The sequence below is a fragment of the Acartia tonsa genome, chromosome 3 (genome assembly GCF_053477335.1).
Source record: "Acartia tonsa isolate MP-2025a chromosome 3, ASM5347733v1, whole genome shotgun sequence".
NCBI classification, from domain to species: Eukaryota; Metazoa; Arthropoda; class Copepoda; order Calanoida; family Acartiidae; genus Acartia; species Acartia tonsa.
The window spans coordinates 21,317,168-21,377,760 of record NC_137262.1 but is presented as its reverse complement, the minus strand read 5'-3'; the positions used below and the strand labels follow the sequence as shown (position 1 = coordinate 21,377,760).

The 60,593-nt window shown below is 31.3% G+C and overlaps 1 protein-coding gene across 1 annotated transcript; it reads left to right on the top strand.

Moving 5' to 3' along the window:
• Nucleotides 1-39,652: 39,652 nt before the first annotated feature.
• LOC145313625 (uncharacterized) lies at nucleotides 39,653-44,130 on the top strand. Its single transcript, XM_080153112.1, has 6 exons — nucleotides 39,653-39,717; nucleotides 41,819-41,970; nucleotides 42,101-42,142; nucleotides 42,494-42,601; nucleotides 42,663-42,747; nucleotides 43,422-44,130. The coding sequence occupies exons 4-6, from the start codon at nucleotides 42,510-42,512 to the stop codon at nucleotides 43,761-43,763; spliced, it is 519 nt and encodes a 172-aa protein (XP_080009238.1). The 5' UTR covers nucleotides 39,653-39,717; nucleotides 41,819-41,970; nucleotides 42,101-42,142; nucleotides 42,494-42,509; the 3' UTR covers nucleotides 43,764-44,130.
• Nucleotides 44,131-60,593: the final 16,463 nt, after the last annotated feature.

Sequence of the window (60,593 nt, the reverse complement as noted above, 5' to 3'; positions counted from 1 at the left end):
TTTCCTGTTTTTTCCTTTTTCCCTCCCAAATACCATAAAATCAAGGCATTATTCCTGCATATTTTTGTTAATAGGACGTTTTTGGTTGATCAGTGTAGTGAAATGTGCTTAGAAAATGTTAAGATTTGATAATCAGATGAGAAATTATTACACACTCCCTTTAAGGTATAGAATTCTTTACTTATTAAGAATAGAAAAAATTTAGAGACACCATTTCTAAATAAGTCAATAGAAAAACTGCGGAAGAACAATCTGGCTAAGTTATTGGTAGGAATGTATACAAATTTGGCTAAAAAGAGTTAAATTTTGCATTTCTTACAACAAAGTTAGCTTTCTAGAAATCAAATGGTTGAAAAATTCCTTTGCTGTATTTCTGGAATGAATCATACATAACAAAAAATCAACAAAGGTGTTTATCTGCCAGAATTGCTTTTAAGTTGATGGATTATAGGACTAGTTTGACCAAACAGATATCTTTTTTCAATTGTGCTAATATATGACTCTACAGGTAATCTGATTACTTGACTGTATGATAAATATTTCTAAAATAATCAAAATGTTTCTTATAAACTGCAAAGTAACAATTTGTAATCAATCTGTATCTATTAATGTTTCTGAATTAAATTCCTTTATAAATGGGAAACCAACTTTTAAAGGTATTAATTTGCCTTTGCTACAAGTAAATTTTTCTTCTTTAAAAATCTCTTCTATATCAAACTGCTGTAAAGCGTTCCACTTAATAACAAAAACTGTGTAAAAATTTGAATCCCAATAAATTGAGGTATAGATTCTTCTAAGTGTGTTCTACTATACTTTCACAAGACTTTAACAGAGATAATGATCCTGAAGCTGGTATATTTGATGGCAATAAGCGCCAATCTATAGCATCTATATCTTCTTGTTCAAAATATGGTTTAATCAAACACTAACTTTTGATTTATAGTTGATCTAAGTAAGATATTTTTTTGAATATTGTCTAAATACAAAGCAATTTGATTGTTTTAGTTCTTCAGACATCCAGAAGTTCATTTCCCTGTCCTCAATGTTAGGTACCACAAATTCACTGAAGATCTCAATCATGTAAATAGTGCCACAGCACAGCAAAAGCAAGTCTTGTAGTTATAGAACCCTTTTTTTTCAAAAGTTTTTCATGGTACAACTTTCATTAATAAACATAAAATTCTAGGAAATACAGAAATTCTTTAGGTAATAAAGCTAACTATACATTGATTGTGAACAAAGCTTTAAAAAATTAATTAGTACTAGTTTATCTTAAGACCAGTTGACATCTGATGAGAGCCTGGTTGAATATTTAAAACATGCATTTGGGCTAACTGGATTTCCAGTCAATTCTAGATTTGTGTTAAACTCTTGGCTTCCCTGTATTATACAACTAGAGTTGGCTTGATATAATTATCTCCCTATTGGCTAGTTTTCTATATGCATATCTATTTCTCAATAAATCTATTTTCCTCACCCGGCATTACTATCTAAAAGAAAGTAAATATTTAATAATTTAATAATTTAAATGATTTTTAAAAGATTTTTTAAAATTATATTTTTTTCTTTACATTACCATCACCAAAGGGTTAATAATGATGATTACAATTTTAGTTTAATATTTGAACACACAAAATGTCGCCACAATCGAATTCTTTTAAAACATAGTTTTCTTAAATTTATCATATTATAAATTTAAATTTTCTTTTTTATGATTAGAAATTAAATACATCAATATAAGGTAAATAGCAACATGAAATGAAAAAAATGAATTTATTTTTAATAAAGTAAAATAATGGGTCTTATCGTTCTGGGCAATGAGAGTTTATTATGGATTATTGGAGCACTATGAGTTTTAATCATATATTCCTTGGAAAACTTGAGCTCGTTTATAGACATTTATTTCCTATATAGATCTGACATGGATCTTGAAGCAATTAAGCAGGCCGTTTTGTACATGTTAAAAATTGGAAGATTTCATTAAATAAAAGTAATCGCAAATATACTTAGTAAATAACTAGGACCAGAGGTATGTTCAAAAAAGGAAGGTTTCCATTTTCATTTTAAAGAGTACTTTTTGAAGTAATAGAAAATTAGCTCCATGGATTATCATACAGTATTCAAATAACCTGTAATATATATCTTAGCCAAATAGATAAAGTATATCTAGTTTGTCAAATAGGTCCTATAATCTGTCGAAATTTTATAAGACAAACACTTGTAGATTTTTGTTTTGTACAATTACATTTAAGTAATACAGCAAAGAAATTTAAACAATTTGATTTAGAGATGGCTTACTTTATCATATGATATGCAACTATTCATAGTTGACTTATTATATATGTTTTGTCTATTGTCTATTATGCAACTATTTTTATCTGACACATTTTGCACACAAAATTAAAAATCTATCTCTTCCATGCAAAAAATCTGTACACATATCAATTAATAAAATAGCCAGATTCTTTTCCACAGTTATCCTTTTGGATGATTTAGAATTATCAAAACACATCTTATATTTCTTTATTCAAAGTAGAATTGCCTTGTTTTTTACCTTTAATCTTAAAAATGAAATATTTGCCAAGAAGGAGCAGCTAGGATTTCGTTCTCAATGGATTTTACTTGTCTCTTGATCCTATTTTAACGCTGCATTGTTTGTTTTAATGGAAATTTTTTTATCCTTTAAATGGTTAAGGCAGGGTGTGATGATTTAATCTGGTTATCGAATGAAGTAAGAGGCCAAAATGTGAAGGATAAAACTTAAAGCTCTATTTAAACATTCACAAAAGACAGCATAAACAGAGTAAAAGTATAGGTTAAAATTTGTGCCCTATAGTCCCTATAGTCATTAATGGGTTAATAAAATTGTATAAACTTTAAAAAAAATTCAAAAAAGATATATTTGCATGTAGAATGTTTTTAAAAATCTAAAAATTAAAGATAACTTAAAGCCAACATTAAAATTTAAATATTTAACTCTAATGTAAAATTTATAGGATAAGATCTTAAATCTGAAGTTTTTAAAAAAAAAATACACAACAAATAGTTAACAAAGGTTTTTTCTGCTTCAATTACACTTTAAAGTTAAATTAGATATAAATTTGTTACTTTTTTATATGTTTAATTATTGAATAGGCCACAATTTTATCAAAAATGCTTACAAAGCAAACTTTTTTTGACCTAAGTTACTCAAAATAGATTAAGATAAAATTAGATAAAAAAACTTTATGTATTGAAAAAATTTATTGTCTTACTTTTATTTTATTAGTGCTGACCTTAAAGATGCTTTTACTGTAATGGTGACTTAGATGGTACATGCTATAAAGACAACTCATAAAATAAACTCTGTTTAAAATTATATATTTGTAGCAGATTATATTATTATTATATTATTATACAATCTCGTGAGAGGTTCTCACGAGATTGTTTAGTCCTTTGACACTGTACATAATTATTATTTGATCTGTCCTTAATATTTTATTCATATTCAATTTTTTTGTTTGTATATGAATATTTAATACCTGTATTATAATACTGTTATTATTTTTACTTGTTATGTGTGTCATAAAATAAATAAATATCTATAATCAAGAAAAATTTCTAAATATATACCATAATTTTAAAAATTATACTGTTGTTTTAAAATTAGTTTCTTTTTTGTATAAATTTTTTTGCTAAAAGCTGCTTTAAAAAATTTGACTACAATAAAAAATTGTAAAAAAAAATAATAAACATTTTCAAGAATAGCATTTTTTATTCCAAGTTTCAAAAAATTTATTTTTCTAAATTAAAAGACCTTTTGTTATTCGGAAATATTTTATGTTTAACTGTTTTTTGACTATTCTAATAAATTGTTTTTTAGATCAATTTAGTTTAATTTTCATTAAAAAAAAAATTTTTAAATCAATAGATTTTACTCAATATAATGTTTCAGTTTCAAAAAACCCTTTTTTTTTAAAAAAAAAAGTAATTTACTAAAATCAAAATTTAAAATAAGTAATTTTATTTTTTTTTTAAAGAATTAAAACTTTTTAAAAATAACTGTTTAATTGACTTTTTTTCTGGTGCAAAAATGTGCAAGCAATATTAGCAATAATTTGTTTAAAACATTTATTTTTTATTTTTTAGAAAGCACAACACACTCAAAACGACAATAAAAGAGAAAAAAATTTCTAAACATAAAACTAATTTTTTCTGAAATGTCTAAATAAACATATAAAAATTTAGTATTAACAAACAAAAATTTTAAAATAAAACCTTTTCAAAAAGTTTAAATTTAAAAATTTAAATTTTTTAGGAGTTATTGCAAAAAGCAAGAGGTACTTCTTGAAATACGGGGGGGTATTATCGTCCCTCTTTTTAACTGTCACCCTTCCTTCCAGAAATATGGAAAGGACTAACTAACTAAAAAAAAACTTGTTTAAGAAAACAGCTACAGAACCTCAAACACTTAAACTGTTTTTAACCTATTTTTGAATGGGGGGTTAAAAATATACTAGGACACCCATAGAATCAGACTGCAGAGCTCAAATTTGAATTAAGTCCCCAATAAACTTTTTTTGGGGGATTTAAAAATTAATTTTTAGTGTTGCTGTAATAATTTTGACTGAAGCAAAAGCTCTTTTTTTACTTCGGGTAATATTGTGGCTTACAGAACATTTTTATATAATTCACTTTATATTGATACAATAAAAAAACATTACTCTGTTCATTGGAAATAATTTTTTTTTCCAAAACAATTAATTTCATTGAAAAATCTAAAATTTACAATAAAACAAATAATTCTGAAATCTAACCAATAAGAAGTCTTGTTTTATATAATTCTTTACAATTCAAAAAAAGAGTGTTTTCACAAAGTGACGTATTTCCAATGTAATTAAATATTTTTTATTTAATTAAAACGAAAAGAATGAAAACCATACACATAAAAGATAAGTTTAAATAATCTTATTTTATAACACATTTGTATATGTGACAAAAATAAATTTGTTGTATTGCATAAACATTTGTTGTCATTTAAACCTTTACAGCCATTTTTTATGTTTTTAAAATAAGTGAGAGAACACAAACATGTTAATGTTAATTCGTTGATATATTATAAAGAATTAACTTTTTAGTGAATTTTTATAGTAAAATCATAAGGCCTAATTTTACTCTATACCAGAATACAATATTTATGAAGCAAAACAATCTAAAAGCTACGAATTTTACCCAAATAAAAAAAAGACCTTTTGCTTCGGTCAAAATGATCACAGCAACACTAAAAATTAATATTTAGATCCCCCCCAAAAAATTTATTGGGGACTTAATTCAAATTTAGGCTCTGCAGTCTCATTCTACTGGTGTCATAGTATATTTTTAATATACGTTTTGAAAATAGGTTAAAAACAGTTTAAGGCTCCTACACAGCTAGAGGTGTACATAAAACAAGAACTGCTGGAACTAATGACAGGACCAATAAATTCTAAGGAAAGCTGAAAGAAAGGAACCTGGAATGTTAAAACAATGTATATGTCAACTAAAACAGCTCAAGTAGTTAAAGAAATGACAAGTTACAATATTGGAATACTTGGAATTGCAGAATGTAGATGGACAGAAAAAAGACAAATACAACCAAAGGTGTACATAAAACAAGAACTGTTGGAACTGATGACAGGACCTATAAGTTCTAAGGAAAGCTGTAAGATAGGAACCTGAAATTTTAGAACAATGTATATGTCAACTAAAACAGCTCAAATAGTTTAAGAAATGACAAGTTACAATATTAAAATACCTAAAATTGCAGAATGTAGATAGACAGGAAAAAGAAAATCTACAACCAAAGATGGCAACCTAATTTTTGATCATTAAAGCCAACATATGTATGGTGTTGCTATAATTATTCAAAAACGACATGTCATATCATGTCTAAAAGACTGAAAACCTATATCAGACAGAATAATTAAGGCTAGATTCCACTCTAGGCACTACAAGTTGACCATTATCCAATGCTATACCCCAACAAATGACAAAGATGAAGAAGTAAAACAAGAGTTTTATGATCAACTGCAATCAATCAGAAACTCAGAATTCAAACATGACATGTGCCTAGTTCTGAGATATGAATGCTAAAGTAGGAACTGACAGGACTGGAGTGGAGAATGCAATGGGACACTTTGGCATAGGTACAAAAAAGGAAAATGGAGAACTTTTACTTAAATTCTGTTTAAATAATGATATAGTTGTTAGCGGTACATTATTTCAACACAAAAACATCCACAAATATACCTGAACCTTGCTCAGCTTTGACCTTGGATAATAGAATGTAAAGGGAAGGGGTGGAAGTTTTATAAATTATATCTTCACTTCCTTGTTAGGACTTCATTTTTTTAGGATTGCATAACTCGAAACTGCCTATATGTTATTTTTTTTTAATATTTTAAGGGTTTCACCTCTAAACACTTAAGGTTTTAAGAGGATATGTAAACCTTGTCCCATTTAAAAAGTTAGTTTTTTTATGGAGGGAGAGTATAGATAACCTCTCCAATAAATATTAAAAAATCTTACCATTACATACAAGTAGTTTCACTGTAAAGGAGAACCAATTCGGTTCAGTGGTTAACAAAATCTTTGATGATCATTCCTTCATTGATGATTATTCCTTCACATTGCTTTATGAAGGAATATTTATGTTTCCCTTGCTGAAGGATTTAAACACACTGTCCTTTTTCAGACTACCGTGATAATCAGGCTGGCTCCGCAGGATCATTTGACCGCAAGAAACGGCACCACATCCAGCCCTGGAAAGAGGATGCTCCACCTGCATTGAGTTCTTACACCCTCAACGCCAACTACCACACACAAAAATCTGCTTACTTTAGTGTTGTAATGATAGGAAATACTGAAGCCATTACTAGAAAAGGTTTCATTTGTGACAAAGCATCCAATTTTTGGGCTTATATGCGGTCAAAATCAGTCTGGCACACACCTCGCCTGTCAGTAGTTATTGGTGATCTACCATCCTCGACTGAAGTAACTTCTTCCTTCCATGGAGGATCCTGCCATATTTGCTTCTATGACAAACAATGTCACAGTATCAACAACAACAAGCAAATCTTTATCTTGGGGGACGAGTTTCTACCTCCCAAGATTGGCTCCCGCAGACGCTGTTGCCCTGTGATGCGTGTTCACCAGGGTACCTTTGATCAACTAAAACAAGTTCTACTATTTCACCTGCGTAACAAGCTGAGAATCAAAGAAGGCAGCATTCTAGTTATGATTCTGACGTCTCACTTGATGAAAGTTGGCTTTCACAAATACATCAGTAAGTTTAAGAGCTTTGCTTCATGGGCAAGATGTTTGATGCCCACTATTATTGTCATGCCTTCCATTGCTCCCTTCAACACCGGTCATGATCTGGCACACCTCATTTCTGTCAGCCATCTCTACCACTGCCTTTAAGGGGAATTTCTTGGAAGGGATTAGTTGATAATGACCTGTCATTCGTCCTCTGGCGACCCTTTTACCAAACAGGACTGGAGTTATCTATCACTAAAATACCTATTCCTGCCCCACCGATTTTCATTGAGTCAGCCAATCACATGCTAAAATGCGATTCTATGTTTTATGGGGGATTTGAAGAGAATTGGACAGGTGGTATGCCTCGAACTTACGAGTTATTTTTTTCTGCAACCTCAAAGAAACGCTTGTCGACCTGGGTCTATATCGACGAACATTCCACACCTTCTAGAGATGATATCTAGAGATGGACAGCCCCCACCACGGGAAGAAAATCTTCCTAGCTGGATCGTTCATCCTCAGAGATGTTGCTCCGTCGCTAATCAAAGGTGACAAAGGTGTGGAAGTGTTTACTGCATTTGAGAGCAATGACTTCCTTAATTTTCTAAGGAGATGTGATAAGTCAGTATTTAAGACGGCTGACAAGAATGATATTTGCATTCTTAGCTTCCTAAGCAACCTGATGTTATACAAAGCTAGTCACAAAACTGCAGGCGGTGTTGTCCATCTTGACAGTCCTGCTCTACCAACAGATGAGGATATGGGCCTACTCATCTATGACCTAGGACGAATCCTCAGATCACTTCTGGACTGCATACCCGGCCGAATCTTTCTGCTAGGGCCTACCCCTAGAAATGTTAATCTTTGCTGCAGTGACTCTGAACATTCAATCAACAGTCTTGAGGGTTCTCCTTTGGACATGGTTGCCTACACTAAGACTTTTTCAAACCACATACAGGCAAGTCCTGGCGTTGTCCAAAATCGTGTTTTCCTGGTGCACTTCCAGGAAATGTTCAAAGGCAACTTTCCTGCCAGCTACCTAACTGATGGAGTCCACTTAAACAGCGTTGCCAACACAATTTTGGCAGAATTTTTATTGTCGCTTCTTGACTCCAGGAGGAAACTCTACTCCTCCGAAGCTGACCAACATGCTGTTCAGCGAATATCTAGTCGAGCAGGACATTACCAAAACTGCATCCACAGCTATGAAAAAGGAAGACATTGAAGTCTCAAGATCCTACCTTCTAAAACATGAATTTTCAACGTTATCTTAGTCATTATTTTTAACAAATATTTTAATAAACCAAATTTTATATACCTTTAATAATTTATATATTTATGTACATCTTATTTCTATAGTATAAACCTGTGATTTTTTTCTTTTCGCTTTTTATTACATTTTATAATAAAGTTTTAATAATACCTGAACAACACCTGATGGACAAACAATAAACATAATTGACCACATTATGATCAATAGAAAATATGTCAAGTCAATGCAAGACTGTAGGAGCTACAGAGGAGCCGACATATTTAGTGACCAGGAACTAGTTGTCAGTAAGATTAAATTAAAGCTGAAGCGTACTTGCCATGATAAAAAGAGTAAGATTGGTAGACAAAATGACTAAAAAAGATTAAAGGACCCTGTGTCAAAGAATGAATTTGTCTAAAAACTCAGAAATAAATTTCAAGTCTTAAAGGACCTAAATGACGAGACTGAGATCACATGGACTTCAACTAAAGAAAACTTTCAGAAAACTGCTAAGATTTTACTGTATAATTTCCTAAAATCTGCTAGTTGCGTTGCTCCTGACCTCTAGGGCGGGTAAGGGATGTCAGAAAAATAGCATAAAACCATCCTAAGCTTCCCTGATAAGTTAAATCAATTTAGACCCGCAATTTCTGTATTCTTTGGCTTGAGACAAAAAACCTTTTTACTTTATAGTATATAATATTTTATTTTAAGTTTTTTAAAGAAATTATTTTTTAATTTTTAAGGGTTATTATTTTTTAGGGGTAATTTCTCTTGGGATGGTGGTGGAACCCTCCTTCAAAATAGTTATAAACCTTATTAGGGCCTAATAAAAGCTACCATGAAACGGAGCACTATAAAGGTTTAGTGATTAACAAGGTTTTTTTGGTACACACACACCCCTGGTTGTTCTTAGCATAGGTAGAAATTTTTTTTTGTATTATTAAAATTATACAAAATATACAAAAGTACTATTGTATAAAATTTTTTAAAATTTTGTACAGTAAATTTTTTTGGCAAAGTTTTCTTGTACATGTTGTATCAATTTTGTATACAAGAGTTCTTTTCTGTTTTTTTTATTAATTAGTATATTTTTTTTTGTATATGTTGTACACTTTTTTTTTATTTTCGCACTAATACCATTTTCCTGATTGTATATCTTGTATTCATTTTTTGTACAGTATATTTCAAAAATTTGGCAGAGTCCAAACATTTTTTACTTTACTGAATATTTCAATATGTATACTAAAGTAACAAAAATAATTAGGTTATAATTTGTGGATTTTTGTTTCATGCTTATTGTATTTATTTTTTTATGCAATAGTACAAAGTTTTGGAAATTTGGCTAAGTCCAAATTTTAGGATTTTTGAATTTGACAAAAAAAATTGTTTAATTCTACAATTTTAATTTTGATTTTAAGTACAAATTTTTTCTAAGTAAAAAATTTTGGGGCTTGATAATTGAAAAAGTGTACAACATATACATAAATCAAATATGTTACTTAATAAAAAAAAACATAAAAGTGCTATTGTAGACAAAATTGATATAACATGTACAAAAAAAAAGATTAAAGACTTAAATAAAAAACAAAGGACAGTACAAAATTACAAAAAAATAATGCAATAGTACTTTTGTATAATTTTCATAATACAAAAAAAATTCTACCTGATATAGTTCAAATTTTGGATCTACTGCAGTTCACGGTAAAATATTGCTGGTAACGAATATCGCTAAAAACCTATGGATTTTAAAAGCTGCTAGCTGTTAAACGGCTGAACGTACAGATTATACCCGCACACCATTTTCAGCGGTATAAAAAGGCCTACAAATAATCTGGAATAGCTAAGATCCAATGATGCACAGGGAAAGCTTCACTGAAGAAAAACGCGTAAAATAGGCCTTTTTCGCGCATTTCTCTGCACTGCGAAATAATTATGCATTATTGATTTATGGCTATTCCAGATTATTTGTAGGCCTTCTTATGCCGCTTAAAACAGTGTGAGGGCATGAATTGTACGTTCAGCCGTTTGGCAGCTAGCAGCCTTTAAAATTCATAGATTTTTGGCAATATTCGTTACCAGCAATATTTTACCTTGAATTGCAGTAGATCCCAAATTTTTGCTGCTAGGTGTCTTTCACTTTTTAGAAAAACCTTTTATTTTTGAAAAAAAATATTGTCTAACTCTACTATTTCAATTTTTTTACTAGATTTTTTATAAGTACAAAAATAAACTGTAAAAAATTACAAAAAAATAATACAATAGTACTTATTTATGTTTTGTATAATTTTCATAATACAAAAATTACAATTTTAGAACTTGATTACAAAATTGCTTTGCTTTAAATCTTGGTACCTTATTGTAATAGGAATAAATAGGATACTCCAAAAATCAGATCTATTGGATGATTATATCACATAAATATTTATTGTTAAAAAAGTTAAAAATCACAATGTTTAAAATGGACATACGGACATTCTGGTAACGATTATAGAGTTGCTACGCTTTATAAATCGTACCTCCGCAGGTATCATCTTGAAAAGTTTAAAATCATAACTAACTATTATAACTTGCCTAAATTAACGTAAAAAAGCTATCCGTTACATGTGAACGGGCGTACGGACTGACACTAAATATAGAAAAGCTTCGCTTTTAAAAAGATATACATAGAGAAATATAAAAGAAGAATTCTATTATATAAAGTAGTAAGGCTTTAAGTTCTGAAGCTTAAGATCTCAATAACTACTGAACCGATTAGGCTTTCTATTTCAGAAAAGCCTAATATTTGTCTTGTGATGGTTTTAGGCTATTTGATTTTAAGTCGTAGATTGGTTTTATGCTATTATATTTTAAGTCTTGGGAAGGTTTTAGGCTTTTTCTCTCCCCTTCAAATGCAGAGACACAAGATGCTAGGGGCGTAGCCGCTAGTATTATATAATGGATTATTATTAAATGGATTTTTTCACCAGATTATCATGTACTTTAATAAAGTAAAACTTGTAGCTATCTAAAAGAAAAACGCTCTTATCCACCCACTTTACCCTACCCTTCCCCTCCTACTGGAAGAACAAACTATCAAATAAATGATATCCAAGTTGTGAACCATTTAATGAAAATTCAATAAAAGTACCCAAAGTTGTTAAGCGAACAAACAATACTAAGACTTTGGGGACTAGTGTAAAAAACAGCCCAGTGTCCCCTTCCTCCCTGTGTATAAAATTGTGACGAGCTGGCTTTTATTCCTTTTTCAATGCACATTTAAAATGGATTTTGACAATTTTTTACCTTATTTAGTTAAAAGTTTCGCTGCTAAATGTCTCTTACTTTTTAGAAAATTTTTTTTTTTGAGGTTTTTTAAAATATGTATAAATACAAGAATTAAATCTTAATTAAATTTGTTTCCCTTTTAATTGTTTTTTTCTTCAATATTTTGAAATATTTTGATTTTAGTAGTTACAAAATTTAAATTATATTAATCAAATCTAGTCAAAAGTTGAGTCAAGCCATAATAGAGTTGAAAAATGAAAATTTCACCCTACTTTCAATTAGGAAGCAAAGGATAAGAATATTCCAAGTACTCTTATTATGCTAAAACAGAGATAAATATGTAACTCAATAATAATTTTTGAGGAAATATAATTCTGTCCAAATTGTCTGGATAGTATTACATTAAAATTACAAAATTGTTAGTACTTTTGGATAGAAATGTAAACAATTTGGGCTTACTTTTGCGTCCTTTTGTATCAATTTTTTTTGCACCTTGTACTAACTTTTATTCGTATTAGTTTTTACCGCTTCGTACTAATTTTCTAACCCACTGGATCACGGCCAAAAAATAGTTTTTGTAGATAATATATGTCTTTAGTACTAACAAAATTTCTCGTACTCTCGTAAGAATTATTGCATAACGATGGTATACTTTCGTAGAATCAACAAATTTTCTATACTATAGTAAAACAAAATTGATACAATTTTAGAGTAAGATACTACTATCGTAAACAAAATGATATACGAAAAAAAATTTCCACCTATACGAATGATAACTTGGGACAAAGACAAACAATAACCTGTTACTTTATTTTAAGAATTAAAAAATAGTAGCACAGATAATATACAACTTAGGGTATGTCTGTAAGTTTACCTGTCTGTATTTCCATAATTGCATCCAAACAAATAATAGCTATCTTACAACTAGGAAATGTATGTATGTTTGTCTTTATATACAAAATTACAGTCAATTAAAGGCTGTAAACATGTTTATTGTATTTAGTGAGAAAATGTTACTATTCTTTAATTCAAAATAAATGCTGGAAAAAGCCTTAAAACATTTTAACACTGGTCTCTTATTGTACATGAAATGACGTCCAATAAGAAAAAGAAAAAAAATGTGGGGAAAAAATTATTTTTTGTTCAAAATTAATTCTAAGCAAATAAAATAATAAATATAGAAGAAAGAAAATTATTTTTTTAGAATTTTTTTCTAGTCATTCTGAAATAAATATTATTTTTTTAATTTTGAGTATCAACCAATAGTATATAGGCATGTTATAATATAAGTTTGGAATAAAAATATTATTGTTATTATTTGATTCTTTAATTGTCTTTATCATTTACTTACAAAAATTACATTTAAAGTATAACAATATTAATTTAAAACTCATTCAAAATATTTAAGTTGGATAAAATTTGTTTATGTACACATATATAAAAAGAATATTATTTCAAAATTACATTAGTTAAAAAAAGATTTCACATATTGTGACATTCTTTTTCTTCAATCATATTTTAGGTCCTTAAAAAGTAATAGTGGAACACATTTAAGATGTGATTAGTTAGGGACAATATTATTAAGAGCAGAATGCTCTAATACTGTTAAGTACAAGGGTCGCCAGAAAATTAATAAAGGATTATTTTTTACTGGTCTCTTACCTTGGTATGGTCCCTATAACTTAAGTCACACATCCTGTGATATAACACAGGTCTCCTTAGCAAAACCTTAGATTTAAAAAAATCTCGAAAGAAACGGACAACAGGGCCTTCAAATAGGGTACAGTAGTGGTCAGAATCCGTTGGAGATTAAATCTTAGCTGCTCCTTCTTGCCAGATATTGCAATTTGAAGTTTTGTGGTAAAAATGCCTATAATTACAAGAATTCCAAAGATATATGCATAAGTGAACACCTTAATTCATCAAATAAAAAGAGCGAGTTTAACATTTGAGGAGTTTAGATATCTCTTCATTTGTAAACTACACACTTCATCCCCATTTAGAACAATTTTTACTACTATAAATGATGTTTTTAACTTTAATAAGAGTAATAAATAAGGTACTATAAGCTTAAAGAGGTTTGCCCAATTTACAACTTTATCCTAAAAGCTGTTACCCATGTTACCCAAGTTACTTTTAGTAATTCTGCTTCCCCACCCCCCCCCCCCCTCCATACTCTTACAACCTACCAACTTTAGGGTGGAGGGGGGGGGGGGGGAGCATAGTAATACTATTATGTGTTTTTCAAAAACTAATTGAAGTATAGTGGGAAAAATTTTTATGTAAGGTTTTTAGGCCAAAATTTTGTAGAAATTATGTTGACCACCTTCTCTCCCCCTCCCCCTCGTCCTGACATAAAGGGGGGGGGGGTGGCAGAAGATCATTCCAATGTGTTTTAAGAAAATATTAGAGATACATATAAAGCTTTTGGATTTGTATTGTTGTGGGACCCAAAGCACTTTTACATATATTGCTGACCTCTTCCCCTCCCCTCATAAATCAAAAACATAACATTTTGTAAAGAGAGAATGGTTGGGTTGCAGTTGAAAGGTTACTACTATGGTGTGTTACTAAGAAACCACTAGAATCGTAGCAGCAAAGCAAATATGCTTTGTTTCGTCAAAAGTAATTTTAACAAATTTTGCTGAATTCTCCTTCCAATTTCCCTCCCTATTGCTTTACAATCTCTCCCCCCCCCCCCCTCCCTCCAAATAAGTAATAGAAGGGAGTATAGCAATACCCTTGTGATTTACTTGTAGATTACTCAAGATACAGAGTGCTTTTGGATTTAAACTTTAGTAGGTCCATAATTACTTCATAATTGAACAAATATTGCTGACCTTCCCCAACCTCAACCAACCCCATCCAGAAAAATTATATTGCTGCTCAATTTCCTCCACCCCATAAAAAAAATTAAATGTTACTTACCCTCCCCCTCCCTCTCCAGCTACCCTCCAAACAACCTCACCACCTGTGTTTTACTCAGAAACTACTATAGCAATTAGGAGCAAACATTGGAATAAAACTTTTAGATTTCAAATTGCTTCATATGTATTACCTATTAAATGTTTGGGGAAGGAGCAATGGGTTGACAATAATTATTTTATTAGTCCAATAGGCTGGAGGAGATTACATAGCAAAATAATTGTACTAGATTGGGAGGGTTGTAGTTGAAATAGATATTTATAAAATTAAATATACCCTGAATATCTCCAGAGGTTTCTAATAATATACAATATTATTTACCTATGCCACTAGCCACTACTTCCAACAGATGGAGGAGGGGGGGGGGGGGGGGGGAATCCAGCAATATTTGTAAAAGTAACTAATATCCCAAAAAAGCTTAAATCCAAAGTTTGCTTAACATAATTCAGTGATTTCAAAGTAACACAAGAATATTTTCCATATCCACTGCCCCCCTCCTAATAATTTGTGGTCTAAGAAGGAGGGAGTGGGTTGGTTGCAGCAATATTTGCAAGAGATTTTGATGGCTACTAAAGTTTAAGTACTAAAGCTTATATTTCCAGAAACTTTGGGCCTAAGAATCTTACATATAATGTTTTCTTTCAATACTTCAAGTAGTTTTAAGTAAAACATAATACTATTACTTTGACCTCCCCCCTAAAATTTATGGGTTGCAAGAGGGGGTTGAAGGGGGGGGGGGGGGGTTAGAGTATTTTAAATATTAACTTTAGCAATATGTAAACTAAAACTGAGGTTTTCTTTACTGGTTCCAGGGTAACAGCCTCTAGCTTAAAGTTGTAAACAGAACAATGTACCTTTTTCATTAAATAATTTCTTTAAAGCTGTGTAGTTTACATATGCAGAGACATACAAACTCCTCAAATGTTAAACTCACCCATTTTATTTGATGAATTAAGGTGTTTTCTTATGCATATATCCTTGGAATTCTTGTAATTTTTGGCATTTTTACCACAAAACTTCAAATTGCAATATCTGGCAAGAAAAAGCAGCTAAGATTTAATCTCCAACGGATTCTGACCACCACTGTACCCTATTTGAAGTCCCTGTTGTCCGTTTCTTTCGAGATTTTTTTTAATCTAAGGTTTTGCTAAGGAGACCTGTGATAACTATAGCCCAATCATATAAGTCATCAATAAAGCCTTTCAAAAAATAATGTATATGTATTTAGATGTGCTTGGCAGACTAAATCAAGATAAGAGAGGCAGGGACAGGTACTGTAATAAATAGTAGACAGCTCTGACCCTGTTAGGTTTAAGAGTCACCAGAAGATTGATAATGGATCATTTTCGACTGGTCTTTTATCTAGGTATTTACCCTGTAAAGCAAAATAGAGCTGACTAACAGACAGATTAGGAATGAAATTTATCCAGGGTCAAATTAAAATGTTTTTAATTTTTCATATCCTAGTTTATAATTTTTAAAGATTTGAATTTAATGGAAGCCTTTTTTTCAGTCTTGACCTAAAGATGAAAAATACAACAAGTATAATTTAAATATTTTAAACAGAGAATTTAGGTTACTGGTGAGCGTTTTGGAACTCCTACTAACAGCTAGCTTGACTCAAAACTATGTTTAATATGTGAAGTAGTTAGTAGTAATATTAGTGGTCACAGTCCAAATAAAAGTGTTGCACAGTTTCTCTGGGTGCGGGTAGATTCCTGTCCAGTCTACAAAGTGTACATTCTGGAGGTTCTGGCCTAAAATAAGCAATATTAGCATTAAAATAGTTATAAATGTTTATGGATTTAAACGAGAAATCTCGTATGTTTATTGGAATATAGGACAAATTCTATACTTTTTGCTATTTACGCTTTCTCTCTAAATCAAATTCTCAGATTTTTGCCCAGATATACCTTTTTAAAAGATATTCACACTTTTCAATCCTCTGATCATTATTAAATAAAATTAACGAAAATGTTTTGACTTTACTTATGGTTTTGAAAATAGGAAACTAATTTTAGTTTGGGGTTTTAAAAGTTTACTTCTAAAGGGTGTTTTAATAAACCTTATTTACTAAGTATATTTGCGATAACTTTTAATTAATGAAATCTTCAAATTTTTAACCTAAACAAAACGGCCTGCTTAATTGCTTCAAGATCCATGTCAGATCTATATAGGAAATGTCTATAAACGAGCTCAAGTTTTCCAAGGAATATTCGTTGAAAACTCATAGTGCTCCAATAATCCATAATAAACTCTCATTGCCCAGAACGATAAGACCCATTATTTTACTTTATTAAAAATAAATTCATTTTTTTCATTTCATGTTGCTATTTACATTATAATGAAGTATTTAATTTCTAATCATAAAAAAGAAAATTTAAATTTATGATATAATAAATTTAAGAAAACTCTGTTTTAAAAGAATTCGATTGTTGCGACACTTTGTGTGTTCAAATATTGAACTAAAATTGTAATCATATAATAAACCCTTTAGTGATGGTAATGTAAAGAAAAAAATATAATTTAAAAGATCTTTTTAAGATCATTTAAATTATTAAATATTTACTTCCGTTTAGATATTAATGCCGGGTGAGGAAAATAGATTTATTGAGAAATATATATGCATATAGAAAACTAGCCAATAGGGAGATAGTTATATCGAGCCAACTCTAGTAGTTTAATATTTCATGTAATTTAAATTGACTTTTGATTTGATGTTAAAGTTTCTAAAATCTAGTATCGCATTAGTATTTAAAAAGTCTCCAAAACAAATTAACTTAATAGGATTTTTTTAACGTAACCTTGTTGTTCCTGTAAAAATAGCCCTGCTTATCGTTTGTTTATTATTGTTACAAAAATAACTATTTAAAAAAATTCTCAGGTCTTTTATATTGTCATGGTTTAGTCAAAATGAATTTAAAAATATTGTATATGATTCAATAATTCTAGATAAAATAGGAATCATATTCTTATCTAATTGTAAATTAAAATAAAATAAATCAATTATTTGACATTTTGTATTTTTTAATTCTTAAGACCAATTATCGACTATAGATAAAGATTTTTTATATAAAATATCTAAAGATCGTGAAAAATCTGTTACTTTTGGTATTCCTGAACCTCCATTTTCAGCACTTAAAAGATTTTAATTAAAATTTTATGTAAAAAAATAAATATTAGATAAAAAAAAAGCTCTAAAATATTAGTCAATTTGATGTTTGATATTTTTTATATATGAAAAAAGTAACATTTTGTGTTAATTTTTTATGTGAGCTTGTTTTAAATGCACACAAGAACCTAAAAAATACTAGTTTTTATAATGTTTAGGTTTTTCTAATCCAACGTTAATCATTCGCTTTTAAAGTTAAGTAAGGTTTATTTTTCTAGTAAATTAGCCTTATAATAACTAAAATTAGCATGCTTTGTATTAGTTTGTGGAATTTTTCTGTAATTTTTGCATATTTCATATTCCTTTATCATTAAATAGACAGTAGTTTGCTATATACTTTTATTTAACTAAGAAAGCCTTTTATTAAGGGAGTACAAAGCGTTTAAAAAAACAGTTATGAAAAAACACTTTGTTTTTTTTTAGTATCCTTTATAAGCTAATGTTAGGTTTAAAAAGTTAAATTTTTTGCGCATTTTTTTACCAAGGTGCTTTAACTATAGAATTAATTATAACTAAAAAACATCTTGTTAAATTTTTTTTAACAAAAAACATGCATATTTAGAATGACTTTGACTGAAAGAAATTAACTTTAAAAAAAATTTTAAGAAAAGTACCTATTTTTACTTTTTAATTTATTTTTCCTCATTATTTAGGGATAAAAAATCTATGTATATTTTAGAAAAGGTTGTTGATAAACGTAACTTAAAAAGCTTATTTCCTAAAAAATTTTTTTTTTATTAATAGTAAAACAAATTGCTTTATTTGTTTGAAAAAATTTTATGTTCTTTAATCCAATATTATGTAATTTTGAATAAGTAAATTTTGTTTTCTTAAATATAACAAACCTACTAACCAGCATTTGCCAGGCCAATTTACACCTGCTCTTTTATTGTAACCATTACATTTGCCAGGTTGTACCTTGTTTTAGCTATGGATTCAAACCAACTATACAGGACTTTTTTACCAGATTTTTTTATGGCAATTATCAACTTAGCTACAAATATGGCTTCTAGCAGTTACTTTTTCTTAACTAAGATTAAAATTAGTGTTTAACTGTACATTTTTATATTTGTAAAAACTTTATATATAATATGATTCTAAACATAATTTTTTAATGTAGCTGAAAACCGGTTCTAATCCACATGAGATTTTTTAGTTTAGAAGCAATACTTGAATTATACAATATTTTTTAATTTCATATTTTTTTCGTACGCTTCAAAAATATAAATTTAAATAAAAATTTTATGTCATTGTGTTAATTATTCGCTTTAAAAGTTAAGTAAGGCATATTTTTATATACTTATACTTTTTATTTTACTAAAAAAAATTATATATTAGCAAAGTAAAAAGCGTTAAAAAAACAGTTTTTAAGGGACACTTTGTTTGTTTTAATACTTAATACAAGCTAATGCTAAGTTTTTAAAAAACTTTTTCTAATCAATTTAAAGTCAGATTTTTGTCGCATTTTTCCATTAAGATGCTTTTACAATAGAATAAATCTAAAAAACAACTTATTTTTTTTTAAACATGCATATTTAAAATTTAATAAATCAACTTTAAAATTTAAGAAACGAATAAAGTACCTATTTTTACTTTTTTTTTTTTTATCATTTTCTAGGAATAAAAAATCTATGAATAGAAAATGTTGTTAATAAACGTACCCTAAAAAGCTTATTTTATAGAAAACAAATTGATTTTATTGATAGTAAAACAAATAGCAATATTTGTTTAAAAAATATTATGTAACTTTGAATAAAAAAAATTTAGTTTTCTTAGATATAACAAATCTTTTAACCAGCCAGGTTGTATCTTGTTTCAGCAATGGATTCCAACCAACTATACAGGACTTTTATTAGATCTTTTTATGACAATTATGGGCTTAACCACAATTATTGCTTCTAGCAGTTACTTTTTCCTAATTAGTTACATTATATAAATGTAATAGTTATTTCTCGTATTGTATTTTAAACGGCTTTCCGCGGATATAGAATGTACAATTATAAGATTAAAACCTTCAGCACTACGGGGCTAAAAAAACTATTTTTAATCTTATGATTGTACATTTCTATATTCGTAGAAAACTGGATATAATACGATGCTAGACATAGTTTTTTCGTATGGATGAGAACCGGTTCCTATCCACCGGATTCGAATGAATACGAGAAAAAATATTATTTCATAAATATCTTAATGTGCGTAAGTAGTGCAGCAATAAATATAATTAATTAAAAGTTAAAATTAGCATGTTTTGTATTACTTCGTGGAATTTTTCTGTAAACTTTGCAGATTTTTTATCCTGCTTTTGCAATAGAATAAATTATAACCAAAAAACAACATGTTAAAAATCTTTATTAAAAATATGCATAATTAGAATGAATTTGACTTAAAGGAATTAAATTTTAAAATTTTAAAGAAACGAATAAAGTACCTATTTTACTTTTTTTTATCTTTTAGAGATGAATAATCTATGTATATTTTAGAATAGGTTGTCGATAAATTTATTTTTTAAAGTTTATTTCATAGAAAACAAATTAAATTTATTAATAGTAAAACAAATTGTTATTTTTGTTTTAAAAATTTGTATGTTCTTTATCTAATATTATGTAACTTTGAATAAATAAATTTATTTTTTTAGAATATAATAAACCTACTAACAAGCATTTGCCAGGCAAATTCATACTTGCTCTTCTTTGGTAACCATCACATATATTAAACCTACTAACCAGCATTTGTCAGGCAAATTCATATTTTCTTTGATATAACAAACCTATTAAACAGCGTTTCAACTATAGATTTCAACCAACCATACAGGGCTTCTACCAGATCTTTTTATGACAATTATGGGCTTTACCAAAATTATGGCTTCTAGCAGTTACTTTTTCTTAATTAGTCATAAGAAAGTTTAAAAACCATTGTGCGTAGCTGAAAAAAAAGCAATAAATGTATGAATGAATTTAGAATGTTTAAGAATTGCTTTAAGAATACTTTGAAAAAACATTAGAGTTAAGAATGGCATAAACCGGTAATTTTCGACCTAACTTCATAAAATTACCCTTTTTTTTATGTTTTTTTTCGAATGACAAAAAAAACAAAACAGCAAATTTGTTTGTTATTAAATTGTCTACAAAAAAATATAGGATAAATATTTTGTTAAAAGTACTTTTTAAATTCAAATAAAAAAAATTTCAAAAACTTTTCAGTAGGTATGTAAAGATTGACCTACACAAAAATTGGTAAGCCTTAAAACTAATTCGTAAAATTATTAAACCTTAAAATTGTCTTTTTTTTTTTTTTTAAATTTTTGCGAGACAAAAATCAAAATAAATTGTCTTTAAAAAAAATTATTTTTAACATAGAAGGGTTAGTCTGACCCTCATCAATTTTTTTTGTGGATTTTTCCTATAACCTAAACTAAATTCGATTATTTATGTTTGATTGGTAGTTTGGCCGTTTCTTTATCGATTTTTTTAAGTTAAAAAAAACGTTACGAATTTTTTACTGTCTTCTGTAACTGTTTACTGTCACTGTTTTCTGTCACTGTTTACTATCACTGTTTAGTGTCACTGTTTACTGTCACTGTTTGTGTTTACTATCACTGTTTACTGTCACTGTTTACTGTCACTGTTTACTGACACTGTTTACTGTCACTGTTTACTGTCACTGTTTACTGTCACTGTTTACAGTCACTGTCACTCACTACTGTCTACTGACACTCTCACTGTCTACTGTCACAGTCTACTGTCACAGTCTACTGTAACTGTCTACTGTCACTGTCTACTGTCACTGTCTACTGTCACTGTCACTGTCTTCTGTCACTGTCTACTGTCACTGTCAAGGAGAGAGAAATTTTTATTTCAGTATGTGTGTGATTATTGTCTACTGTCACTCACTACTGTCTACTGACACTCTCACTGTCTACTGTCACTGTCTACTGTCACTGTCTACTGTCACTGTCTACTGTCACTGTCTACTGTTACTGTCTACTGTCACTGTCTACTGTCACTGTCTACTGTCACTGTCTACTGTCACTGTCTACTGTTTTTCCAAATGTGTGTGATTATTGTCTACTGTCACTCACTACTGTCTACTGACACTCTCACTGTCTACTGTCACAGTCTACTGTCACAGTCTACTGTAACTGTCTACTGTCACTGTCTACTGTCACTGTCTACTGTCACTGTCACTGTCTACTGTCACTGTCTATCGTCACAGTCTACTGTCACTGTCTACTGTCACTGTCTAGTGTCACTGCCTACTGCCTACTGTCACTGTCTACTGTCACTGTAACTGTCACTGTCTACTGTCACTGTCTACTGTCACTGTCTACTGTCACTGTCTACTGTCACTGTCTACTGTCACTGTCTACTGTCACTGTCTACTGTCACTGTCAAGGAGAGAGAAATTTTTATTTCAGTATGTGTGTGATTATTGTCTACTGTCACTCACTACTGTCTACTGACACTCTCACTGTCTACTGTCACTGTCTACTGTCACTGTCTACTGTCACTGTCTACTGTCACTGTCTACTGTCACTGTCTACTGTCACTGTCTACTGTCACTGTCTACTGTCACTGTCTACTGTCACTGTCTACTGTCACTGTCTACTGTCACTGTCTACTGTCACTGTCACTGTCACTGTCACTGTCACTGTCACTGTCACTGTCTACTGTCACTGTCTACTGTCACTGTTTACTGTCACTGTCTACTGTCATTGTCTACAATCATTGTCTACAATCACTGTCTACTGTCATTGTCTACTGTCATTGTCTACTGTCACTGTCTACTGTCACTATCTACTGACACTTTTTACAAATTATTCCACTGTGGTCAGAGCCTATTTTCTCAATGCTCGAGTCCGAGGATTTTGTAGAGAATACTCACGGAGAGAGAAATTTTTATTTTAGTATGTGTGTGATTATTGAGATAGTAGAATGTAAATACATAATAACAAGGATGACAACATTTATAAGTAGCGAAGCACAAAATTTCGTGGATGGGACTGATTGTCATGGTTGTTTTCTTCAAACGACGGAAAATTTAATTTTGATATCTTTAACTGACAAATTTTTGAAAATCGGACCATAAACACCAAAGATATGGGGGAAAATGTAAAAAATATAAAATAGCTAAAAACCTGCAAAAAGGCAGTCTGTTAGTCATTGTTGTTTTCTTTAAACGACGGAAAATTTAATTTTGATATCTTTAACTGAAAAAAATTTGAAAATCGAACCATAAACACCAAATTTATAGGAAAAAATGTGGAAAATAAAAAAAAATAGCCTAAAACCTGCTAAAAAGCCGTCCCACCGCCATTAATGTTTTTTAGTTAATTGTGCTCCTCAATGATGGGAATGTTGTCAAAAAATTTCAGAATTCTATCTTTTATAGGAGCTGAGTAAATTCCATATCCCCCATAGCGTTACGGATGGACGGACTGACGGAAAGACAAAGTAAATTATAGAGTAGCTTCGCTACAAAAAATTCAAATATTTACATTAAGTTTAAAATAATATACTTGCAGAAAAAAAATGAAAATTTTTTTTTATTTTCTAATAGTTTTACATTTTTCTAAAACTCTAACTAGAGTAAATGAGGTAAAAGGTTTTTTTTATAATCATAAAAACTACAGATAAGGAGACAAAAACAAAAAAATAATTACTAATATATTATATTTTATTTAAGAAACAAAAAAGATCAAGAAGCTAAAAAAAACATCTTTTTTTATATCTTGGTGATTTAAAGATTGATATTTTTGTCTCACATTAAACCATAAGACTTTAAATTGCAATTAATGCTAATACTTTTTTTTTATTTCGTGCAGTTCACATAAATTTTTTCCTGGAAACAATTTTCTTATATGAACGATTATTTTAATGTAAAACCATAGAGATGTATTTGTATTTAGAAAAACAGTTTGGGAAAAGTTTTGATAGATAATTTGATTTGTAAAAATTTTCTCAAAGCATAGGTTTATTAACCCCTTACAGTCGGGCCCCTTGCCGCACCTTAATCAGTCGGGGGGGGGGGGGGGGGGGGTGGCGTTCAACGCCCCCCCATGTTATCTCGGTTCCTATTAGAGCTAGAAAGCTAAAATTTTGTGTGTAAGTCCCTTGGGTTATGATGAATTTCCGACAAGTCAAGGTCAATTTTCGCTTCCTTCACCCTTTTATTTAACAACCTTTGTTTTTAGGTCCTTTTTTACTTAAAAATTTCAAACGGCTGTAATTTTTTTATTTTTGAAGCTAGAATAAATTTTTTTTTGCAGAAAATGTTAATCTTTATGTAAATTTTATATTTCAAATATCAAAATATAAATTTCAGCGGCCGCAGCTGTACTTGGCAGCTGCCAGCCGCCGCAGTCGGCGGTCGGCGGGAAAACGGCGGCGGATCTTTATGAAATTTTAATACGTTATGTAGACATGTAAGAAAAGCTTAAGTTTAAAATTTGAAGTCTCTAAGTCAAAAATTGCGGCCACAGGAGCCAATTAAAGATTTCTGGAGACCTGGAGGATCAGGACCTGCAGGATCATACCTGGAACCTGAAATTGACTTGAACACCTGTATTTAATATGAGGATGTACTAATAAAAGATATTTTAGTATTTTGGCAAGATCAAATGCTTTTTTAAAGTCAAAAAATAGTTTTGCTCTTTACCAGGATGACCCTGCCAGGTTTGCTGGCATCCTGTGCCCGCCAGGATGGAGATATTCAAAAATTCCAACTCTCGGTTATGTGTCATACCCAAACTTAAAAAGTCACGCAGTTTGGGCTCTTTATCTTTCACACACAGAAAATGAGATAAAAAAAACTGGATGGGGGGGCGTTCAACGCCCCCCCCCCCCCCGACCGTTAAGGGTTAAATTTTACTCAAAAATACACAGTTTTTTTTGGCAGTGCACATAATTGACTCTTGGATTTATTTAGACTATTCTTATGTGTTTTTTTTTATGCCTAATATGTATCTTTTCTGTTTTGCAACTAGCAGCTTTTAAAGGTTCAAAGATAAATACAAAATTTGTTACTAGAAACATTTTACCGTGAACTGCACAGGATTTCTTTTTTAGAATGACTACAACTCTTCAAAATCTAAACTTGGAGAATTTCTGACAGAGCCTTCGATATTTGGCGATACCTGGTTTAGCAATAAGGCAATTTTAAAAAAATAATTACGCAAAAATAAAATTTTCAGGCTTTATACATTTTAATGCTGCTTTTGTTATAAAAAAATAGTTGTTTTCCCCCTAGGGCAAGTAACGACAGCCCTTAGGACGTTAAATCTTTTGAAAAGCGAAGCTTTTCTATAATTAGGGTCGGTCCGTACGTCCGTCCGTCCGTACGTCTGAGACAGATAGCTTTTGTCGTTAATTTAGGCATGTTAGAATTGTCCTATCGATTTTAAACTTTGCATGGTGATTCCTGTAGTAGGGAGGTATGATTTAGAAAGCGTAGCAACTCTATAATCATTACCAGAATGTCCGTACGTCCATTTTAAACATATTTATTTTTTAATTTTTTAACAAAAAATTTTTATGTGATCTAATTATTCGAATGCTCTGATTTTTGGTATACTGATTCATGGGACAACAAAGTACAATATTATAAGTAAAGCAACTCTATAATCAAGTCCTAAAAATTTAAGTATGTCCATAGACATTATCCTGTATCAAGAAGTTTTTCAACAAATTTACTCACAATTTTTCTTTGACTCTTATTCATTTATATTCTGATTATGTACTATACAAGTGTTAATGTCCGTGTGTCCTATCGTTTCAGAGCTTCGCTTTTATGGATGTTGTCATCCTTGTTTATTTATGGGTATAAGGGGGAAAAATGAGATAAAATTTACTCACGGTGGGTATAGTAGGCAAAGTAATTTTTGTCATAAATATATTTGTCATAAAAATACATTTGTCATAAAAACATTTGATATAATGGTATGTTTGTCATAAAGGTACGTTCATCACAAAAACATTTGTCATAAAAAGAGATTTGTCATAAAGGGACATTTGTCATAAAGGTACATTTGTCCTAAATTTCTTTTGTCTTAAAGGGCGAATATAGGTTGAATATGATATGGGCAATTTAGGTGCAATTCTATACTGTTAGAATATCTATGCCAAATTTTAATAATCAAAAAAAACCTGAAGTAGATATTGCAATTTTCGTGTTCACTTCAACATATAAAAAATCAGATCGTCTTTTTTATCCTTTATAAGACTTTTTTTTACTATTTTGCTTAAGTTTGATTGACTATTACATTGGCATGCATCCTAAATGATAATTTAAATGTTTATTTTTTTAGATTATACACTATTTTATTCAATTTTTAAAAAGCGTAAAAATAATTTGCGTAAAAGTGCGTCAGGAGTATTGACTAGGGTAAATAATGCGTCTTAAAGTATATTTTCTGTACAAAGATCATTGATTTATTCTGGATGATATAAATACCCTCAAGTACGCATTTTTCAACACACACACACACACGAACCTTACACGGCCACAAAACACAGGGATTTGAAATCATTCTTTCTCCAAGAAAATTTTATCAATTATTTTTTTTTTTTACTTTTAACATTATTTGATGTTTTTTTAACTTTTAAATATTTTACTTTATATATTTTGTATGAAGGTAGAAGGAGGGTATTTTTACCCCTGATTAATTGGTTTCCACATTATTACGACTATCATTTAACGAAAGCTTTTTAATTCAATCTTGCTATGAAGCCTTGTGGGATGCTAAGGTGTTTGAGTTCTTAGGGAACCACACTAATTACATAATATTATCTTGAGATAGACAGGTTTTAAGCTATAAACAGACTTATACAATTGAATATGTCAATATCTTCAAGTTATTTATAATCTATGGAATGGCACGTTTTTTTGAGCCCATATCATATTCAACATATATTCGCCCTTTAAGGGTATGTGTCTCATCCTCTTTTCGAGGAAGCTTTAGTTTTTCTATCGCAAATTAACCTTCTCCTAAATCCTTATTCAGTCAGTAAGACAACCAAAAGTGCGCATTCAGCAGCATTTTTTCCCTTTTTGTTTACAATGTGATTGGCGCGTTTTTGTCTGCTTCTAAACTCACTTTTGAGAAAACCGAAGCAAAAGAAACATATTGTGTATGTATATGAAGCTTTTGTGAGGGATATCCGGCCAAACAGCAAATCTGGCAAAGTCATCCAAGTAAATCAACATAAGCTTTAAAATATTAAATTTTTATGAAAATTTGCCACCATTTAACCTCCGACTGCCAGTTGCGGCGGCTGGCAGCTGTTAAGAAGCTGTCGCCGTCAAAATTTATATTTTAAGATTTCTAAGATAAATTTTTATAAAGATAAACGTTTCCTAAAAAATATAGTTATTCTTGCTTTAAAATTAGAAAACTACAGTCATTTTAAACTTTAAAGGCAGGGATTTTTGTTGTACACTGTTAAAAATAATTTTTTTTTAGTATCAATTGATTTGCTGGGGAGTATTGGACTTGTAAGTATGCTGTATTTACATAATTGATATATAACACTATGTAGTACTATATAACACATTAATCATATTCAGAGTCTTTACATTTTTTAGTATCAATTCATACCTTCTAGCATATGGATCAATACTATACAGATTATAGTTTATTAATATAGTAATATTTCATACCTTCTAGAGTATGAATCAATACAGTACAGAGCTGGATCTTTAAATCATTTAGTAGTGGGCTGTATTGGGGTGCTCTAGAGGTGGTCCAGATTGGCGCACCTTATATCAATCTTTAAACTGTTTTTAACCTATTTTCAGTGGCGTGCGAACCGAAGGGGGCATTTGGGGCAATCGCCCCCCCCTAGCGACCAAAACGCCCCCCCCCTGCCCCCCCCTAGCCACCGCCCCCCCTGCCCCCCCCTAAATGTTGAAAAATGCCCCATTTTGCCCCCCCCTGGTCAACAAAAATGCCCCTTTTTGCCCCCTACCCTACAAAAAGCAAAACTATCACAGTTTGCGCCAAACAGACAGTTACTATTCATTTAACCTTACCAAATTTTTAAATTAGTGTTGAAATTAGGTTATAATCTTTTTTCACTGAACATAACAAACCAGGTAATAGGAAGTATTTTATTTGGTATAATATAAACTTTTTAACAAAGAAATTTTGTACATCCCCAATGATGATACACAAAATTACCCCTTATATAGATTACAATTAGTTGATGAAATGTATGGACTTAATTAACTAACCAATCAAAATTTCATTAAGTCCCCAAAGTTGTTGAGCCAACGAATAAGAAAATTTTATATGAATTAGTGTTATTATGGATTAGTGTAATAAATAGCCCAAAAACCCCTCCTTTGAAGAAAAAAAATTGCGCTTCGCGAAAACAGTAAAAGTGTCGGACTATGACGTCAGAAAAAATTAACAACTAACCAATGAGAGGCCGCTATATATTTTACCATTGTGAAAACTGGCTTCTCATTGGTTAATTGTTAATTTTTTCTGACGTCATAGTCAGACACTTTTACTGTGGCCCGCTTCGCGCACTTCCAAATGGTTTCTGCTTTTTATCACATGCATTGTATTTTTGTTTTTATTTCTATAAAAATATTAGTAAACAACAAATATTTAATCAAAAAGTTATTTTATATAAAAAAGAAACAATGTTGATATTTATCTAAGCCTTTTTCTCAACACTGTATGTCTGTCTAAATGAATAACTATATATGATGTCATATTATTTTCAGGATAAGTTTATCATTATTTTTGTTTACATACCCTTACAAAAAGACATGTTTTTTTTTATGGCATTTTCATTAAAAACCCTTAAAACTAACTACACTCTATATTCCTAACTTGGTAACTAGGGGATGACGAAAGTGATGCCTGTACAACAAAATACAATAGGCCATTTTTTCATTTTGTATTTTTTACTTTTTTTCAATTTTGCTTACAATGGATTCGTAATATTTTTCTGATTCTAAAAAAATATACAGCATGACCCTCAAAAAAGTATTTTTAAGCATCTGCAGCCCATATTTCTAAATGAATTATTTAAAAATGCATATGTCCTTGTTCTCCATAGTATTCCACGTAAGTAGATGTAAAAATATTTTTTTTACCTCCATTAACACCGGAGATTTTTAGAGCTAAAGTTTTGAAAAAGTGACTGAGAAAAAGAATTTTTTTTTGTTTCTCTTATTTTTTGGATGGTTATATTATGTTTTCTGGCAACTGAATAATGAGACACAAAGAAAAACAAGTTAACTAAATATTTCTTTTTTATTCCACCAAAAAATATAAATTTTTAATGGCAAAAAATACTACTGAATGAATTGATTATTTGCAAATTTTAGGTTATTTATTAACCCTTATTTATAGAAAAGGATTAATTATGACAGTTGCTCCGCCTACTTTTCTGACATCTCAATTATTTAATAGGGGGTAAATTAAGCTTTTTAGACTAAAAATCATTATGTTTATTTTTATTTTCTTTATAACTTTTTTGTTATTAAAGTTAGGATTATGAAACAAAAACAATTTTCCTGCTATATTCATAGAGATTTATTTGGTTTTTTAATCTTAAACAATTTTGCCTAATAAGTAAGTTTTTCAAAATATCGTTAAACTAAAAAGACTCAAAAAATATGTGTAAAAAAATGCTTTTTACTCAAAAACTAAATTTTTTATTTCATTTTTGTATAAAGTTTCTGCTAGTAACAAAAATAAAAGAATTTCTAGCTTAATTTTGCTAAAAAAGTCGTTTCATGTTAAAAGTTACTTTTTCCTCAGTCACTTTTTCAAAACTTTAGCACTAAAAATCTCCGGTGTTAATGGAGGTAAAAAAAAAAAATTTTTATATCTACTTACGTGGAATACTATAGAGAACAAGGACATATGCATTTTTTAATAATTCATTGAGAAATAAGGGCTGCAGATGCTTAAAAATACTTTTTTGAGGGTCATGCTGTATGAACCCATATTTTTTTTACCTGTGAAATGATAAAATTAAGTTCAAAGTTTTTATTCTCGTGGGTTTAAAAAAATCAATTTTTTCAATAATTACCTGACAAAATTCAAAAAGTAAGGTGTCAAATTAAAGATCTTACTATTTTTGTTCATAATGGCCTTTTTTTTTCTTTTTTTTTGTTGCGTTTTAGTACCTTAAAATTGACTTAATTTTTTTAAAAATCTTAAATTACTTAAAAAATAAGAGGTCTACAAAAAAACCGATTGCATATCTGAATTCTATGAAAAATTTTACATCTACTACTTACTAAAAGAACCGGCTAGCTATCTTAAATAAAAAGTAAAAAAGTTAATACACCTTCTTTCGGGTATAGTCCCTTTTGTGACATTGCCTCTTAAGGTGCATTTCGTCGTATTTTCACAGTAGCTTTTCCCCTATTTATAGGTCTTTTGCCTAACCCTGCGGGGAAATCACCTGACCTAACTTAAACTAGAATAACCTATTAAAAGCTACTATGAAAATACGAGGAAATGCCCCTTAAGAGGCGTTGCCACAAAAGATACTATACCCCAAAGTTTTCCATATTTCTAAGAGATTTTCATATCTGTAGATAAAAGGACAAGTCATTTTTTTTTTTACATAGTTCTTTATATTTTTGGTTTTTATGGTACGATAAATTTTTTTGTGGATTATAATATCAAAAAAAATTAAATTTCTCACTGTTTCGAGCATCCAGAATGTAATTTACTTTGACTGTCATCACACACTATGCAGGAAAAAGGATTTGTGACTTTTTCTACCTAAAATATATATTTATTTCAACAGATGCTCTTTAAATCTACTTGTCTGTATTCTTATTAATGATTTTTTTGTTCTTTGCTACTTAAAGATGTTGTCATCCTTGTTGTCATACAATAAAGAAATATTTAAAATCAGTTTTACATATTAGGTTAATTTTTGGTAAATTAATTCCAAAATGAGTGTTTTTATCTCCTCCCCCCAAAAATTTTTTTTAATGGGGTTATTTATCCTTCCTGCTGAGATTTTATAACATCCCCTTCCACCCATAAAAAATGTTTTGTGGTGGGGGGGGGGGAGGTTAAATTATATTCTGTACTTTTTTTTGAAGATGCTTTCTAGCTCCCTTCCCTTCGGTCATTGCAGGGTGGGGAGAAGGGATGGGGGAGAAGAGATGGGGGGGGAAAGATAGGGGATATAAACGGGAAATAGGGATGGGGAAGAAGGGATAAGGACTAGAAGGCCCATAATCAAATAATCCCACCCCTTAAAACGCCCTTATTTAAAATTAGTATATATAATCAAAATGCCCCCCCCTAAAGCAAAGTGCCCCCCCGGGGCACTTTGTTTTAGGGGGGGGGCAAAATTTTACAAAATCTTCAAAATGCCCCCCCCTAGACAAGGTGCTTCGCACGCCACTGCCTATTTTTTTATCATATATCAAAAATATACTATGACACCAGTAGAATCAGACTGCAGAGCCCAAATTTGAATTAAGTCCCCAATAAACTTTTTTGGGGGGATTTAAAAATCAATTTTATATGTTGCTGTGATCATTTTGATGGAAGCAAAAGCATTTTTTAGTTTGGGGTTAAATTGTTTCTTACAGAACAATTTGATGTGATTCAGATTATATCAATACAATAATAAAAACTCTACTCTGTTCGATGCAAATAATTTTTTTCTAAAACAATAATTTATATAGAAGAAATTTAACATTAAAATAAAACATATTATTCTGAAGTCTGAACCAATTAGAAGTCTCGTTTCATTTCAGTTTTTTACAATTCAAAAAAGAGTGTTTTCACAAAGCGACTTATTTCCAATGTAGTTAAATAATTTTTATTTAATTAAAATGAAAAGAATGAAAACTATACACATAAAAGATACATGCTTTTTAAAAATATTTAAAAAAATAAGTTTGAATAATCTTATATTTTATCATATTTGTATATGTGACAAAAAAAATTTGTTGTATTGCGTAAACGTTTGTTGTCATCTTTCACTATTTAACCCTTTACAGCCAATTTTTTTGTGTTTTAAATAAGTGATGGAAAACAAGCACGATAAAGTTAATTCATTGATATATTGTAAAGAATTAAGTTTTTAATGAATTAATTTAGATGAAATCAAAAGGCCTAATTTTACTCTATACCAGAATAATATATATATGAAGCAAAACACTCTAAAAGCTACGAATTTTACCCAAATAAAAAAAGACCTTTTGCTCTGATCAAAAAAGACCATAGCAACAGTAAAATTAATTTTTAAATCCCCTCAAAAAAGTTTATTGGGGACTTAATTCAAATTTAGGCTCTGCAGTTTAATTCTACTGGTGTCATAGTATATTTTTGATATATGTTTTAAAAATAGGTTAAAAACAGTTTAAATCAAAATGGCATAGGTGATCCGGCCCACCAAGTGGTGCACCTCTGGCGCACCAGTTACACTCATTTGAGATCGGGGTGTGCAAGAGGTGGTCCGGAGGTGAGCTGAGGGTGCTCAACGGCCACTACTAAAAAAACATTGATCTTTAAAAGTTTTTTGGGGGCGGTGTTGCCAGATTGCTGGTGACACTCAATAAAATATTGATCTGCGCCGGTACAACTTTATAACTTTAGCCATGTCAGTACGATATTTTATATATGTACAATATCTTATATAAAAGTTTTATATAAATTATTGTACTAACATCATCATCATTGCCAATTATCTCTTTTTTCCAGAGCATAGGCCACGCACAATGGTTCTCCATTTATCTTTGAATTGGGCCTCAGTAGAGGCTTCACTGAAAGATGAAAAATTCTTATCTCTCAGTTCCTCAAGGAATTCCCTCCTCCAGGTTGTTTTTGGTCTACCTGGTTTCCTTTTTCCTGTGAAGGGGTCCCAAGACAAGGCTTGATTGGTTAAATCATCATGTCCTTTCCTTAGAGTGTGCCCCAACCATCTCCATTTTCTCTGTTTTATTGTCAGTTTGATGTGTGACATATCACTGCGCTCTAAAAGCTCAGCATTTGTGATCTTGTTTGGCCAAAAGATCTTGTGGATTCTCATAAGACATTTGTTGACATATGTCTGTAGCTTGGAGACCACTGCTGTGTTTAGGAACTAAGTTTCGGCCCCATACAGCAAAACAGAGAGAACATTTGACTTGAAAAACCTTAACTTGGTCTTTATGGAGATGTTGTTGGAATTCCAAATTTTGTTCAAGATGGCAAAGGCTGTTCTAGATTTGTTAATTCTAGCTTTAACATCTGTCAAAGTGCCTCCAGCTTCATCAATTTTACTTCCAAGATACTCAAAGCAGTTAACATCCTCAAGAATTTGGTTTCCAATAGTTATTGGTTCTTGGGAGTTTGCATTCTGAGTATTTTAGTTTTTGGAACATTTATTTCAAGTCCAACTTTCATGGAAGTTTCAGCTATCATGTTAGTCCTTCTTTGCATTTGACTTCTATTGCTTGTTAACAAAGCAATATCATCAGCAAAGTCCAGATCTCCCCAATATTTGGGATTGCCAAATAACTGCCAGCGAATGCCATCATTGCTTTCACAGTTCTTCATGATCCAGTCAATGGCAAGGAGGAAAAGGAAGGGAGAGAGAAGGCATCCTTGTCTGACACCTGTTACAATCTCAAAAAAGGTTGATAGTTTACCTTTATACATAACATTTCCACCTCCTTTATGATAGATAGCTTTAATGATATTGATTATCTTTTCTGGAATGCCATAGTGTCAGCAGATTTTCCAGAGTGATTTCCTGTCTAAAGAATCAAATGTTTTTTTTGTAGTCAATAAAGTTTTCAAAAAGCTCAGAGTTCCATTCCTTGGATTGCTCTATGATGATTCTTAGAGAGGTTATCTGATCAATAGTGGAACGGTTTGGTCTAAATCCAGCCTGATTAGGTCTTAGCTTTTCATTAACCTTCTTCTTTATTCTATTATGAAGAATCTTACTAAGGATACATCCAGGTACTGAAAGGAGCATTATCCCTCTGTAGTTTCCACATTGGGTCAAATCTCCTTATTTGGCCAGTATTGAGATATGTCCATTTTTCCAGTCCTCTGGGCATAACTCCATATCTTAGTGATCAAAGGTAGGAATGCCTCCGCAGATGTGTCTAGGTCTGCTTTCATGACCTCAGCTGGGATGTTATCAGGTCCAGCGGCCATGTTATTTTTCAAACTTTTAATGGCCTCTTTGATTTCCAATAGATTTGGCACTTGACAGTCAATGTCAAGTGCATATTAGGGTGGAATTTCAGTTTCTTCCTCTGGAACTGGAAGATTCAGCGATTCAGTTAAATGCTCTGCCCATCTATTTAGAATATCCTCATCAGTTTTAAGGAGTGAACCATCCTTGTCCCTGATTTGTGTACTTTACCTGCAATGCTCTTAGTAATCTCATAGACATCTTTCATTCTATTTTGATTAGCAGCATTTTCTGCTTGCAAGGCAAGGTTTTCCAAGTGTTCTTTTTTGTCAATTCTGACACTTTTTTGGATTTCCCTGCTGAGGCTCTTATACAGGTCTTTATCTTCTGGAGAGTTTCTAGAGAGTGTCTTTTGTCTTACCTCTCTTCTTTGATCCATGAGACCAATGGATCTTTCAGTGATCCATGGCTTTTGGCTAGCCTTTTTGAAACCTAATTTTTCTTGGCTAGTATCATTATATACTTTTTTGATACCTTGCCAAATATCTTCCACTCCATCTTCCTCTTGAAGAGTCAGCAACTCAAATCTATTCTTTAGAGTGAGCTTACACTCTTGCAACTTTTCAGAGTTTTGGAGAGTTGTTAAATTATATTTCTTCCTGGGGTTAGGCTTTGTGTCCTGCTTTTTAAATCTAAGCTGAACTTTAGAAGATAGAAGATAATGGTCTGAATTAACATCAGGTCCTCTTTCAACCCTGACATCAAGGAGAGAACCTTTAAAGCATCTAGATATACATATGTGGTCTATCTGGCTAAAGGTTCTTTGATCTGGTGATCTCCAGGTGGCAGTATGAATCTTTTTGTGTTTAAAGATGGTTCCACCAATGACAAGTTTGTTTTCAGTACAAAAACTTACAAGTCTATCACCATTGTCATTTTCCTTGCCATTACTCAAGCCTAGGCCATATCTGCCCATGATTTCCTCTTAATTCTCATTATTACTCCTCACTTGAGCATGGTCAGATCCTTTTCTTTATGACCATTTTTAAATACAGAGCTGGTCATAAAATTCGTTTTTGACCTGTGTATCTGCTTGTTCTGTAGGAGCATATGCTACTATAATTCTCAGTTTGATGTTTTTAACTGAGGATTTGAAATAAGCCTCCATAATTCTAGGACCATGGAGTTGCCAACTGATCATGGCCTGCTCTGCTTGCTTGGTCAGCATAAGAGCCACCCCTTGATTATGGCCTAGATCCTCATTCATATGACCTGAGTATAGTATTTTCAAGCCAGAATGATGTTTAAACTCTCCATTGTTTGTCCACCTTGATTCAGTGATACCCATGATGTTTTCTGTCTGGCCTGACTGAAACATTGTCCGAACATTCCAGGTGCAAATTTTTGCTGGTCTGCAGGAATTCAGAATCATCCGCCTGACTGGTCCGTTAGCGGTTTCCCAGCCAAACATCATATTGTTGTTTCCAACCTCTACTTCGTTCCCAAGCCCAAAGTTAAATTGGTCATTACTTTGTGCGGGTTGAACATAAGCAGGTTTTTTCTAGGGAAGGATTGTTAGACCCACCCAAACCCCCTGGTCAGGGGGAAGTGACCAGAATTCAGTCTGGCTTCATACTGACATGACTAAAGTTATATATTGTTTTATAATAAAACAATATATAATTTATTTTAAAATAATTATAAAAATGTTTTCACAATAGTTTTGGAAGAAAATATTCAAACTAATTTTAAAAAAAATATTAATTAATGAAATATGGCTCACCCCGATTCTGCCACCTGTGTCATGGGAATCACCGAATCAAGGTGGACAAACAATGGAGAGTTTAAACATCATTCTGGCTTGAAAATACTATACTCAGGTCATATGAATGAGGATCTAGGCCATAATCAAGGGGTGGCTCTTATGCTGACCAAGCAAGCAGAGCAGGCCATGATCAGTTGGCAACTCCATGGTCCTAGAATTATGGAGGCTTATTTCAAATCCTCAGTTAAAAACATCAAACTGAGAATTATAGTAGCATATGCTCCTACAGAACAAGCAGATACACAGGTCAAAAACGAATTTTATGACCAGCTCTGTATTTAAAAATGGTCATAAAGAAAAGGATCTGACCATGCTCAAGTGAGGAGTAATAATGAGAATTAAGAGGAAATCATGGGCAGATATGGCCTAGGCTTGAGTAATGGCAAGGAAAATGACAATGGTGATAGACTTGTAAGTTTTTGTACTGAAAACAAACTTGTCATTGGTGGAACCATCTTTAAACACAAAAAGATTCATACTGCCACTGAAATTCCACCCTAATATGCACTTGACATTGACTGTCAAGTGCCAAATCTATTGGAAATCAAAGAGGCCATTAAAAGTTTGAAAAATAACATGGCCGCTGGACCTGATAACATCCCAGCTGAGGTCATGAAAGCAGACCTCGACACAACTGCGGAGGCATTCCTACCTTTGATCACTAAGATATGGAGTTATGCCCAGAGGACTGGAAAAATGGACATATCTCAATACTGGCCAAATAAGGAGATTTGACCCAATGTGGAAACTACAGAGGGATAATGCTCCTTTCAGTACCTGGATGTATCCTTAGTAAGATTCTTCATAATAGAATAAAGAAGAAGGTTAATGAAAAGCTAAGACCTAATCAGGCTGGATTTAGACCAAACCGTTCCACTATTGATCAGATAACCTCTCTAAGAATCATCATAGAGCAATCCAAGGAATGGAACTCTGAGCTTTTTGAAAACTTTATTGACTACAAAAAAAACATTTGATTCTTTAGACAGGAAATCACTCTGGAAAATCTGCTGACACTATGGCATTCCAGAAAAGATAATCAATATCATTAAAGCTATCTATCATAAAGGAGGTGGAAATGTTATGTATAAAGGTAAACTATCAACCTTTTTTGAGATTGTAACAGGTGTCAGACAAGGATGCCTTCTCTCTCCCTTCCTTTTCCTCCTTGCCATTGACTGGATCATGAAGAACTGTGAAAGCAATGATGGCATTCGCTGGCAGTTATTTGGCAATCCCAAATATTGGGGAGATCTGGACTTTGCTGATGATATTGCTTTGTTAACAAGCAATAGAAGTCAAATGCAAAGAAGGACTAACATGATAGCTGAAACTTCCATGAAAGTTGGACTTGAAATAAATGTTCCAAAAACTAAAATACTCAGAATGCAAACTCCCAAGAACCAGTAACTATTGGAAACCAAATTCTTGAGGATGTTAACTGCTTTGAGTATCTTGGAAGTAAAATTGATGAAGCTGGAGGCACTTTGACAGATGTTAAAGCTAGAATTAACAAATCTAGAACAGCCTTTGCCATCTTGAACAAAATTTGGAATTCTAACAACATCTCCATAAAGACCAAGTTAAGGTTTTTCAAGTCAAATGTTCTCTCTGTTTTGCTGTATGGGGCCGAAACTTAGTTCCTAAACACAGCAGTGGTCTCCAAGCTACAGACATATGTCAACAAATGTCTTATGAGAATCCACAAGATCTTTTGGCCAAACAAGATCACAAATGCTGAGCTTTTAGAGCGCAGTGATATGTCACACATCAAACTGACAATAAAACAGAGAAAATGGAGATGGTTGGGGCACACTCTAAGGAAAGGACATGATGATTTAACCAATCAAGCCTTGTCTTGGGACCCCTTCACAGGAAAAAGGAAACCAGGTAGACCAAAAACAACCTGGAGGAGGGAATTCCTTGAGGAACTGAGAGATAAGAATTTTTCATCTTTCAGTGAAGCCTCTACTGAGGCCCAATTCAAAGATAAATGGAGAACCATTGAGCGTGGCCTATGCTCTGGAAAAAAGAGATAATTGGCAATGATGATGATGTTAGTACAATAATTTATATAAAACTTTTATATAAGATATTGTACATATATAAAATATCGTACTGACATGGCTAAAGTTATAAAGTTGTACCGGCGCAGATCAATATTTTATTGAGTGTCACCAGCAATCTGGCAACACCGCCCCCAAAAAACTTTTAAAGATCAATGTTTTTTTAGTAGTGGCCGTTGAGCACCCTCAGCTCACCTCCGGACCACCTCTTGCGCACCCCAATCTAGCTCACCATTAAAATGATTTAAAGATCCAAATAGTTTATTATTATAGTAACAATACCTTCTAGAGCATGAATCTATACTGTACAGATTAATTAAAACCTCTCATAGAAGTGTTATAAGCAATGGCTTGGTCGTTTTAGACAAAGATAAAAAGTTACCTTTTATGGTTAAATTTATAGTTTTGATTTTTATAAGTATGGTTGACCATAGTTTAAATTTTTAAGGAGCAGTGTTAAGCCCTAAACATTTTTAAAGTCATTTTTTTACTATATTTACATTTAAATTAATGTTTTTATGGCTCTGCTTGGTGTGTTTGTTGATGTCACAAAATGTATATGTAAATACATATAATAATGAAATTTTATAAACTGATCTTTTATCCAAAGTAAAACAGTTTTCATACCCTACAGGGTAACAAAAATTACAAAGGAGAGTATAAGAAACTTCCTTCTATCATATTAAATTTTATTACATAGAGTGTATTGGATAATACTATATAGGCACATTCTTTATTTAGTAATACATATTACTCCACAAAACACTAAGTAATACTCAATACAGTATTGGAATCTTCCTTGTATCATAGAGAGTTTTTTTTGCTAGAACGTATGGGATGATACTAAAAATTAATGAAATGAATATATGGTATTATCTGATGCTAAAGAAAAAATTTATTTTTAACAGTGTAAAATATAAAGAATTATATAGCCGGATATCCAGCCGGATAGTTTCAATGTCCGGTATCTGGCCAGTTATTGAAAATGTTGGATATCCGGCCCAACCCTAGGTAAAATAAAAACTGTGCCAACCTCACCCCCATCTTCATGTTGGGGGGGGGGGGGGGGATAATTACCTCTTTACCCTCTCCCCCTTGGACGTCTCTGTTCCACCCATCCAACTATAGTTGTTCTTTGTGATATAAACTGCTTAGTATTTATTCCATACCTGTTTCTGCGACAACTGTAGCATCACAAAAACAATAAATTTTATTTAATACCTTTTACAACAGAGAAAATGCCGATTTTTAACAATCATAAAAGGCCACCCCCTTATGTGTTTTGCCCAAAAGAAAAAAAAAACATTTTAGATAAAAGAATTTTTAAAAAGGGAGGATTGGGGTTCGTTTCACTCGTTCACTTAAATAGCCTAAAACCACCGCAACCCCAATAAATATATTCTCTAAAGTTTTCTAAAAATTAAAGAAAAAAAAGTAAGGAGACATTCTTTTAAAATGGCTTTTTTTTGTTAATAAAAATAAAAATATTCCCTGAAGAGTAGAACCCAATCAGCTAACAAAAAAAACTTTTTCTTTTTGGGGGTAGGGGGTGTCTAATTCCTTTAAAAATTAGTAGAGCCCTATTGGTTCAGTAGTTACCTAGATTTTAAGCTGCAAAAAGGCGGGAAGACAGACAGACGGACAGTATTATAGATTATTTAAACAATATTATTTGTGAAAATAACAGCAAATTTACAATAAAAAATTACATTTCTAAATATAATAAATTACTTTTTGTTCAGGGGCCAATACCTGTGTTCAGTGCATTTCAATTAAATGGTTCAGTAATTAATGCTCAACTAGGATTTGACGTAAGTACAAAAAATTTAGGGTAAAACATTAAAAGAAAATATAATTTAATTATAAAAAAAATAATAAAACCTTAAAACACGCACAAAAATACTTTAAACAGAAATAAAAAAATCACAATTTGATAACAACGAATTTTATCTATGTTTTGTAAATAAACCCCAAAAAATCATATTATCAAGTTTGTTACAAAATCTTAGTAAAGATTTGAAAAGAAAGACAGACATACATACAAACACACAGTTGGACATACAGACAGATGGAGATAAAGGCAGACAGACAGACATTTACACAGTCGTAAATTACAATATTAGAAAAACAAACAGACAATCGATAGAGGTAAACTGAAAGACAGACGGTCGAACTGACGGAAAGACAGACGGTTGGACTGACGGAAAGACAATAACATGGACAGGCAGATGGATAGACAGATAGAATAACATACATACCCAGTCATAATTACAGAAATAGACAAACAAACAGACAATTTCAGATATATACTTACATAAAGACGGTCGGACAGACAGATAGATTGACAAATGGACAGTAACACTGACAGATAAATAGACAGAAAGACAAACTGATAGTCATACAGAAATTGAGACGGATAGACGGACAGACAGATAGACTACAAGACAATAATAGATAGACAGACAGACTTATAGAATCACAAACTGACAGATAGACGGAAGGTAGGCACACAGTCATAATGTCAGAGATAGACAGACAAACAGACAATTGATAGAGGTAGACAGACAGACACATGGCCAGAAAAACGGACAGACAATCAGACATATATACAGAAATACAAAATGTAACACGGAATGACAGGTGGACACCACAGACATTTGAAAGGACAGGCACACAGTCATAATGATAGAGATAGACAGACAAACAGACAATTAATAGAAGTAGATAGACAGTTGCACGGTCAGAAAGACGGACAGACAAACAGTCAGACAGGCAGTTAGACAGACAGTCAAATTGACTGACAGGTAAATAAAAATAAAAAATATCTGTTACGCAAGGACCGACGGGCCTTAATCAGAGGAATTGGAATTGTTGTTAAAAAGTTAAAAATTAATATGTTGTAAATGAACATACGGACTTTATGGTAACGATTTTAGAGTTGCTACGCTTGCACAATCGTATCTAACTGCTATAGCAATTATCATGCATAGTTTAAAAGCCATGCTTAAATTAACATTGACCCTAGTTATAAAAAAGCTTAGCTTTTAATGATATTTAAAAAAGCTTTTTTTAAACGTTTTTATGTTTAAGTTTTTTGAAATAGCCTTCAATTCCATCTCATATTTTCTGGTATCAAAATATAATTATGCATGTAACTCTATAATTTACTTTGTCTGTCCGTTAGTCAGTCTTTAACGCTATAGGGGAAATGAGATTTAATCATCTGCTATTAAGATTAGACCTTATATTTTTCTTGTCAACTTTCTTTTCAGTGTATTTAGGTATATAGACTTATATAGACTATAGCAGTCGACAGCTTTGAAGCAACGTTTAAGCCGCTTTTAATATATTTACTGATTTTAACATATCTTTGGTTAAAGTTAATATAAAAATTAAATTTCCCCTGTCTCAGGAATAAAGACAAATAACTTTTTTTCTATATTTTTTTTATATTTTTTACTTTAAAACAAATTAAATTGCTGATTTTTTGTCAAAGTTACATTTTTCAAAAAGCATTCAGGATACTTACTTTCTTTGCCAGTCCATAGGGCATGCAATTAAAAACATATTATTTTTTGTGAAGGTTTTGTGACTTTTACTTATTCCTAAAATCTTTTATTTTAATGTCGTTCTTTTCTTTTTATTGTCGTTGGTTTTTTGCTTGATTCACTTCGTCCGTTTGTCAATCCATGTTTTTTTTGTGCTTTTCTACTTCTGGATGTAGTCATCGTTAAGTTTTCTTTTATAATCTGACCTTTCTTATTTTATTTAAAATTACTTTGCTAAAAGTACAACCTGTGTTTTATTTGCCACATAATACAATATTAATTTTTAATTGCATTACTTTTGAGTTTCATAAATTATATTAGATATAAACAAATGTATAACAATTTATACATAAAAATGTTTTAGGCTTTGTTAAGTTGTCATGTCACAGCTGTTGAAAAAAATTTGGTTTCCTGGTTTGTTGTTAAAGAAAAACAAAAGACAATAAAACAAATTAAAACAACTGTTTTGTTGATTTTGTTAACAGTTGGATTTAACACTTATTCATCAGATGTTAGGTAAAATAAATATTATATTTACATTTTTTTATTTTACGCTATTTAAAATGATTTTTTGTGAAATCTTGATTGATTCTTTCTATTTAATACCTTAATTTTCAATAAGTTTTTCAATAAAGTATGTTTTTAGGTTTATAGTTGACTTTGTGAGGCCAAACAATTTTCGTTTGAGGTATTTGTTAAATTCTAAAGTGACTTTAATAATTTGTTATAAAATCTATTATAGACAGCTTTCATTATATAATAATATAAAAATTTAACAATAATTACTAGTTTTGTTAATTCCTATTTGTTAAAGGCGAATAATACCTGGTAACGGTGCTCAAGAAAATAACCTAAAACCACGCAATGATTTTGTTAAAGCTTTCTTTAAAAGCACAGTTTAATCGGACAAAAAGTTTTAGAGATCTTTAGCACTTTTAAAGATACTACTATAGATTATAGGTTAAAATTATTACACTGTTCTCTCTTAATATTGAGTGTGATGACTAAAAACGGCTTTTATAAAGAAGCTTTTATTTAGAATTCAAAAAGTAGAAATGAAAGACGAAGGAATATATTATTGTCAAATTGCAACTCATCCACCACAAATAGTTTTAACAACATTAAAGATATTAAAACCCAAAATAAGGTAAACATTTGCAAATATTATAACATAATTTACCAAATGTTTTTTTATAACTTAATTTTAGCATTTTAGATAAAGAAAATAAAACAGTGTTGGATGTTTATAATCATGTAAATAGCAAACTCTCTTTGCATTGTGCAGTAAAACAGGTAAGAGCCTAAATACTCTTAATTACATACACAACTACAAAACCTGCTTGTCAAAAATTTAGAAGATTTTATCTAACACAGCAGAACAAAAACTAAAATTAAACAGAAAAGGGGCGTAAACATTAGACCTGTTATTAAAAATACACTTTTTAGAATTTAATTCTTCTGCTGACCGGCGCTATATTTTTGGCCTTAAATGTTTAAGTTGAAATATGCAGAAGAGCTAAAAACCTGCACATTGCTAAAAAATTGTTAAAACCGCCGTGCTACCGTTATCTGTTGATTTTTTATAGGCCTTACGCTAGGTAGCCAGAAGAGATAGAAAGATGAACTTTTGTATAATTATTTACAGGCCCTTAATAAAACTTTAAGGTCAGCAGAAAAATTAAATTCAAAAGAGTGTATTTTGAGTAACAGGTCTAGTAAACACCATTGCTACAAAAGACCTAATCCTACAAAAGACCTTATCCTACAGAAGGCCTTATCCTACAGAAGGCCTAAATATACAAGGATGACAACATATCCATTTTTAACACTTTTGTAATTTAGGTCGTCTTTTGTAATTAAGGTCTTTTGTAGCATTCCGTGTAATGTAAACCCTTACATTAAAGGTTTATAAGTTGATAAGAAGCAACTAAAACACTACTTTTAGTATTAAATTCCCATAATTTTAGGCGCCAAAACAAAGCAGCAGCGTTATTTGGAGTTTTCAACCTAATACATTCGAAAGTAATAAAACCATCATGTCGCTTAATGATGCAAATACCAAAACTGGAATTCAAATCCTAACTTGGAGAGAAAAAGAAGGAGAATTATTCTCTAAGCTAGAAATTCAAAAAGTGCATTTAAGTGATGGTGGCAATTATTACTGTAATTTACCTGGAAATTTACATAAAACATCAGTTGGGATGATTAAACTTCATATTGTGATAGAATCTTTAGAACCTGTTTTAAATAATGTTTCTGTAAATAGTTTTTACTTATGTTTCACTATTGCTTTGTTATCAAGATTATAGAAAATTTCAATACTTTCAAACAATTTCTTTTCCTATTAGTATTAGATTAGAGTAAGTTTATACTTTTTACATTTTAAATTGCTGCAATAAATATAATATTTGAAAATTTTTAAACATTACAAATTTCCAAAACCTTATTAGGTTAAAAATTTGAAATTAATTGTTGGAAAAGTTTGCATTTCTCACGAAATGCAAACTTTGAGAAACAATTTAAAACAGAAAATCTTAACATTTAATTAAAAATTAGATAATATGCTATCAACATATTTTGTTTAGATATTCTTTGATGTGTGGTGTTACCTATGTTTAGGCAATATACATATTACAAGTTAAAAACAATTAATAAAATATCAAAATTACAGAAAAAGAAAAAAACAATACAAATAACTGGTATATAACAGTTAGGGAGTTGAATCTATTTTTATAGAAGCAGAAATATAATCTTTGATTACGGTTTTGACCCTCTAAAAATGTAATCTACCATTCCACTTTCCCCTCTCTTGGTGATAATATCATCAACGCCGATACGATTTTAGAAATGTATTATTTTAATTTCAATAGAGGCAAAACTAGAATGGTACATTTATGTTTACATATAAGCATTTTAATAAACATTGATTTCCTTATTTAAATCGACATAATAGTAATGGTATATTCTAGATATTATTTTTATTTCACATAAATTTTTAATATTTTATACATTCCTACAATTAACATAATTTAAAAATAGTATGTATGATTTCATTTATGTCGATGTTAAAAGTGTAAATTACCATTCCAGTTTCGCCTCTGAGATGAATTCAATCTTATTAGACGTTCACTCAAAGCCAAAAATAATGGACTTAAAAGTGTATTAAAATGTAAATGAGACTTCTGCAAATTTATTGATACCATTAATTTGCCTCTTAGATAAAAAAGTATGTTTTTTTGATATTTTTCTCTAGCTACAAATCAAATTTCAAATTTGAGTCACAAAAAATGCTAAACTAATTTTTGACTATAATTACACAATTTTAAAGTTAAACATATTAACGCAATTAATGAATCGGTCTGTATTATTAAGCTGGTAACCCTTAAAACAGCTGCATTTCATTATCCTATTATATAAAGTAGTAAGTTTTTTTGTCTGTAGCTTAAGATTTTGATAACTACTGTACCTATTGAGTTCTCTGTTTTATGTAAGCTTCTTATAGGTTCCTGGATATTTTTGGAATTTTGAAGAAAAAAATATCAATTTATATTTTACACTGCTGTGCATTGTTCTTGTTCTTGTTTCTAAAAAATATTTTTATAATTAAAGAGAGAATTATTTAACTCTTCTATAAGTATGTACTTGATGAAAATATGGAGTATCGATAGAGAGAGAGAATATTCAATCCATTAAAATTTCAGCCTTCTATCTTTTATAGAAGCTGAGAAAATCACGTTTCCCCCTTTCTGTCTCAGACAGACAGACAGACAAACAGACAGACATACAGATGAATGGAGAGACATACAGATGATGGACAGACAACGGATGAAGGATATTTTGAATCATAGAGTAGCTTCGCTACTAAAAAACAGATGAATAGGATAATTGTTGTACACAAATTGATTTTAGTATATTTTAAATGAGCTTACATAATCAAGGACGTCCAAGCTTTTTGATTTGGGGGAAAGGGGGGGAAGGTGGGTAAAAAATTGAATTATCTAAATTTGGGCACCCCCATGTTCATTTTGTGGGGGTAATCTTTATATCATAGAGGCAAGGACGTCCAAGCTTTTTATTTTGCTTTTATTTGGGGGGGGGGGGAGGTTAAAAATAAAAAATTTAAAAATTATGGGTTTGCCCCAAATTAATTGATAACCCTTTACTTTACCCCCTATAACCCCCCCCCCCACCCCTGCCTGGACGTCCCTTTACAGAATGTATTTACTATGAAGTTGCTAAGTACCTAACTGCTACAAAAATCATCATCCAACATTTAAGATTAATTCTAACACGCCTGTATTAACAAAAAGAGCTAACCATGGCGTAAATATTTTTATAATTAAAAAGAGAATTATTTAACTCTTCTATAAGTATGTACTTGATGAAAATATGGAGTATCGATAGAGAGAGAGAATATTCAATCCATTAAAATTTCAGCCTTCTATCTTTTATAGAAGCTGAGAAAATCATGTTTCCCCCTTTCTGTCTCAGACAGACGGACAGACAAACAGACAGACATACAGATGAATGGACAGACATACAGACGAATAGACAGACAACGGATGAAGGATATTTTGAATCATAGAGTAGCTTCGCTACTAAAAAACAGATGAATAGGATAATTGTTGTACACAAATTGATTTTAGTATATTTTAAATGAGCTTACATAATCAAGGACGTCCAAGCTTTTTGATTTGGGGGAAAGGGGGGGAAGGTGGGTAAAAAATTGAAATATCTAAATTTGGGCACCCCCATGTTCATTTTGTGGGGGTAATCTTTATATCATAGAGGCAAGGACGTCCAAGCTTTTTATATTTTGTTTTTATTTGGGGGGAGGGGGGAGGTAAAAAATAAAAAAATTTAAAAATTATGGGGTCGCCCCAAATTAATTGATAACCCTTTACTCCCTATAACCCCCCCCCCCCCCACCCCTGCCTGGACGTCCCTTTACAGAATGTATTTACTATGAAGTTGCTAAGTACCTAACTGCTACAAAAATCATCATCCAACATTTAAGATTAATTCTAACACATCCTAATCATTAAAATATTTTGCTTTTTAAAATAATAAATTGATTATTCACGAATCGTTTTACTTTGTTTGTTTACTAGCAGCTGCGCTCCAAGCATCTAGGGGCTCTGTATTTAAAGGAGTAAGGAAATTAGTTAAATAGCCTAAAACCTAACTTAGATATAAAAATTAAATAGCCTAAAACTACCCAGGAACCTATAAGAAGCTTCCATAAAACAGAGAACTCAATAGGTACAGTAGTTATCAAAATCTTAAAGGGAGTGTGAACGTAATAATATTTTATCTGATTATCAAATCTTAACATTTTCTAAGCACATTTCACTACACTGATCAACTAAAAACGTCCTATTAACAAAAATATGACAACTCGAATTTCTCAGTTGAATACATTCACACAACTTCCCCTGGTTGTGTAAGAAGGGGATTATTGAGTAAGTTTGGATACTTAATAGTCACGTACATAATATCAGTACAACCCTTATCCCAAGCTCCTCTGCGGAGAGCGTCATTCATTACTGTGACTTAATTTGGGACACCTGCCATACTCGGCGAGGGTGAGGTAATAATGAGTAGCTCTCATGAGATGGCGGGTCAAGTCATAATGTGCTTGAACGTGGAGCTTGATAGCCCTAGTGGCTATACAAAAGTGTCTCAGCTTACTCCATGACTACTTAGGTCCAAACCCTAAGAGAAAATGGCTAATCAATCAATCAATCAATCAATATGGTAATTTGGGAGGGAAAAAGGAAAAAACAGGGAAAATCTTAACGTTTTTGTTTCTTACAATGTTTGTAGGGATATTTAACTTGTCATATATAGTTGAAACAATTTACTTACTGTTAAGGATTTATTTTATGATATAAAATTGCCAATCAGTTTTTTTATAACGTAGTAATTGGGTAATAAAGACCTATTTTAAATTCGTAGTATTGACATAAAAATACCTCACTGTCTACAAAGGATTGAATCTCACAGGTTATTTAAAATAATAATATTCTTTTTTATTGTGTTGGACAATAAATAACCCACTTTGGAGTTTACACTTTTATCAGACTGTTTATAAAGAAATATTGCGTCTTTATTATTTACAAAGGACATAGGAAATCTTCTGCAAGTCCCTTATCCCTTATCCCTGATTGCATGTTTGTATAACATATTTGAGAAATTTTTTACGTAGATTTCTAAAATAATGTTGATTTTTAAAAAAAATTATTATTTCTATGTTTTTTTTAATCCAAAAATTTAATCGACACATACTGACAAGTTTCCGCATTATGGAAAAAAAGCTATAGATAATTTTTGATTTAAACCGCTTCTTCAGAACAAGTAGCAAAACTAATTATTATATGTGTTCTGAGATATTAAGAAATATCAGAAAGTGCATTGAGAGAGAGAGAGAGACAGAGAGAGAATAGAAAAGGGGGAAAGAGTTTTAGAGGGAGAAAGAGAAAGAAGGGGTGGAGTGTTCAAAATCTGTTCTTTTTTTCTGCTAGTGAAAAGATAGCTTTGTAAATAAAAAATTGTTTTAGTGTATTTAAATACATTACATTAAAAAAAAAGTTATTTTATATATACATATATACTATATGAAGCTAGCTTTTTGACAAGAAAGTGAAAAAAAACGTGAGACTTTCAACCCTCCCCCCACCAACTAGGCAATCAATCTACATGGTTTTATTTTGGAGATAAATCTTTTTTTATCTAAATCTAAAAGTTTAAAAACTTTATATTTTCATTCTTATTTTCCTTTTTTACTGTATGTAATTTTTAACCGAATTTAAATAATAAAATTGCAAATCAAATCTACAAAATATCACCCCCTTCAGACAGAGAAAGAGAGAAATCAAGAGAAAGGGAGAGTGGGTAAAGGTTACGAAACTGAATGATATCCAGTGGATTAGAACCGGTTATGTTTTTGATTGTACAGGAGGAAAGATGACTATGATACGATGCGATAATTGGGTGAAATATTCTCCATACAATGGGTTTATTATTATTAGATAAACAATCCTAATAAACTAATACAGTTTTTAGACATCATAATTTCCCTAAACAACTTTTATCCGAAGCTAAATTCAAATATTTTAAGAAAGTTGTATTAATCAATTATTGCAAAAATACCCAATGATGTGTCTACTAGATATTTAAAATATTAAGTATTCCAAACCCTAAACATATCGTATTTCGAGAAAATTTAGAAGGGAATTTAGAGACATGAAAATATTGAAATTGGGGAATATTAATTAACGTCGGCAAGAATTCTATTTCAAAAATATGATATTTATTCCCCTCTCCGTTCGTTCAAAAATACCTCCCTATTTCTATTTTTCTAAATATTCAAATTTCTTAATATTTATTTACGAAGTACTTCGTAAATAAATAGAAGATTTTGAAAAATAATAAATTTTTACGTTTTATATTTCTATTTCGAAATAAATCACGCAATCTTAAATGAAGTATGTTCGTTAAACAATTCCGAAATAAAATTTACTAGATATATTAGACTTTTAGGTTCTTTCTATGAAATTAATGTGATGACATAATTTCCTTACTCCAAAAAGTCTACCTGTTAAGAATACGACATTTTAGACGTCTTACTTTTTTCATTGCTTTTTTTACAGGGTAAAATAAAAATTCTTCCTAATATTAAAAAAGTATAATTTTGCATTACGTAAAAAAAGTATATAACGATAATGAAATATATTAAAGTTAACTTATAATAGTTTGTAATTGTATTTGTAACAATATATTTATAGATTCCCTGTTATTTGATATCATCCGTTTCCGGTGTATGCTGTTCAATTTATATCAGGGATAAATATATACACAAAAATTCCTCCAACAAATTTTTATTATTTACCGTGGTCAAAACATATTAAAAAATCTTATTTTAAAAAATGTAAATATAACGAAATAAATTATATTGAAGTTTCTAATTACCCATGTACATTTCTACCTCGTGTCTCCATGAGGTGTACACACACATAGTTCTTCAGTCCTTATTTGAATTTCAGAGTGTATTGACACGTTATACTACGCGTTAGTTAGATACAAAGAAAAGTGAAAAATAATAAAAAATTTAATATACAATGTGAAAACTTCAAATGGAATTATATTAATACAATAAAATAAAGTGATAAATATTATTTGCAATTGAAAATATAGTTATAAAAAAAAGAAGAAAGAAACAAAGTCAAGTGTCAACACAAGATCTAATTCTGTACTGTCGTCCGAAAAGGATTATTGTAGTCTATTGTTTTGCGTGAATGTCATAAGAGTACATGCACGTCAAAATAATAGGCTATGTTTTCTATTTCGGAAGGCGGTAACACTTAATCATTTAGTAGAGTATATTAAGGTAAGGATTTTGTAATAATTTGTAAATATAAAGTGAAAAGTCTGTTCGTTATAACTTAATTATTCTTATTTTGCCTTTTGGTAATTTCAATTTTAAACGCACAGATTTTATACTGTGAATAATTCGGCAAGCTCCATACTTTGTTTTTAATTATGTTTTTTTTTTATTTTTTTATATCGTTCCAAAATTACAAAGTATCTGGTGTGTTTTATCGATAAGTCTTAGTCTTACCTAAAAATATTGGATCCCTGTGTTCGAAAAGAATTTCCGTGCATTTTTTTACGTCGTTCAGAACGGCTCGGCTCCACATTAGTTAAAAGTGAGTTTTTACAGTAATAATATGATTTAACGGTCTATTTCCTTAAATTAAACTTAAAAACCATATGTTACCAAATATACACACATCCGCAGCCGTATTTCTAGATTCGGCTCCGCGTTTTTTTGCGTTGAAACTCGTTTTTAAATGTACGCTCATATTAAACCTGATTATCAAGCTGTTTTTAAACAAATTTACTTACAATTTTGCTTTGACTCTTATATATTCGCATTCTGATAATTCAGTTCTGACATTAATGTCCGTATTTTTTTTACATTTTAACAACAAATTTTTATGTGACCTAATTATCCGATTGGTCTGATTTTTGGTTTACTGATGTTTGAATGTACAATAATATAAGCGAAGCGGCAAGTACGCATTTTTATTTTTTTCCATCACCCTTTAATTGAAATTCAAATTTATTTTTGGATATTTAGTATTTACTTTCATTTGATGTCCAACTTATTTACTCTAGAACCTCGAGCAAGAGACCATCCACGCATAAAGACACAAGACAAGTATGATTTGAGTAATGTTTTTGGCTTCGCTACTTATTGATTATTCATCCTTGTTAAATTAAATAACAATACTGCAAAATAATAAATATATCAATAAACAGTTTTTTGGGTTTTATTACAACATTTATTTTATAATGGTAATGATACAGATATTTAAAAAACACAAAATTATTTCATTAAATTATTTGTTTTACTTTTACTTCTACTTTATTTCTTTCCAACATAATTAATATGATAAACATATTTACAAAAATTATTTCATTCACTTTTCCAGTTCCTTGGTTGCTGTCTTCTTGGTAACTTTTACCTGTCTATCCCAAAATGCTTGGGACTTCTTGGGGACTAGCTTGTTCATCTTCAAGAACATGATGGCGTGGATGGTGTCTTTCTCTAGGTTATAGCGCCTCGATGAGTAAACTAATTTGAGGTGTGAGAAAATTCTCTCACACCTCGCATTAGAAACAGGTAAGTTGTTGAAGTTGGTCATCAAACTGACAAGTCCAGGGGGATAACATATCTGCTCTGCAACATGTTCATACCTGGTAGTAAGCATCCTGTGGCTTGCGGTCATTGCTCCTTGTTTGTACAGTTTCTGGCGTTCTTCAACATCGAAATCCTTGGACTTAGATTTTTTGACTTTCGCAATTTCCTCCTTTATCTTAGCGACTTCACGTTGGTAACCGTATGTCAAGGCATGCAACTTGGATTCATCTATATTATTCCAATCCTTCAGCCCAGCTTTCAGGTGTTTCTTCATGACGTCCAGGGGATCCTTCTGTTTGTCACGTTGTTCTTTCTTTTTCTTCTTGGCTGCTGCTTGAGCCTGAATTTGTTTTAACTCTTGTTGTTTGCTCCAAAACATCTTTTGGATGGGTGTCATCATGCCTGTAATACATAAATATAATTAATAAAAATGATAATTGAATTATTTAACTAATGTTATTATTATTATCTATTTTAATTAATATTGTATATCTTTACCTGTGGGAGGTGCAGTTGCTGGAGAATCGTACTCGTCAGCTTCGGAATCCTCATTGTCGGCATCCGCATTAGCACTACGCAGGTCGGCCTCTTCATCTGCCTTTTCTTCAGGACTTAGGTTGGCTCTCAGTGAGATTCAGTGTAGCCGTTCACCCAACAACCTACAATTTTTGGGTGCTTGTTGTAAGATTGTTTTTGCTTCATCCTGTGTCACCGTAAAGCTTTGTGTGCCACTCGCAATCATTTCCAAATGACTGCGTGACAGGGGGTGTAGGTGGAGGCAGACTTGCCAGCCTGCATTATTACGGACAATCTTGTTAACTCTCTGATGAAGGAACTTGAATACACGTCCAGCGAATAAGTTGCCAGGCATACTTGTCTGTAGGGTAAAGAACACCGTATCCAGCATGGTGAACATCTGGACGATTGTGGCCTCATGGGCTTGGGCGGGATTTGTCAGCATGGTATCCACACACTCCAACACTTGCAGGACTTCTCTGAGGGCAAGAACCTGGTCAGGTGTTGGCCACAGATTGTCAAACTTCTTGTTGACTAAAATAAAAATTAAAAATTAATTCTATTGATATATACAGTTCTAATTTTTAATTAAGGGAACGAGAGAAGAAATAATTTATTTAGTTTAAATTTTAATAAACTTCTATTTGTTACCTTTCTCTTTTGTTTAATTAAGGGACAGAGAGAAATTTAATTGGTAATTTTGTTAGTTTTAAATTGTTGTTTAAATTATAATTAACTTTTTTGGGTTTACCTTTCTGATCCTGCACGGATTTTTTCACCTTCTGAAGTAGTTGTTTGTTGTCAAACATCTCCAAGAACCGCTTGATCATGTTCATTCTGGAGCTCCATCTCGTCTCCACGTATCTGGTAAGCATACGTTGTCCACTCTCTGCCAAAATGCGACGCAGCTTCTTGTTATTCATAATTTTACTGACCAGCTTTGCCAGGTTAATTATGGTTCTGTTGTACCTCTTCCCTTTCTAAAAAATATAATATTTGTTAATTTTCACGTTTTTGTATAATTTATTATTTAACTTTTTAAGTTACTGTATAAGTTATTTAGTTGGTTCTATTAATCATTTAATTAATTTACTTACAACTTTGGCAGCTGCCTTCAACGCCAACTCGACTTGGTGGTTGAGGCAAACGCCTCCCACTATTAGTCCACATTTTTGCTCATCACATATCATTATTTTCTGGATGTTCTCTTCCATTAGTTTCCCGAAATTTGTGATTGCTGAAAAGAAATAATTTAATAAATTAATATAATTTAGTTAAATGCATTTCGTGAAACTACCCCTGTAAATCATTAAATGTAATTCATTGAATTTTTTGGGAATGAATTTAATTTAACTTTACTTACCCTCTCTTTGTTGTGGATCTTTGATGGCGATGGACCTGTAGAAAATCGCACTTGATATGCCGCCATCGCCTTGTCTTGTTCCTGCCAGGGTTTCTTCACCTCCATCCTGACCCTCACCTTCGGCTTCTACAACACCATCCTCAACCTCATCTAAATCTTCTGCTTGTGCAACTCCTTTGTCAACCTCATCTATAACCATATCCAAAGGGATTTCATCTTCACTATCAGCCTCAGGTGTGTCTTCCTTATCACTATCATCATCATCATCACTGACTTCCTCATCTTCATCCTCATGGTTCATGTAACTTGTATACTCTGTGGGGGTTTTCCCGTGCTCTTCATTGAGTATCTTGACGGACTAAAGAATGAAAAATAAATTAATGATTTACTTTCTAATGTTATTGTTTTAGAATATTAATTCTCATATTCATTCAAATATTCATCTAAAAAAACTGGTTTTATCTTACAATTGTACATTTTACATCCGCGGAAAGCCATTTAAAATACGATGCGAGAAAAAACTATTAAATAGTTATGATTTTATAATTATAATTTATAATTTTTCATTACCTTTACACAGTTGGCAGCCGAGTCGGATGTGGAGCTGAGAAGTTGATAATGCTCAAGCCCAAACCTTTTCAACAGTTGTTCGAAATATTCGTAGATGCTGCGGCCGGAAGCATCGGGTTTAGGCATCTAAACATAAGTAATTAATCAAATTATCATTTAGGTATTTGTGGTCATTCTAAATTTCTAAGAATTAATTTTAAACTTATACCTGTTCACAGGCGAGCAACAACTCTTTGGGACCTTCTGCATCGGTATAGTTTGCAGTTACTGAAAAATTAGTAATTCTTTTATATTATTCATAATAGTTTACTTTACTTTATTTAATTCAGGTTATGTAGCTGCTGCAGTTGTAATTGCATTAATAAATAATAATAGTTTATTTATTTTATTTAGGTTACCTGCAATGAAGTCGGTGTGGTGAACATTGCCGAAGTCGAAGGAAAGGTGCAAACCTGCGGAAACAAAGATAATATTGATTATAATTATTTGTTATTTAAAATAATTAAATATTAACATTTTTTCCGCAGGTGTGCACCTTTCCTTCGATTTCGGCAATGTACACACCCGCGGAAGTAAAGATAATTTAAATTAAGTATTTGTTATTTCTTTCAGATTTTGAAATTATTTAGTAATGTTTTAGTTTATAAATTATAATACTTAATAGTTAATAGTTATTAATACCTTTATTTTCTAAAATCTTCTTGAAGGATTCCATGTAATACTTGTGCTGCCCCTGCAGCCAGTTATGAAGCTGTTTGCTGGTGGGAACAGCCTGCTTGTTGCCTTTCTCAAGTAAACCGACCTGCTTGGCGATGAGATGGTCAAAGGCATTGCCATCCTTATCCTTAAAGCGAATTTTTTAAAGTTAGTATGTTTTTCAACCTATTTTTAAAAAATACACTATTCTAACTGACATGAAGATATATTTCGATTTTAGCAATCATTTTCAATTCATTTTGTTTAAAAAAATATAGGTATGAGACATTAGATAACAGCAAATATGATCAAAAATATTAAACATACATTTACCTTAAAGCGAAGGAAACTTTCATTATTAACCAGTTTTCCTGTGATGTGGCGCAGCGCTTCTAAGGCAGTGGTGTATATTTTGACTTCATGGATAACTTCAGCATCTGCCTGGGCCTGTTGAAACTTCCTCTGAAAGCTGGCCAGGTTCACTCCCTTCCTATACTCTCGGTAAACATCTCTGTGGTCATTGATCCAGTGATGGCGAAACCTCCTAAACAGGTAAGCAATTAATATTATTTTTTTTAGCAAAGCTACTCTATAATTCACCTTGTCCGTCAGTATATATTTTTAATCAATGTTTATGAATACTTAATACCAGTGTTCTGGAGCCGGAGCCGGGAGCCGGGAGCAGCAACATTTTTGGTGGAGCCGGAGCCGGATCCGGAGCCGTATTTTTTGTTAAAAACGGCTCCGGCTCCAGACTAGTTAAAATGATTTTTTAAAGTAATATTATAATTTGGCAATGGTCTATTTCCATATAATAAACTGAAAAACTATTGTTACTTAACAAATAGACACACATCCTTCTACTTTTATATAGCTTTAATCAAATAAAAGCAAAATATTTTATATTATTTATCTTATTTTATCAAATTCAATAATGAAAAAAAATTTATATATTAATTTTAAGGTAGGAGCCGGAGCTGGAGCCGGAGCCGGAGCCGGGAGCCGTATTTCCAAATACGGCTCCGCGGAGCCGGAGCCGGAGCCGCATCAAAATTATACGGCTCCGGCACGTTGCGTTAATACATCATGTTATTTTATGTCAACTTAATATTATTACCTAAGAAGGTTAGTTTCTTGCAGTATAAAATCTCTCCTTGCTTTTGGATCTGTGGGGCATTCTTTCACGTGGTATGTGTCATCCCAGGTATTGAAGTGACAGTATTTGCACCCCCGCCCCCACGGGGTCCTATGACTACCCTTTCCAGGGTAGTTGGGGATCATGTAAGCATGATCTTCAAGCACTTTAACCAAGTAGACATAAACCTGAAGTAATTTTAATTTTATTAAACATTTTATTTAATAATCTCACACCTGTAACTCTTTTTTTAGTTGTGTTCCTTTGTTGACTTTTAGTTTTGGTTTCAAAAAGTGTCACTTTTGCCCCCCCCCCCCTCTACATTTTATTAGTATTTTTAGTATTTATGTTTGTACCTTATCACCATTACTATATGTTATCCTCTTCCCATCAAGGCGGTCATAGAGCGAGTGTGTGTCACCTTGTACTGTATCCACGCAGTCTAGGTAATCAATAGAACAGTTAATTTAATATATAGGTAAAGTAAAACAAACTAGTATTCTATAAATTTATGTATTTACGGTTGAGATTGTATGGTTATTAATTATAAATATAATATAATGTATTTTATTTAAGTACAGACAAACAGACATCCTGTCAATTAAATTTTTAATGTTACTACCTATGTTATTGATATTAATTATACTAATTTAAGCTTACCTTTGATGAACATATGTTCCGAACTGTCACTGTTTATCTTGGGTTTATTCTTGGATCCTGCTTTACGGCCACCTCTCCCTTTTGGCTTTTCTCCAGCTGGGGATGACTGTGCTGAAGAAGGTGTGTCTCCAGCTGGTGTTGTAGGTGTGGCTGCGGCTTTAGGTGTGGCTGTTGTACTTGTAGGTGATGGAGACGGCGGCTGCGTTACGTTGAGTGGGCGCATTGGTGATGTATCTGGTGTTGTTTGTGAAGCTGGTTCTGGGCTTGCTGGTTTTGACCTTAAAATAATTAATCAATTAATTAATATTATTTTTCCCTTACCCTCTGGACAAAATAAAAAAATTATTTGGCTACTTGTTTTTTTTACCTCGATTGGGGAGAAGGTTTGGGGGGTGAAGTTGTTTTTTCAGGTTCTGGGCTTGCAGGTTTTGACCTTAAAAAAATAGCCTATTATTTTAATTATTAATTAATATTATTTTTCCCTTACCCTCTGGACAAAATATAAAAATTATTTGGCTACTTGTTTTTTTTACCTCGATTGGGGAGAAGGTTTGGGGGGTGAAGTTGTTTTTTCAGGTTCTGGGCTTGCAGGTTTTGACCTTAAAAAATTAGCCTATTATTTTAATTATTAATTAATATTATTTTTCCCTTACCCTCTGGACAAAATAAAAAAAATTATTTGGCTACTTGTTTTTTTTACCTCGATTGGGGAGAAGACTCTTTTCTTCTTTTCTTCACCCTTGGAGGTGAACACAACTTTGTTATTATGCGCTTCCGTTGTGGATCAGCTATTTTTGACGCCACTGGAGTGCAACTGAAAATTAAATAAATAAATAAATAAAGCATTTCAGTGTTTGTGTTTTGTTACAATTTTCTCTGGTTCTTTTTAGAACCCACCAAATTTACCAAATTTGGGATTATATTCTAAAAAAAAATGGCCTCTCTTGGTGTGTAGAGCACCGAGAGTTGCTGAACATGGAAGGAATTCGCCCCGGAGGATGGATTACTCAATGCGACCCAACCTAACCTGACCAAAAGTAAGTAAGGATATTTTTTTAACATTTACCTACCCTAAGATAAAAAGTTACTGTAAAAATACAAAGGAACCCACTACTTTTCATAATCCCCTTTATTATAATTTTATTAGGGGTATGCATTTGAGCTTAATAGTAAATAAAAAGTAAAAATACGACGAAACCCACTAATTTTATAAGGGGTAGTTTCACGAAATGCATTTGAGCTTAATAAATAAAAAGTTACTGTAAAAATACGAAGAAACCCACTACTTCGTTTTCTTTTCATAATCCCATTTCTATAATTTTTTTAGCATGGGTAGATGCACTTCGTGAAACTACCCCTTTTAGTTTTTTTATAACATTATTAAATATAAAATGAAAATATTATTATTACCTAATGGTATCAATGGGGGTTATTTTTTTTGTGGGGGTCCCCAAACCCTCCTTTTCCTCCAACATTTCCGACACTGGAGTGCAACTGAAAATTAAATAAATAAATAACATTTACCTACCCTAAGATAAAAAGTTACTGTAAAAATACAAAGGAACCCACTACTTTTCATAATCCCATTTATTATAATTTTATTAGGGGTATGCATTTGAGCTTAATAGTAAATAAAAAGTAAAAATACGACGAAACCCACTAATTATATAAGGGGTAGTTTCACGAAATGCATTTGAGCTTAATAAATAAAAAGTTACTGTAAAAATACGAAGAAACCCACTACTTCGTTTTCTTTTCATAATCCCATTTCTATAATTTTTTTAGCATGGATAGATGCACTTCGTGAAACTACCCCTTTTAGTTTTTTTATAACATTATTAAATATAAAATGAAAATATTATTATTACCTAATGGTATCAATGGGGGTTATTTTTTTTGTGGGGGTCCCCAAACCCTCCTTTTCCTCCAACATATCTTCAACCTCATCCAAAACATCGGACATGCTTGCATCGTCGATCTTACGTTCACGGAAACTACGTCTAACTGAAGAGTCAGGCATAGCTTGGACAAGCTCACTGTCAATATTAATAACATCCGAAACATCGGACATGTTGTCATCATCGTCAATCTGACGGTCACCTATAACTTTATTAGAGTCAGGCTCAGCCATTCTCTAACGATGTTGTAACTGAACTAAAACTAAAATAAAAAGATTAATATTAATTATGACTTTATGACTTTAAGCCTAAGGTGGTGAAAATGGCCAGGTTACCGCTTACATTGGATGATTGGGGGAAGAAAAGGGTTAACAACTTAACAGTCACTCCACCCTTAATTTTATTTTTTTGGAATAGTAAGGGATAAAATAAACACACATAAAAGAAAGTGTGGGGGGGGGGGGTTATCCGTATCCAAGGTGGTGAAAATGGCCAGGTTACCGCTTACATTGGATGATTGGGGGAAGAAAAGGGTTAACAACTTAACAGTAACTCCACCCATAATTTTATTTTTTGGAATAGTAAGGGATAAAATAAACACACATAAAAGAAAGTGTGGGGGGGGGGGTAATCCGTATCCAATTACTACGAGGGAAATCATGAGATGTGTTGGAAAATATTTATATGACATGTAAGACTAAGAATTCTCCTAATTTCCCCTTGAGGAGGGGGGAGGATTTGATGCTTAATCTGCAGAAGGGGTAATTTAACACTTAATTTACCCTCTGTAAAAGATTAAAGATTAAAAGATTAAAGATTATTTGAAACCTGCCCCACCCCCCTTTTTCAACACTTCTTATTTGAATATAATCATATGTAATCTTTTTTTCTCCACCCATCATAACGTAATGGTTAGGAGGAGGGGGGGGGGGGAAACAACAAGATTTAATTTGGATTTAATACGATGAAATTTTAGTAAATAAATTAGCCGTTAGAGGCTGAATATTTCAAATTGTTTTTCAATTTATACTTAAGTTTCATCATTCATTGGTAAGAAAAGTTAAAAATTATATTTCAAGTTTTAGAAACCTATTTTTAAGAAAAGTTACATTTGAGATGAATAGAATTCAAAAAGTATTCGGTAATGTAGACAAACAAAATTGCTTCAAAGTTACATATTGGAAGTTACATAACAAGGATTTTCAGCATTATTGTCAGTTTGCTGTTTGTCACTTTATGAAGGCTTTTTGGCCAATTATAGAATAGATTGATGATAATGATATGATGAATATCTGTATCATTTCATATCTTTTAAAAACAAAGTTTTATACCAACGTTTTCTTTTTGGTTTGCTCAACAATTTTGGGGACTTGGGGAATTTTGGGACTTGGTTGCTTCATTAAATTGAGTGTAAAAACGTTTCAACTATTAATTGTTATTTACAAAAGGGGTAATTTTGTGCATCATCATTGGGAGTGTACATCAATTTATCGGCCATTATAATATAAGGTTATAATTTATAAAGGTGTCATATATATAAACCTTTCTTAAAAGTTAAAAAAACTCTCTCCCGTCACCCACCATTATTGGAAAATTTTTATAAAGGAAAATTTAAATAAATAAAGGGATTATTCTTTGTATTTTTTTTTTGGGGGGGGGGTTATAATAAACAGTTAGGGAGTTGAATCCATTTTTATAAAAGCAGAAACATAATCTATGATTATGGTTTGGACCCTATAAAACTGTAATCTACCCTTCCACTTTCCCCTCTCTTGGTGAAGATATCTTCAACGCCTATACGATTTTTGAAATGTAAGATTCCAATTTTGCCTCTCTTGGTGAAGATATCTTCAACGCCGATACGATATTTGAAATGTAAGATTCCACTTTCAATAGGGGCGAAACTGAAATCATGGTTTACATTTTTAATATCTATGTTTCTGTAATCTTCAATTACTTTTTTAACATCGACATAATAGAAATGTACTATACTATTTTAAAATTATGTCAATTGTGAAAAAAGCATAGATTTTATATATAATTTAAACATCGTTGTATATTCTTAATTAAATAAATGAAACATACAAAGAGCGTATATAAAAGATGTTTTGTTTATTTTAAAAAAGTACTTTAAAAATCATATCAAATGAGTATTCAAAATTATTTTTTTAATGTCATTTATTAATTAGTTTGATTGCATATATTTGTATTATTTTTATTTAATTTATTTCATCTTAATATTTATGTCCGAAAATGTACAGTATACAAATGTCAGTAATTCGTTGCATTAGCTCTGAGCAACATCCATTATGTGAATTTTTTTAAAAAAGAAGTTGTCATATTGTGTTATATCTAAAGCGAAGTTTTTCTATAATTATGGTATGTAAGTCCGTCAGCCCTGTTCGTTAAATTAGACGTGTTAAAGGGGGGAGGCGGAAGTGACACTTTTTAGAACCAAAAATAAAAGTCAAAGTCTTATGTAAGGCAAAAAATATTCGGCGGGAAACGTTGGTTTTCGGCGGGAGCAGCGGTTCCACCGCCGTTTTTTCACAGTTCCAAAAATAATAACTGTAACTCATTATTAAGTTGAGTTCC

Excerpts from the sequence above, each read along its gene's own strand:
- LOC145313625 (XM_080153112.1), top strand. The coding sequence starts at position 42,510 with ATGAAAGACGAAGGAATATATTATTGTCAAATTGCAACTCATCCACCA. Across the intron at positions 42,602-42,662 it reads ATATTAAAACCCAAAATAAG|CATTTTAGATAAAGAAAATA; the intron begins GTAAACATTTGC and ends ACTTAATTTTAG. Across the intron at positions 42,748-43,421 it reads TGCATTGTGCAGTAAAACAG|GCGCCAAAACAAAGCAGCAG; the intron begins GTAAGAGCCTAA and ends CCATAATTTTAG.